General features: G+C 33.7%; 1 protein-coding gene across 1 annotated transcript; it reads left to right on the forward strand.

Moving 5' to 3' along the window:
• Nucleotides 1-7,410: 7,410 nt before the first annotated feature.
• On the forward strand, nt 7,411-9,126 carry LOC141489265 (uncharacterized). Its single transcript, XM_074190006.1, is given in 2 exon segments — nt 7,411-8,424; nt 8,926-9,126. Coding segments are annotated over 2 exon segments (1,215 nt in total).
• The last annotated feature ends 62,963 nt before the right edge of the window (nt 9,127-72,089 follow it).

Here is a 72,089-nt window from a genome sequence, read left to right on the forward strand (position 1 = left end):
GGAATACCTGAAAGTCATGATCAGGAAAAGAGCCTTGACATCATTTTCAAAGAATTACTACAGGAAAATTGCCCTGATATTCTAGAAGCAGAGGGCAAAATAGAAATGGAGAGAATCCACTGATCCGCCCGAGAAAGAGATCCCAAAAAACCAACCCCCAGGAATATTATAGCCAAGTTCCAGAACTCCCAAGTCAAAGAGAAAATATTACAAGCAGCCAGAAGGACACAGTTCAAATATCGTGGAGCTGCAGTCAGGATCACGCAGGACTTAGCAGAAGCTACATTGGAAGCTCGTAGGGCTTAGAATACAATATACCGGAAGGCAAAAGAGCTTAGAATGCAGCCAAGAATGAACTACCCAGTAAGGCTGAATGTCCTCTTCCAGGGAAAAAGATGGACTTTCAATGAACCAGGGAAATTTCAAAGGTTCCTTTTGGAATGGCCAGAGCTGAACAGAAGGTTTGATCTTCAGATACAGGACTCAGGTGAAGCATGGAGATTGGAGGAGATGGGGAAAATATGAGGGACTTAATGAGGATGAACTGCATGTATAGAAAAACGATACTGATAATATTCATATGAACCATCTGAGTTAATAGAGCAGATAGAGGGAGCTTTTATAGTTGAAGCACAGGAGAAAGCTGAATCCGAAGATAAAATATGGTGTAAAAATGGAGTCGATAAGAAAAAAGGGAAATGGAATGGGAGAAAGAAAAAGGAGAGGGGGAATAGTCCAAGATATTTCATATAATAAGATTTTTTTTATTACAATGAGCTATTGCAATGATATGGAAGGGGGAGGCAAGGGGGAATGAGGGAACCTTTGCTCTCATCAGAGATGGCTAGAAGAGGAAACAGCAAATATACTCAATGGGGTATAGACAGCTGGAGTAAGAAGGTAAGGGGAGCAAGGGGAAGGGCTGGGGATGTGAATAAAGGAGGAGAGGATGGACCATGGGGGGACAGTGGTCAGATATAACACATTTTCTTTTTTTACTTCTTGCAAGGGGCTGGGATTGGATGGCCTGCATAGGACCATAAGGCCAGGTGGATGCTGGGCCTAATGGGTGGAATGGGGCCTCAGGGCTTCTTGGCCCCAGGACCAGGGATCTGTCTGCTGCGCCACTCAGCAACCCTACAGCAGAGTCAGAGTGAAAGGAGAGAGAAAATATAGTACATGGTAGTGGAGAAATAAGAAAGGAGGCAGTTGCGATCAGCAATGGCAATGTTGGAAAAATATGGAAGTAACTTTTGTGATGGACTTATCATAAAGAATGTGATCCACTCACGACAGAGTTGATGATGTTGGAAGAAAGACTAAAACACATTTTTTGTTATTATTATTTGGGGGAGGGTGCAGGGCAAGTGGGGCTGGGTGGCCTGCCTGGGGCCACATAGCAGGGTGATCATTGGGTGTCTGGGGCCGGATTAGGACCCAGGTGCTCCTGGCTCAAGGGCCAATGCTCTGTCTGCCACCCAGTCACCCCTATTATTATTACTATTGTATTTTATTTGGGGTCTTTTTTTTTTCATTGTTTTTGGTTTTTGCAGGGCAGTGGGGATTGGGTGGCTTGCATGTCACATGGCTGGGTGATTATTGGGTTTACGAGGCTGGATATGGACTCGGGTGCTCGTGGCTCCAGGGCTGGTGCTTTGTCCATTGCACCACCTGGCCATACCTACAATTAGTACTATTATATTTTTTAATTTTAATTTTTTTCTCCCCCCTTTATGTTTTTGCCCAAACAAGTCTATCTCTATTCATGGGGGAGGGGTATTTTGTTTACTTGTAAACAAGTATATTTTATTAATGTAAAGAAAAACATTTGTACAAAATGAGAATAAAAAATAAATTAAAAAAAAAAGTAAAGAAGAGGGGCAGCTAGGTGGCATGGTGGATAAAGCACAGACCCTGGAGTCAGAAGTACCTGAGTTCAAATCTGGGCTCAGAGACTTAATAAATACCCAGCTGTGTGGCCTTGGGCAAACTACATAACCCCATTTACCTTGCAAAAACCTAAAAGAATAAAAAGTAAAGAAGAGAAAGAGAAAAATGATAAAAAGAAATGAGAGCCCCAGAAATAATTGGAAACTAAATAACGCCATTTAAAAAAATGATTAGATCAAGCAACAAATTATAGGAAGAATTAATTATTTCATCCTAGATAATGACAAAAATGAAGGAACTTACAAAAACCTATGGGATACACTCAAGGCAGCTCAAGCGATATATTATATCTTTAAATGCTTACATGAATAAATTAGAGAAAGAAGAAATCAATGAACTAAATATGCAACTAGAAAAATTAAAGAAAGAAGAAATTAAACCCTCCAATTAAATAAAAAATGAAAAATTCTAAATATTAAAGAAATTAATAAAATTGAAAGCAAGAAAACTATTGAATTAATAAATAAAATCAAGAGTTGGTTTTATGAAAACAACAATAATATTGATAAGCATCTAGTCAATTTGAGTTAAAAATTGAAGAAGAAAAACAAATTGCTAGTATCATAAATGAAAAAGGTGAACTCACTACCAATGAGGAGGAAATTAAAGTAATAAATTGGAATTATTTTACTCAATTCTATGCCAATAAATTTGACAATCTAAGTGAAATGGATGAATATTTACAAAAATTTAAGTTGCATGGATTAAATGAAGAGGAAAGTAAAATCCTAAATAACCCTATCTCAGAAAAAGAAATTCAACAAGCTATTATTTAATCCCTAAGAAAAAATCTCCAGGGTTAGGTGGATTCACAAGTGAATTCAATAAAACATTTAAGGAAAAATTGGTTCCAATTATATATTTGGAATTTGAAAAAAATAGGTGAAGATGGAAATCTGCCTGTTTCCATGACACCAATACGGTGATGATACCTAAACTAGGAAGAGTTAAAACAGAGAAAGAAAATTATAGACCTCTCTCCCTGATTAATTTACATTCAAAAATCTTAAATAAAGTCATAGCAAAATTATTTCAAGTTTTCACTGGGATAATACATTATGATCAAGTATGATTTATCCCAGGAATTCAAGTTTGGTTCAATATTATGAAAACTGTTAGTATAATTAATTATATCAATAACATGCCTATCAGAAATCATATGATCATGAAAAAGCTTTTGACAAAATAGAGCACTCATTGTAATAAAAACACTAGAGTGTAGGAATAAATGGATTGTTCCTCAAGATAATAAACATTATCTATCTGAAACCATCAACAAGCATTATATTCAATGGGAATTGGTTAAAGGCATTCCCAGTAAGATCAGGGGTGAAACAAGGATGCTCATTATCACCACTACTATTCAATATCATATTAGAAATGTTAGCTTCAGCAATAAGAGAAAAAAAAAGAAATTGAAGGAATTAGAATTGGGAAGGAAGAGTCAAAACTTTCACTCTTTGCATATGACATCATGGTGTACCTAGAGAATCTTAACAAATCATCTAAAAAACTTCTTGAAATAATTAGCAAATTTAGGAAATTCACAGGATATAAAATAAACCCTCATAAATCCTCAACATTTCTGTATATGACTGGCAAGATACAGCAGCTGGAAAGAGAAATCCCATTCAAAGTAACCTCAGAAAATATAAAATACCTGGGAGTCTATCTGCCAAGGCAGACTCAAAAACATTTTGAAATCAATTACAAAGCACTTCTCACACAAATGAAATCAGATTTAAATAACTGGGCAAACGTCAACGGTTCATGAATAGGTCAAGCTAATATTAATGAAAATGTCAATTCTACCTAAACTACCTGTTTAGTGCCCCACTAACCAAAATTCCAAAAAAATTACTTTACTGTGTTATAAAAAGTTGCAAGAAAACTTATATGGAGAAATAAAAAGTCAAGAATTTCCAGGGATTCAATGAAAAAAAGTGCAAAAGAAGGTGGTTTAGCCTTACCAGATCTAAAATTATATCATAAAGCATCAGTCCTCAAAATTGTCTGGTATTAGCTAAGAAACAGAGTGGTGGATCAGTGGAATAGACTAGGTGCAATACCAGGAAATGAGTATAGCAAGCTCCTTTTTGATAAACCCAAAGAGTCAAGCTATGGTGTGAAAACTCTCCCTTTGATAAAAACTGTTGGGAAAATTGGAAGACAGTATGGCAGAAATATAGATTAGAGCAACACCCTATACCAAGATTAGATCAAAGGGGATACAAGAATTAGAAATAAAAAACAATATTATAAGCAAACTAGGAGATCATGGTAAAGTTTACCTGTCACATATATGGAAAGGGAAGCATTTTATGATTAAGAAAGCAATAGAGAAGAACATCAGGAAAAATAAACTAGACAATTTTGGCAACATCAAATTACAAAGCTTTTGCACAGACAAAACCACTGTAACCAAGATCAAAAGAAATGTAGTAAATTGGGAAAAAATGTGCAAGTAGTATTTATGACAAGGGACTGATTTTTAAAATATACTGAGAACTGAATCAAATTTTAAAAAAGACAAGCCATTCCCCAATTGACAAATGTTCAAAGTATTTGCAAAGGCATAGTCATATGAAAAATTGTTCTAAATCACTAATTATTAGGGAAATGCAATTTAAAACATTTCTGAGGTTCCACCTCACCCCTCTCAGACTGGCCAATGTGACCAGAAAGGACAATGATCAATGCTGGAAGAGTTGTGGGAAATCTGAGGCACTAATACAATGTTGCTGGAGCTGTGAACCCAATCTTTGGGGAGGGTCATTTGGAATTATGCCCAAAGGGCAACAAAAATGTGCCTACCCTTTGACCCAGCAGGAACACTACTCATCTTATGAAAAAGGGTAAAATCATCACTTGTACAAAAATATTTATAGCAGCCCTGTTTGTGATGGAAAAGAATTAGAAATCAAGTGAATGCCCTTCCATTGGGGAATGGCTTAACAAACTGTGATAATGTATGTGATGGAATACTATTTTGCTATTAGAAACCAGGAGGGATGGGAATTCAGGGAAGCCTGGAAGGATTTGCATGAACTGATGCTGAGCGAGATGAACAGAATCAGAGGAACATTGCACACCCTAACAGCAACATGGGGTTGATGATCAACCTTAATGGACCTGCTCATCCCATCAGTGTAAAAATCAGGCACAATTTTGGGGTATCTGCGATAGAGAATCATCTGTCTCCAGAGAAAGCATTGTGGAGTTTGAACAAAGACCAAAGACTATTATCTTTAATTTTAAAAATACCCATTATCTTATTATGTAATCTTGCTATATCTTATACTTTATTTTTCTTCCTTAAGGATATGATTTGTCTCTCATAACCTTCAATTTGGATCAATTAATACCATGGAAACAACATAAAGACTCATATGCTGCCTTCTGTGTGGGTGGGGGATGGGAAGCAAGATTAGGAGGAAATTGTAAATTTCAAATTAAATAAAATCTTTAAAGAAAAGAAAAATATCTTGGCATATGTGTGAAAAATCAATCAGAAAGAAAAAGAGAATACAGTAAAAGGCATGAAGGAAGTCATGTTAATAGTCTATACAGATGGAAAAGAAGATCTGTAACAATTAGTTTCCATTTGGAGTTCTTAATTTTAGGAAGTCTTTAAATAAACGGTAGGAATATTTTTTGGAAATAGAAAACCTTCTAATAATTTAATGTGTAATTTTCAGAAAGGCTTTGCAGATTCATAAATATATTGCATAATATCATTGCATACATAATTTTCTCATACGAAAATTCATTATATTATTTTTGTTCCATTACTTAATAAATTTCAATGAAAGACATCTATGAGATTTTGTAGGTATTGACTTTTATTATTTGTATGCAAAAGGCATTAGACTCTTGTACATTGGGAGGGGTCAGAATTTAATCTTCAAAATAATCTCAATTTCTGAAGCAGGATTAGTATATACTATTTTTTTCCCAACTTCACACTCACATTCAAGATCTATCAATTATTTTTTGCATAGTTTTAAAGTGTATTTCTCCCTGGAGCATTATCCCTAATTAAAGCTCCTGAGAGTGTTGTAGAGGTCCCTAATTCAAATAGAATTTGGGACTTTCACTTAAGTATTTTTTTTCAAGATTGCCAGTTTGAGGGGCACATGAATCAATTTAGTCTCAAGTGCTTGGATAGCTTTTAATATGCTTTATAATGATCCTTCTAACTAACTATGTGGGGATTCAGTTTTGCTAAGTCAGGAACACTAATTTTTATCTTTTCTATTACAACTTCCACAAAATACTGGATGGGGACATAAATTTACAGCATTGAAATTTTTACAAAATATAATGACTTTAACAATATTTCTTTACATATTTATGTAAAGGTTACTATTACGTCTACTCAACCTATATTCCAACAAAGATAAAAAAATTAGAGTATGCACCACACTGAATTATTTTTCAAAATAAGAAAAAAACCTTTGAAGTCCTAAGAGCTGATGAGTAATTAGGAGACGTTTTCTCCTGTTTTCTCATGTTTCTGCTAGTGATCCTGAAGATATCAGTAAGCTCACCAAACCTCAGACTCCTCATCAGTAATAGCAAAAAATGAAAAAAAGATCTCTATGGATAACTTTTCAGTTTTGTTTAATTTTGATTGGTTTTGTTTTTAGTTTAGGATTCTGTCTGTCTCTTAAAGGCAAAGTATCAGGATATATAAGATTTGAATCATTTATTATCATGGAATCAGTTCTGTGAAGTTGGAAGAGACTTCAGATGGCAAGAAACTTAATGCCTGTTCAGAGAATGAATCTGATCTATAATAATATGGTCTTTCCGACCACATTAAAAACACATTTACAAGGTTGTTAAAATTTTTTCAGATAGATTGCGGTTTGGCGCTCGCGGCTGGCGGAGCTCAGCAGCGGCGGCGTTCCCTGCCCAGTCCTGCCCAGTCCTGCCCAGCCAGACCTGACTACTCTGTATCCTTCCTCCCGCGGGGGCGGGCGGGGGGCGCACACTGGGACTCGTGCTCGGGCTCTCCCCGCCCCCACCTCGGCGCGCCCCGCCCCGGGCCCGGTGCCACTTGGGAATGCTCATCCCCTCCCCGCCCCCGGGCCCTGGGCCTCCTCCTCCCCTGCCCGGGGCCTGGGCCAGGGCCCAGTTGGCTGAGGCTGGGCTGGCCTAGGCCAGGCTGGCTGAGGCCGGGCTCGGCCCCAGTGCAGTCTTCCCGCCCACTCGCGCCTCTCTCTCTCCCCAGGGCGCAGTGGAAAGACCCCGGCGGGGGCTCCTGTGGGGCTCAGCCCGGCGGCCCTGGAGGAGCGAGCGGCCCGCGGAAATCCCAGACTCCGGGAGCGAGGAAGAAACTTAGATCCAGTGCATTACTTCCCTAAAATCACAAGCCCTGGACCTGAGGCCCTTCATCTCCTTCCTCCAGACATCTAAGGTCCTCTCTGCCAGCAACAGGAACATTCCTCAAGTGAGATGGCGGCGGTGGAGTTCAAGCAAGAGTCCTCTCCTGTTGCACCTGCTGTCATTGCCTTCTCACCTGAGACACAGTCTGGACTTAAGCTCTACCAGGATCCTCCTGACCTCCATGATCATGATTATGAAATTTGTATTAAGAAAGAGGAGGCTTCAACAGAGGAAGAAATTGTTAAAGTAAAGGAGGAAGAGGATGAGGGAATGGATGAGGGAATGCCTGAGGGAAAAATCCTAAATGAAGTATCCCCGCAACTAAAATCTGAGGACGATTCTAATGTGAATGACAGTTTAGAAAGTCAGAGAGAGACCCCTCAAAGTACCATAATATACAAAATAACTCCTGAAGGGAAAATAAGGCGTGAAGTTAAAGACCACACAGGAAGCTCCAGCCCAAACTCAAAAGGAGATATCCTCCACATATGTGAAGCATGTGACAAACGTTTCAAATATCGTTCAGTTATTATTAAACACTTGAGAAGTCACACTGGAGAGAAGCTTTATAAATGTAAGGATTGTGTAAGATTCTCTAGCCAGAAGTCCGATGTTACTGCACATCGCTGAATTCATACTGGGGAAAAACCCTATGAATGTGATGATTGTGGGAAAACTTTTGTTCATAGCTCCCAAGTTACTAGACATCAAAGAATTCATAATGGAGAGAAACTCTATGAATGCAATGAGTGTGGAAAAACTTTTAGCCAGAGCTCAAACTTTATTCTGCATGAGAGAATTCATACTGGAGAAAAGGCCTATGAATGTAATCATTGTGGCAGATCTTTTAGTCAGTTTTCATTACTTGTTGAGCATGAGAGAACTCATACTGGAGACAAACCATATGAATGTAAAGAATGTAGAAAAACCTTTAGCCACAGCTCAGGTGTTATTAAACATCAGAGAATTCATACAGGGGAAAAACCCTATGAATGTAATGATTGTGGGAAAACTTTCATTCATAGCTCACATGTTATTAGACATCAAAGAATTCATAATGGGGAGAAACCCTACAAATGCAGAGTGTGGAAAAGATTTTAGCCAGAGCTCTGATGTTACCAAACATCAGAGAATTCATACTGAGGAAAAACCCTATGAATGTAGTCATTGTGGGAAAACTTTTGTTCACAGCTCACATGTTATTAGACATCAAAGAATTCATAACGGAGAGAAGCTCTATAAATGCAGTGAATGTGGAAAAGCATTTAGTCAGAGCTCAAATGTTCTTTGACATCAGAGAATTCATACTGGAGAAAAACCCTATGAATGTAGTCATTGTGGCAGATGTTTTAATTAGTTTGCATTACTTATTGAACATGAGAGAGTTCATACTGGACAGAAACCCTATCAATGTAAGGAATGTGGAAAAACCTTTAATCAAAGATCAGATGTCATTCAACATCAGAAAATTCATACTGGAGAGAAGCACTATTCATGTCATGAGTGTGGAAAAACCTTCAGTCGTAGCTCAGCTGTTATTAATCATCAGAAATTCGTATTGGAGAGAAACCATATATGATTAAGTATTGTGGAAGTACCTTTAGCGCATGGTCAAGCTTTGCTAAACATCAGAAAGCTCATTCTGAAGAAAAGCTTTATAAATGCACTGAATGTAAAGAAATTTTTCTTCAGAACTCAGAGCTGATCAACCACCAGAAAATTTATCATAAAGAGCACATTCCAAAACAAGAACCAGACATTGAAGTGAAAAAAGAACCTGAGTGAGCAGGGAATCCAGTTTAAAGCAGCTTTCCACAATTTTGGAAGCTCTGGGAGGTCAGAAATTTAGCTTGTTTTATATAGGACCTAACCCACCATCTCCTAAGACCTGCTAAACAAATTCTTATTGGTTCGTTAAAAAAAAAAAATTCTTCAGATAATTAAACATACATATTATATCCCCTTCAGTCTACTCTGATCCAGGTAGGTTAAACAATTCCAATTACTTAAGCACTGGTTTTTGGTGGTACTGTCTATTATATCAATCTGTCTATTTATCATCCTCTAGAAATGGTCCAGATGAACAGTTAGCCTTTCTAAAATGCCATGCAGAAACAGTCATAAAACTAAGAATTTTCCCTAAAACATAGTCCTAGAACTGTACTCTATATTTCTTTTAAAAGGCAAAATGAAAATATTCTTTCTATGATAATACTGATAATGGAAGATAATAATTGTATTTATATTTTTCTAACTTATTCATTACACCAACCTCATGATGTAGACAGAGCAAGATTTATGTTTTAAATCTCTTTAAAAAATACAGTCACTGAGGTTCAGAGAGCCTACATCATGTGCTAAGGGATAACTATCTTGGAATTTTCAGAAGTCAGAATCAAATTCAATATCTCTAACTCAAAATTAAATACCCCTTTTATACCATGCTCAACTACTTCATATTGCTGCTTCTAATTGTTTATTTTATACCCTACTAGGTTAAAAGTTCAGGTGCCCAAACCTAATTTTTCCTATCCCCAAATGCCTAAATGAGAGTAGAAGAAAGAAAATGTGCGTGTTCGTGTGTGTGACGGTGTGTGTGTGTGTGTGGTGTGTGTGTGTGTGGTGAGAGAGAGAGAGAGAGAGAGAGAGAGAGAGAGAGAGAGAGAGAGAGAGAGAGGAGAGAGGAGAGACAGAGAAAGTAAAAAAATAAGAAAAAAGAAAAGAAAGAAGGGGAGGGAGGGAGGGAGGGAGGAAGGGAGGAAGGGTGGAAGGAAGGAAGGGTGGAAGGAAGGAAGGAAGGAAGGAAGGAAGGAAGAAAGGAAGGAAGGAAGGAAGGAAGGAGCATAGATTTTACCATTGAAATTTTACCAGAAAGGCCCTCTCCCACATAGAAACAACAAGAAGAAAGGAGAAAGCTGACTGTTGTTTCTGAGGAAACAAGTAAAGTGTATCATCACAGAATTGTAAAGGGGAATAAATAGTTGAAAAACGTCTAGACAAACAGCCCAATCCTAGAACTTTTTGATACAACTTATTCACATAAACTTTTAAAAATGTACCTTGGATTTTTTCATAACCAAATTTTTTAAAGTAGGACATTTTATTCAATATTTTACAATTTTTTGTTGTACTAGATCCTGAAATAGTAAGATGTTTTGCTCAGTATACAAATTATTACTGGTATTATTGCATTTCTGTGAAGATTATTAAAAATGTATGTGTCTAAATTTGCAAGTAGAAACTAGGTGTTTTCTAATATGCTGATTAGATTAAATAAATAACTTAATATGAAAGGAAATTTAATATAACAAATCAAAGAAGATTTTGTCAAAAAAGAAAAATACTGATTACTTGTAAATTTATCAAAACAACTACAATATAAAAATGATCAATTACTCAAATGGTGGTTTTTTTTTTTATCTCTAAGGGGCAGGTTTGACTTTTAAAACCTCTTCCTTTATTGTGCACTTCATGCACATTCCAATATCAGTCATTTACTAACAGTCAGACCTAGGTGAAGTTGCAGAACTCTGTTTACCTCAGTTTCCTCATCTGCATAACTATCTGGATAAGGAACTGGCAACCCACTCTATTGTTTTTGTAGGAAAATCCCAAATGGGGACAAGAAGTGTCAATGTACCATTGAATGACTGAACAGGAGCAACAATGAATTTAGAATTGGTGAGGGAATCATATGTAGTGAAATTGAAACCACTCAGAGCTACAGACATACACTGAGGTAATGCAAAATGAACTAAACAGGGACAGGAAAACAATATGCTTAATTATTAAAATACTATAAAGGAACAATAGCAACAATAACAACTATAAAGTAATCTAAAAATGACCATAATAACCTTGCCTAATGAAGAGATGTGAGAAAACACTACTCCCTTTCCAGACGTAAGGGCCTTGGATGTATAATATTCCCTAAATATTATAATATACATATATATGCATATATACATGCACATGCATGTGTGTATATGTACATATATGCATATACATGCTTTCCTGAATCCTTTAGCTCATCCTTCTCCATTCTTTACTCTGGACCCTCTTAATTATGCCTTTGAAATGTCTTCACTTCATCTTGGAAGCTTACTCTATTCCTAGAATTAACATTTTGAATGAATCCAATGCCTCTGTTACTTCCACCTATTATTGCTTTTCTTAATCTCTATTTAATGAAAAGTCTCCAGGGAAGTCATGTCTTTATTTTTCTCCAGTCTTTGCTACAAAATTTCTACATCATGTCCCTCCTTTTCCCGGTATCTTTTCCCTCTTATCTCCAGCCCTGTTCAACATCCTTTTTATGTATAGATCATTATACTTTTCCCCCTTAAAATCAAAACACCTCCCCATAAACAGATATATACAAACTAAAAATGAAAGTTCACAGATTTTGCAAAGAAAACATCTCCCATAACACTTTGCTTGTGGATAAGTTTGTATTTGGTTCAGATATGAGTGACCTATTACCTCTATAAAATTGAGTTTGTGGACCCTTACAACCCACAAAATGAAACCCACATAGACTTAATTTGGATTGTTTTCCTTCCTTTTTTGTGGTTATATTCTCAATAAAATGTTGTTACATAGTGAGCACTTGCTAACAACTTACTGACTTGACTTGGAATGATATAGAGGCAAATCTAAGAAATGTAAATATCAAAACCTATTCATGAAAATCTATTTAAAATAAAATTTTCCTTCAGGTTAGTTTCCTCAACTTTTTATTACTTTTTTATATTTGTGGCATATTTCTCTCCACATTAAGACTCTGTCTCTTTTGATAGTTAGGAATAAATGATTAGAATCAGTGTTCTTTTCTTTTTTAGGGGTGAAGGAAGAAATGAATGAAGCAATGCAATTGGGAAAGAATGCTGAAGTCAGAGTCCTCAAACAAACCTATGAGTTTATTTGTGCCCCTAGAGTTATAAAGTAAGATGGGGCTATGTATAATGAATGATAGATATAAGAATTTTGGTTTTCTAGCATCATTCCATAAGGCTATTACTTTGTGAATTCCTCATTGTTCGTTATTCAAACTTTACTTATTAAACTTTGAATTTATATTTCCTGATTTTGAAATTGCTATGCTTAGGATAGCTAGAAAATAAGCAGGAAAAAATCCAGAAATCTGTCATCTTGAGAATAGAGTCAGTCTTTAATGCAGAGTTCTTTCTAATTCATATTCTTTATTTTTTTTCAGCATATCAAACTCCCCTACAAAAACAGAATGCAGACTAGTTGAAATTACCTACAATTTCATTATTATTTTGCTTTCACCATGTCAATCACAGTACTTTATACATTATAAAAACAATAAATGTTTAATATAGACTATAGAAAACAATGTATTTGCTTAGTTCAGTTCAATAAATTGAACTGTTAGTCTATTAACATAGTAATCCTTAATTTGATTGACTGGTTCATCCCGTAGTTAGGTCTTGGTCCTGGTTATGACAAAATATTAAATATAAGAATCCTCAAACAATACTGGTGAGTTATTAAAAATGGGCATTGGAGAGAAGGTAGATCAAGTCCTTCTCCCTCATCTAAGTTTCAATTTCTATCCTTCTTTATTTCTCTCTTTATTCTACCTTTTTTCCAATCTTGTATATCAACACAGTTCTATGATAATGGTAACAAAATGACTTTGACCAAAATGAATACATGTTTATTTTAAGCTTCATTTCCAAAGTGTGACACTGCAAAAAATACAAACAGGTATATAGGCACAGTGAGTCTTATTGCAGTAACAGCAGGAGTGACTTTGATATCTTCCCCTGACTGCAGTAGGACCTGGAGGTTGAAGATTACCTGACTGAAGTAAAGATTTGCAATTTAATAGAAAGCAAGCTAAAATCAAAATGATGACTACAAACAGCAATAAAAATAGCTTTTAATCACTTTTCCATATACTGCCTTCAATAAATTGAATATATAAGAAGCAAAAGTTCCTATGAACAATACATTCTAAATTCAGTCTCTAAGTTAATGCCAGTATTTTTAGATTCTTTTTAGAAATTATAGAATAAATTTCATAAGAGGTAAAATAACTTGATTAAGGCAAAGCTTGATTCCAGACCTTAAATTTGCATGTTGTTCTCTTCAAGTTTAGAACACAGGAATCTTCCTTCTTGATTACATCATTTTTTATTAATAATCAAGCCTCCATTTTTCAATATGCCTAACTGGTATTTTAAGATTTATCTTTGTTATTGTCTGGATCAGTGATTTAATAAAAGGAGAGCTTCATATAGAACCTTGTTTATATATAGAAAGAGATAAGCAATCAATTCCTCTAGAACTCAAAATCTTAGGCAATTGCCTTGGTGGTTTCCAGAGGTTAAATGATTAGACTGTGCTCTAACTGCAAGCATGTGTTTGAAATAGGACTTGCATACACACCTTACTAACTCTAAATCTTCTACCTTAGTCCACTATGCCATGCTGTCCCTCAAAGAAATTTTATGAAAGAAAAATACAATTTGCCTTCTACATCACTGAGATTTTTTTAGGTTATACCTATAATTCCAGAGCCTATGGGACAGTACTAATTTGTAAGATTGATTGAAAGTATTCATGTATGATGCAAGTAGATATAAATTGTGAAAAGTGCCATAAACTAAACATTGAAAATAGGCTGATCATATCATTTCATTGTTTAGAAAGCACTTTAATTTATGGAGCATTTCAATATCAGTTCTCCTGATCATAACCACCATTTTTAGATGAAGAAGTGAATAATATTAGAAAATAGGATGGAAAAAAATGGTGAAGAGAAGCTAGGAAACTCCCTGAACTTCTCCTAGTCTTCTCAATCAATTTTTATTGGAGCTGCTAAAAAGATTCTAACATGACAAAATTCACAAAAGTCACAGTGAAACAACTGTTTGGTTCAAAATATCTTGGAGGGGCTTTGGGAAAGATACATCTCACATGGTTAAAAATGAAACACAGTCCAAGTTGGGAACAGGAAATCCATATGGAGGCTATTAGACACAGAACACATTAGTAACCAAGTGTCCTGGGAACCAGTTCAGCAGGCCAGCAGTAGAAAAGACCATCAATGAGGACCCCAAACCCATCTCAGAAGGCATACTGAGAGCCCTGGAATGCTGCTGAAACGGACAGGACTGGATTGGACAACCCTAATCCAGAGAGCAAGATGCCATTGAGGAAATCCATTGAACAGACCTCCAACCCCAGAACAAAAATCTTGGGAATGAAGATCAAATACTGCAGGAAGAAAGCTCGTCTTTTCTATTGAACATAAAATAAAATTTTTAAAAAGAGCCCTAATAATAGAAAGCTACTAAGGCAACAGGGAAAATCAAAATCCCATGACTGAAGAGTAAAACACTGAAAAATTGTCTGCATGTAAAACGTCAATATGTGAACACGATTTCAAAAATCACAGGGGTAGATGAAAATTTGGAAAAGGAAATGAGAATATTAAAAAATTAAAAAAAATAAAATAAAGCACAAATATTGCCTAAAGAAAGCATCTCCTTTAAAAGTAGAATTAGCAGGGCAGCTAGGTGGTGCCGTGGATAGAGCACCGGCCTTGGAGTCAGGAGTACCTGGGTTCAAATCCGACCTCACACACTTAATAATTACCTAGCCTTGTGGCCTTGGACAGTCCACTTAACCCCATTGCCTTGCAAAAAAATCTAAAAAAAAAAGTAGAATTAGACAAAAGGCTAAACAAAGAAAATGAATTCTTAAAAATTGGAAAGGGGAATGTGGAAACTAATGACTCTACAATGTATTAATAATCTATCAATCAATTTTTCCACATCTCCAATACTGAGCATTTAACTCATTTGTCATTTTAGTGAATCTGATAATGTAAGATTGTGTCTCAGAGTTGTTTTAATTTGCATTTCTCCTAAGAATTATGATTTGGAGCATTTGTTCATCTGACTGTAAAGCTACTTATTTCCTCATCTGAAAGCTACCTGTTCATATAGACCATTTACCAACTGGGGTATGCCTTTTAATATTATAAATTTGATGCAGTTCATTATATGTTTTAGAAATGAGTACTTTATCAGAAACAGTAGAAGTGGAAATTATTTCCCAAGTTTCTGAATTCTTTCTAATTAAGGCAATATTGGTTTTATTTGTGTAAAAAATTTTGAATTTAACAGAATTGGAATTAATTGTTCCTTAGATGTTTTCTGGAACTCAATTATATTTCACCCTTTTCATTTTCTGTATTTTTTTAAAAATCTGTTTAACTAAGGATTTATCTATTTTACTAATTTTTCATAAAACTAAGTTTTTTTTTTATTAGTTCAATGATTTTCTTTCAATATTAACAATTCTCCTTTGACTTTTAAAATTTTTAATCTGACATTTAATTGGGGATTTTAAATTTGTTCTTCTTTCTAGCCGTTTTTTTTTTGTACATGGACAATTCCTTGAATTCTTCTTTCTCTATTTTATTCATATAAGTATTTAGAGACACAAAATTTCCTCAAAAACTGTTTTGATTGTCACGCACAAGTTTCCTGATATGTTATCATTGCCATTTTCTTGGAGGAAATTGCTGATTTGTATGATTTGTTGTTTTATCAACTCATTCTTTAAATTTGATTAATGAAAAAAACTCTAAGTAATTAATTATTGCGTTTCCAAATAATTTTTGGTTTATATTTCCTTGGCCCTTTAATACACTTAATTTTTATTGCAAGTTGATCTGATAAGGATGTATTTAAAATTTCTGCCTTCTGCACTTGATTCTGAGATTATTATGTCCTATGACCTGCTCAGTTTTTCTGTAGATGCCATCCATGTACTGGAGAAAAATAAGAGGTAATTTTTTACATCCCATTCTATTCACTTAATTTATTTCTTGATTATTTTGTAAATTAATTAATTTATTTATTCTCGTTCATATTCATATGTATATTTTTAAATTACAAAACTTCATTCTACCCTCCCTTAGCAGATCATAGTCTCTGTGGTGAATAGTCAGATTAGCATTGTACATGTATATTTGCGATAAATATGTTTATTTACTGTATAATTTTTATGCAGTGTTGATCAGATTCTGAAGTGTGGGTTTGTATTTTTTGTGTTGTTTTGTTCTGTTTTTATTCTTCTAGATGTAGATAACATTGTCAATAGCTGGTCTAATATGGTTTTCCTAGCTCTTTGAATTGCTGAGAGGAGCTGCTTCCATTAAGGTTGAACATCTCTCAATGTTGTTGTTAATGTGTACTTGTTCTCTTAGTTCTGGCTCCCTTCTCTCCACAATAGGTCTTTTTAATTCATTCCATGCTTCTCTAGAGTCCAACCATGAATGGTTTCTTAAAGAACAATAATATTCCATAATATCCATATACCATAACTTGTTTAGCCATTCCCCATTTGATGGGCATGCACTCAATTTTCAAATTTTTTCCACTACAGAAAGGACTGCTATGAATATTTTGGAATATGGGGGACTTTTCCCACTTTTAAAAATTTGTTCTGAATATAGAACTAGAATTGGAATTGCTGAGTCAAAGGGTATGAACATTTTTATTGCTCTTTGAGTATAACTCCACCAACAATATATCAGTGTCCCAATATTCCCACAACCTCTCCAACATTAATCAATTTCCCTTTTTTATTTTGGCCAATCTGATAGACATAACTCATTTTTGTTTTTATTTGCAAGACATGCAAGACACTGATAATTATTTGGAACATTTTTGCAAATGATTATCTATCTATCTATCTATCTATCTATATCTTTAATTTCTTCATTTGAAAACTGTCTATTCATATCCTATGGCCATTTATTAATTGGAGAATGATTTGATGCAATTTTCTATATATTTTATAAATTATTCCTTTATCAGAACTCCTGGTTATGAAGATTGTTTCCCAGCTTTCTGTTTTCCTTCTAATTTTTGACAGCATTGATTTTACTACTGTAAAACCTTTTGAATTTAATAGAGTCAAAAATCATTCTTTTTGCACTATATAAGGTATTCTATTTCTTGTTTGGTCATAAATTTGACCTCTTTCCATAGATATGGTAGACTGAATATTTCTTGTTCTGTTAATTTATCTATGGTATCACCCTTTATGTCTAAATCCTGTACATATTTTGGCCTTATTTTGGTATAGGGTGTGAGATGTGGGGCTATGCCAGGTTTTTGCCATGCTATTTTCCAGTTTTCCCAACAATTTTTGTTAAATAGTGAATTCTTATTCCAGGAGATTATGTACTTGGGTTTGTTAAAAAATAGACTACTGTAGTCAGTTACTATGACTTCTTAATCCACTGTTCCATTACTCTATTTCTTAACCAGTACCAGGCAGTTTTGATGACTGCCACTTTATAGTATCTGGTAGAGCTATACCACCTTACTTTACACATTTTTTCCATCAGTTCCCTTGCTATTATTGACCATTTGTTGGTCCAGATGATTTTGTTACTTTTTTTTCTAGTTCAGTAAAGCAGTAGATAGTTTGATTTGTATAGTGTTGAATAAGGAATTTAATTTGTATAGAATTGTCATTTTTATTATATTAGCTCAACCTAATTATGAGCAATTGGCATTTTTCCAATTATTTAGATTAGAGTTTCTTTGAGGGAGAATTTCCCTATAATTGTGTTCACAGTTTCTAGGTTTGTCTTAGGAGGTAGATTCCCAAGGATTTAAAGTAGTCTCTACTTCAAATGGAATTTCTCTTTCTATCTCTTACTCCTGGTCTTTATTTTTCATATATAGTAATGCTGAGGTTTTATGTGGGTTTATTTTATAATGTGCTACTTTGCTGCATGGGTTAATTGTTTTAAGGAATTTGTTTGATGATTTTCTTGAGTTCTCTAGGTATACCATCATATTTTGTGTAAAGAGAGAAAACTTTGCTTCCTTATTGCCAATTCTTGATACTTTGATTTCTTTTTTTGTCCCTTTTTGCAACAGCTAGCATTTCTAATACTATATTGAATAGTAAGGATGATAATGGGCATCTTTGATCACCCCTGATTTTATTGGAAATGCCCCAAGTTAATTCTCATTACATATGATATTTGCTGATTTTTAGATAGATACTATTTGTTATTTTAAGGAAAACTTCATTTACTCCTAAACTTTCTAGCATTTTTAATAGGATTGGATGTTGTATTTCATTAAAGGATTTCTCATCATCTATTGAGATAATTATAAGGTTTCTGTGGGTTTTATAATTGACATGTTCAAATATGTTGAGTGATCTTCTAATGTTGAACCATCCCTGCCTATAAATCCTATGTAATCATGGTTTATTATCCTAATAAAAACATGCTGAAGTCTCACTGCTAAAATTTTATTTAAGATTTTTACATCAGTATTCAATAGGAAGATTGGTCTAAAATTTTATTAGTCTGTTTTGATTCTTTCTGGTTTAGGTATGGGCACTATGTTGGTGTTTTGAAAGGAATTTGGCAGAACTTCTATTTTTTTTTAAATAGTACTGGTACTGACAGAATTCACTTGTAAATCCTGCTGAATCTGGAAATTTATTTCTTAGGGAGTTTATTGACAGTTTCTTCAATTTTTTTTCTCATATGGGATTATTTAACTAATTTATTTCTTTTACTGTTTTTCTGGGCAGTTTGTATTTTTGTAAATATTCATCCATTAAACTGAAGTTATCAAAGTTATTGGCATACAGTTCAACAAATTTGCTCCAAATTATCACTTTAATTTCCCCCTCTTTGGTGTTTGCTTCACTCTTTTCATTTTTGTTATTGATAAATTGGTTAACGTCTTTCTTTTTTTAAATCAGTTAACCAAAGGTTTTACTATTTCATTGTCTTTTTAAAAATACCAAATCTTTGGTTTCTTTTTGAGATCATTGATTTTCTGGCTTTCTATTTTTATTAATCTCTCCCTTGATATTCTGAATTTCTACTTTGGTATTTAATTGAGGATTTTTAATGCATTGTTTTTCTAGTTTTTTTTTAATTGTATACCAAACTCATTGTTTGGTTCTTTCTGTATTTTATTAATAAAGGCATTTAGAGATATAAAATTTCCCATCAAAATTATCTTGCCTGCATCTCATGAATTTTAGTATGATGTCTCATTAGTATCATTTTCTTGGATATAAATATTGATTATTTCAATTATTTGTTGTTTGATTCACCCATTATTTAAAATGAGGCTATTTAATTTCCAATTAGTTTTTGGTTTATCTTTCCATGACCCTTTATTTCATGTAATTTTTATTACATCAGGAGCTGAGAAAAGTGTATTTATTATTTCTGCCTTTCTACATTCAATTAAAAGGTTTCTCTGCCCTAGAACATGGTCAATTTTGTTATAGGTGTCATACTATCAAGAAAAAGGTACACACTTTTCTATCCCCAATAAGTTTTCTCCTGAGCTCTATTATATTTAAGTTTTTTTCTAAGATTTCATTCACCTTCTTAACTTTCTTCTTGCTTATTTTATGGTTATACTTATCTAATTCTGAGAGAGGGAGGTTGAGGTCATCTATTATTAAAGTCTTGTTGTCTGTCTTCTTGTAATTCATTCAGCTTTTTCTCTAGGAATTTGGAAGTTATACCACTAAGTGCATATGTGTTTAGTGATGATATAGGATCATTTCCAATCATGCCTTTTAAGAAGATTTAGTTTCCTTCCTTATCCTTTTTAATGAAATCGATTTTTGGTTTTACTGTTTCTTAGATCAGCATTGCTATCCTGATTTATTTTGCTTCATCTGAAGCTTAATATATTTTATATCTCTATGTTTCCAATGTGTGACTTGTAAACAACATATTTTAGGATTGTGGTTTATAATTCATTCTTCTATCTACTTATATTTTATAGAACAGTTCATCCCATTCTCATTTACAGTTAAGATTGCTAATTCTGTATTTCCTTTTATGCTTTCTTTCTCCATTTATATTTTTCTCTTTCCTTTCCTCTTATTTCACCATGCCAAAATTTTACTTCCTTTCCCCTCTGACGTTTCTTTTAAAATTTAACTTTCAATTGATTTTCACTTATACCATCACCTTCCCTTTTATCAGTCCTTTCATCCTTTATCTTTTCTTTCCCCTGTCATCCCTTTCCCTGTAAATTAGGATAAATTTTGGAACCCAACTGGCAATGTATCTTAATCCCTCTCTGAGCCAAGTCTATAGAACAGAATTTACTCAGAGTTCACATTCTTCCTTCTTTCCCTCTGAAATTACAAATTGTGTGCCTCTTCACCTGGTGTTATTTATTGCTCTAGTGCTATGAATCAGATACTATCAATCACAATTTGTTTATTTTATTGTTTTATTAGCTCATATTGTTTTCAAGATTACTTGCTTGATTGCTTGATAACAACATTGTCTCAAATTACATCCAATTATATTTATAATCATTTTTTCCTTGCCCTCTTTTCAAGTATGTTTCAAGTACACACAGTCATCCTCAACAACCAAAGTATCATCCAAAGCCAGATCATTATTTTTGTCCCTCCCACCAGGCCTATTTCCTTTCACACTTTACCCCCCTCCCTACCCAGTGTAGTTAAGTCTTTGTTAACTGAAGGGTAGATTAAAGCAAACCGTGATCTAATTAGCTGCAATAATATCAAAAGACTCTAAGTACTGGTTGGCTCTGAGATCTTTACAAATGATTGTAGGTTACAGAGACACTGACTCAGGACCATCCAATTTATGATGCCTTCATTAGACAAGGTGCTAATCTTTGTCAAGACAGCAGAAATAAAGTGGATCAAAGGATAATGAGCCACTTAAGTTTAAAGTTAACACCCCCGAGTTTCTTCAGGGTTTTTTGTCTCAAATATAGTGAAATCACAGGAGGGAAAAAGACCCAACTATACCTTTTTCCTTTAAGTCTAATCTCTTCCAGTATGTTCAACATTTTAATTATCTTAAGAGAAGAAAAATTCTCAAGAATTTAGAACTGTTATATATTCCCTTTTAGGGTTGTATACAATTCAATGGTCTTGAGTAACTTTGGTTTTGTTTTGTTTTTTTCCTTCCCCTTTTTTTTTTACCTTTCTATGCATCTCTTAAATCATATATTTGGTGATTGAATTATCTGTTCAGTTCTGGCCTTCATGTCAGGAAATTCTGGAAGTCCTCTATTTTGTTGAACATCCATCCTTTTCCCCTGACAGAATATGCTGAACTGTGCAATATAATACATTCTGGGTTATAATCACAAGTTCTTTGTTCTCCCATATATGTTATTCCAGGTCTTCATATCTTTAAATGTTGAAGCTGATAGGTCCTGCGTGAATTTGATAGTGTTTCCTCTATATTTGAATTGTTTTCTTTTTGCTGCTTGCAATATTCTCTCCTTTATTTGAGTGTTCTGGAATTTGACTATAACAGTCCTTGGAGCTTTGATCCTGGAATCTCTTTCTGGAGGGGCACTGTGGAATTTTTCATTAGTTTTATTATTTTCTTGCTCTATGAGATTTGGGCAGTTTTCCCTTATAATTTCCTGCATGATGTTTTCCAGCCTCAATGATTGTCTCCTGGATCTATTTTCCAGGGTATTCATTTCCCCTAAAAGGCACTTTACATTTTCTTCAATTTTTTAGCCTTTTTGTTTTGTATGATGCAATCTTGTGGTCTTGTAGATTCATTGGTTACTATTTGCTCAATTGTAATCTTTAGAGTTTTATTTTCTTCAATTACTATTTGTGTTTCCTTTTCCAGTTGGTTATTTGTACTTTTAACAGAGTACATTCTTTGGTCAGTTTTTCATAATTTTCTGCATGTGTTTCATTGCTTTTTTTCCATTTTTCTTCTTCTCTTCTTTGGTTTGTTTTATTTTATTTTGAGCTCTTTGATGAGCTACTGTATTTGAGTACAATTAATACATTGTTTTGATACTTCCCTGTGAGTGATTTTTCACTTATTTCTTCTTCAGATATAGCATTGTTGTCATCCTTGTTTGTAAAGTAGCTTTCTATATTGAGCATTCTTTTAGCTTTTCTGCTCATCATTGTTGTTTTTAGCTCTGCTCCTCAGAAATAGGGATTATAGATCCAAACATTTTTTAATGGAGTTTAGGATCTGATCCCTGACTAGTTGCTGACTAAGATGTTGCCTAAGAAGTCAAGGCCTTACCTTTGCAGAGGTTTGTTTCTGCCTTTATGTCCAAGTTCTGACTTAGTATTTGTTTGTTCCCCACCCTCTCCTGTATTTTACCCTGGTGTTCAGACTTTCTTTGAGACTGGAATCCACCCTACTGGCTTGCTATCTGGCTGCTGGGACCTCTGCTGTTGTTAAGCTGTTGGGACCTGAATTACACCATGGTTAAATGCCTTTGCTGGCTTTCTTCTCCCTCCCACCTCCAAGACTTTACTTCCACCTTTCCCCCAAAGAAACAAACTTCACCTAAAGATCCTCCACAATGTCTATAGTTGACAATTTCTTTGAATCTTCTCTTTTTCTTTATGGCATCTGTATCTTGAATGTCAGATTAGAGCCTATATTTATCTTTGTTAGGAAAAAGCTCCAGGAACATTTTAGCTTCACACCACCATTTTGGCTCTACCCTGGACCTCTCTCTTGATTATTTTGTGATAAATTTTATCTTATTCTGAGAGAGGTAGATTGAGGGCCCCATTTATTGTAGTTTTATTTTCTATATCTTTCCATAATTTACTTAGCTTCTCTAAGAATTTGGATGTCATGCCACTTAGTACATTTATGTGTAATAATGATATTTCTTCATTGCTTATAGTATCTCTCAAGAAAATGTAGTATTCTTGCTTTTCCCTTTTAATGAGATCTATTTTTGCTTTGGATTTTTCTGATTGCTACCCCTGTTAGGAGTGTTACATTTTCTTTTTCTTATTTTTTAATTCCACTGAAGTATAATATATTCTCCTCCAGCCTGTTACCTTTAGCCTCAAATATATCTTATAAACAAGCTTTCATATGATTCTGTTTTTTATCCATTCTGCTGTCTGCCTCCTTTATATGGGATAGTTCATCTCATTTGCATTTACACTCATGATTGCTTAACATTGTATTTTCCTCTTTGCTTTCTTCCCCATTTAAATTTATCTTTTTCTGTCCCCCTTTTTTCCTCCTCCCAATGTTTTACTTCTGACTGTTCTATATTGATTAACCCTTTCTTCTTATCAGGCCTTTTTTCTTTCCTTCTCCCTTAACTATTATTTTAAACTTTATTTTTACTTCTGCTCTTCCTTGTTCCAGGTCCTTCTTCCCTTTTCTTTCCTCACCCCACCCTTCACTTCCCAGAAAGTAGAATAAACTTTCAAACCTTGTTGGAGATGCTATTCCCTTTTTGGGTCAAATCTGTAAGTAATATTTATTCAGTTCGCTCACACCCCTTCTTTGCTTCTACTATAATATGTCTTTGTGTCTCTTCATGTGGCATTATTTAACCTCCAATGCCTCCATATCTCCTAGTATAATATTTATTTACAGGTCTTGATTATTTTAACTCTGACTTGCACCCACAACACCTCTGTCTTAAAATGTTCCTTTAATCTGTCCTGAGAAGACTATTATTTTCCAGGAGTGATTGATTGATGGATGGATTGATGGATTAATGAATAAACAACATTACCTCATAACGAATTCAAGCAACATCCTCTATTCAAGTCCATTCTTCTAATCTGTCACATTAGAAAAACACTTCTTAAAAACCATAAAAAACATTAGCTACCCTCTATAGAAATACAGTTTTCATGAGGTAAAGTATTATGCAAAGGAAAATCACTTCATGATCCATCTCTAACCTCTTCCTCTAAGTATACTCCCTGTAATGGTAGCTAAGGAATAAAATAAATCAAAATCATTTCATGATTCATTTACATCCAGATACCCTCTCCCATTGACCCTATAGCAATACAACCCTCATTATATAAAGTAACAAATAAAGAAAGATCTTTTCATGATTTATTTGAGTCCAGAATCTGTCCTAATGGAAATACACCCCTCAGAAGTAAAATCACTTCATGGTTCATTTATACACATGCCTTCCAAGTACAATTCCTCCAATTATTTTCAACTCTTATGTGCTAAAGTATAAACTAAAGGATCACCACTTCCATCATCGATCTATACCCATACCCTCTCTCTAAATATGATTCTTTTAACTAGCTGAAGAGAAATGTGATTTTGAAGAGTTACAAGTATTGTCTTCACATGTAGGAATGAATTCAGTTTTAATGTTATTGACTAGCATTTTTACCCTTTTTGTTTAACATTTTATGCATTGCTTAAGTCTTATGTTTCAAAATTGAATTTTCCATTTGATTTTTATGACAGAAAATTTTGAAAAACTCTATTTAAATTAATCAATTTTACTTATTTTGTTTTGTTTTATTTTCTTCCGCTGGGTGGAGATAACACAGTCCATAGACAGTCTAATACAGTTGTCCCAGCTCTCTGAACTGGTGAGAGCAGCTGCATCTATCAAGTTTGTTCTTCTTACAATGTTGTTGATGTGTACATTATTTTCTTGGTTCTATTTCCTTCATTTAAAATCGGATTCCATAAGTCATTCCATGCTTCTTTAGTGTCTGACCATTTATGGTTTCTTATAGAATGCTATTACATGGTATTCATGTACTATAATTTATATAGCCATTCCCCAGTTGATGAGCATGCCCTCAATTTCAATTCTTTGCCACTACAAAAAGGGCTCCTATCAAAATTTTGGAACATTTAGGACTTTTCCCAACTTTTACAATTTCTAATGGGTATAGTCCTAGAATTGGAATTGCTCAGTCAAAGGTATGAACAGTTTTATTGTTCTTTGGGCATAGTTTCAAAATTGCTCACCAGAATGGTTGGATCTGTTCAAAATTCCACCAGCAATGCAGCAATGTCCCAATCCGTCCACCGCCTCTCCAACATTGACCATCTTCCCTTTTTCTCACCTTGACCAATCTGATAGGTATGAGATGATACCTCATTGTTGTTTTAATTTGAATTTATATAATTAATAATCATTTGGAGCATTTTTTCATATGATTACATGTAGCTTTAATTTCTTCATTTGAAAACTGTCCGTTCATATATTTTGACCATTTATCAATTGGGAAATTACTTGTGATTTATAAATTTGATGTGATTCTCTATATATTTTAGAAATGAGGCTTTTATCAGAACTATTATTTGCGAAGAGTGTTTCTCCATTTTGTGCTTTCCTGCTAACTTTGGAAGCATTGATTTTATTAGTGCAAAAACATTTTAATTGACTATTATCAAAATCATTCATTTTGTAGTTTACAATATGTATAAATCCATTATGTTTTGCTGAATTAAAAAATATAATTTAGTCATAAATTTATCCCCTTTCACAGATCTGATAGATAATTATTTGATCTATTAGTTTGTCCAGACTGTCACTCTTTATATTCTGTACCTATTTTGACCTTACTTTGCTATAGAATGTAAGATGTGGACCTATGCCTAGTTTTTGCCATATGATTTTCCAGTTTTCTCAAAACAAATAATGAGTGAATCTGCAAAATAGGTTAGGTTCACAAGCCACAAGCTAATGTCTTAGGATTTCTCAAATAGTAGATTGCTGAAGCCACAATATATTGTTTAAAAGAAACACATTTGAAAAAGAGAGATTTAAAAAAGAGTTAATACAAAAGACTGGAAAAAATCTGTTATTCTTTGGCTGAATTGAAAAAAAAATGCATCAAATCTGATCACAGAAAAAGAAAAAGAAAAATAGTTCTAATTAAAAGAGATAATAAAAGAAACCACATTTTGCTAAAGGGTACCAAAAAAGTGAAGTAATATCAATGCTAAATGTATACACACCAAGTGCTATACCATCAATTTTCTTAGAAGAGAAGCCAATTAAGGTAGAGGAAAAAAATAGAAAACAAAATTATACTAGTAGGAGACTTCAACCTTCTTTTTACAGAATTAGAGTAATCTATCCATATAAAAACAGAAGGAAATGAAGGAGGTGAACAGAATCTTAGAAAAGTTAGATGTAATAAACATCTGGAGAAAAGTGACTAGAGTCATAATGGGAATATACCATTTTTTCTCAATAATATATAACAGTTAGGTCTAAAAAATCTCACAACAAAATTCAGAAAGGCAGAGACATCTTTCTCAGATCATGATAAAATGAAAATTTATTGGAAAAAAGAGTATTGAAAGATAAAGTAAAAATTAATGAGAAACTGAATAACTTAATTTTATAGAATATGAGTGTCAAACAGCAAATTGTGAATAATCAATAATTTCATTTAAGAGAATGAAAATCGTGAGACAAAATACCAATATTATATGCTATGAGAAAAGTAATTAATAGGGGAAATATTTTATCTCTAATTTCCTAAATGAATAAAATAGATTTATGAGTTAAATGTGCTTTGAGAAAAATTACAAAAAGAACAAATTAATATTGTCCAATTACATATCAATTTATAAAAATTTTGAAATTCAAAGGAGAGATTAATCAAATTGAAAGAAAAAAAGATTTTGATTTATGAAAATAACAATAAAATAGATGAATCTTTGGTTAAATCTTAGGTTTAATCTTTGATTAAAAAGAAATAGAAGAAAACCAAATTACCAATATTAACAATGAAAACAATAAATTTATCATCGCTGAAATGGCATTAACACTATAATTCAGTACTATTTTGCTTAAGTATATGTCAATTATTATGATAAATTAAGTGAAATGGATGAATATTTACAAAAATACAAATTTCCTAGATAATCATGAAAGAAAACAAAATACTTAAATCATTCCATGTCAGAAGAAAAGAAATTAAACATGCTATCAAAACTTTCAGGGTCAAATTGATTCACAGCTGATATTCTGCCAAATATTTAAAGAGAAAATAAATCTAGAACCATCATCAACATGGAAAAATAGGCAAAGAATGAGTCCTATCAAATTCTTCTCATGGCAAAAATATAGAACTGATATCTGAACCAGAGAGAGCCAAAGAAAAAAAACAAGAAATAAAACAATAAACCATTTTCTGTCATGCACACTGATCCAAAACTATTTTAGAGTACCAAGAAAGGAATTAATCAAATTATCATTTGGATAATACACAAACACCAGGAGGAATATTTACCAGTTGTGCATGGCTGGTTCAATATTAGCGAAACTATCATCATAATCAGTTATATCAAACATACTATAATAAATCATATGATGATCTCATTAGATGCTGAAAACAGTTTTGATAAAATCAGCATTTATTGTTCTTATAAAAACTAAAGGGTATAGGATAAAAATGGATCTTTTTTTCCGGAAAAGATAAGTAGCTTTTATTTAAAGCCATCAGTAAAGATCATATACAATGTATTATATAAGAATTTTCCCAATAAGAACAGAGGGTGAAACAAAGTTGCTCATTATCAACAGTGTTATACAACATTGTACTCCTATGTTAGCTTTAGCAATAAGAGAATAAGAATTTTAAAGTATAAGAATAGGCAAGAAGCCCCATTCAGAAAATAAAATGGTGGCATACTTAGATAACTCACTAAAATATTAGTTGAAGTAAGTAACAACTTTGGAAAAGATACAGGATATAAAATAACCCTATAAGAGTCACCAACATTTCCATACATTGCCAACAAAATCTAGGATTAAAGAAATAAAATGAAAGATTTCATGCAAAATAGCAGTAGACAACATAAAATCTTTTGGATTCTACCTGCTATGAAAACCCATATATTCTATAAATATAATTAATTGTTAAACTCTTTTCAAACTAACAAAGTCATATCTAACAATTTAAACAGTATCAGTTGTTTGGAAAAGTTGAACTAATATAATACAATTGTCAGTTCTACCTAAATTACATTATTTGTTTTTTGTCATACCAGTGTACCAAAAATTTAATTTATGGAGTTAGAAAAAAATATGAAAAATTTCCTGAAATGGAACAGGTGAATATTAGCAAGGGGAATTAATGAAAAAAAAAATGGAAACCAAAGTGGCCTAGTCACAGCAGATTTAAAGCTGGCTTAAAAAGCTGCTATTACCAAAACTATTCGATATTAGCTAAGAAATAATTATGGTGGATCTATAAAATAGGTTAGTTTCACTAGCCACAAACAAATAATTATACAAAACTTCAAGGATAAGAAATCGCTATATGACAAAAACTACTGGGAAAATTGGAAAATAGGCATGGTAATATGGCAGAAACTAAACATAGATGAATATTTCACACCCTACTCCAAGATGAAATTGAATTAGTTACATTTTTTACATATAAAAAGTGATACCATAAGCCAATGAGGAGAGCAAGGAATTATTTCCCTGCCATCTACAGAAAGATCTCTGAAAACTAGAGTTTATAACCAAAGAAAAGATAGAGATCTTTATGAAATTCAAAAATGGACAATTTTGTTTTCATTAAAATGAAAGAATTTACACACACCAAACCTATATAACTCAGGTTAGAAGGAAAACAGGAAGTTGGGAAAGAATTTTTAGAGCAAGTATTTCTTTTTTTTTCTTTTTTCTTTAGCAAGGCAAATGGGATTAAATAGCTTGCCCAAGGCCACACAGCCAGGTAATTATTAAGTGTCTGAGACCAGATTTGAACACAGGTACTCCTGACTCCAAGGCCAGTGCTTTATCCACTTTGCCACCTAGCCGCCCTTAGAGCAAGTATTTCTGATAAAAGTTTCATTTCTAAAACATTTAGACAACTGAATGTAATTTATAAAAATACATACTATTTCACAATTGGGAAGTGTTCCAAGAATAAAATAGACTGCTTTCAGATAAAAAAATCAAACTTCTGAAGTTATGTAAAAAATGTCTGTCACTATTAATTAGAAAAATTAAAACAACTTCATGGTATAATCTCATACTTCCCATGATGGTTAATAAGAAAGAAAAAGTCAAAAGTCAGTGATAAATATTTTAAGGGTGTGAGAAAGTTGGGATATTGAGTACCCTTGTCCACCACAGGGTCCATTCCGCACAGGAGAGAAAAAGAAACATGCAAATACCCAGGTGGGGAATACCAGAAGGACAATTGGTAGAGCCAGTTTATTGAAAACATCAAACAGCTCTTATAGAAGAAAACTACAAAATTAGCATGCAGCAAAAAACCTATAATGTAAGTTTGTTTTGGGCAGGATTTAACCCAACAGGATGTAACTCTGGTCAAGAAGTTTGGGAACAAGGCTTATTAACAAATGAGGCCACGTATTTGATTAGTTGTGTTATCAAATTAGGGTTCCATGGAAACTTTCAGCTCAAGGGTCACCAGAGTTTAGGTTTTCTGACCATAACTGATCTCTCACTCCAAACTCACTCGAGCAGCCTCCAACACTAGGACATTATTGCACTATTGTTGAAGCTGTGAATTGATCCAAACAATCTGGAGAACAATTTGGAATTAGTTCCAAAAGACAATAAAACTGTGCACATGCCTACTAAAAATATATCCCAAAGACATCTCAAAAAATGATAAAGACCCACATGCAAAACTATTCATAATAATTCTTCTGTGGGGGCAAATAATTGGAAACTAAAGGGATGCTCATCAATTGGGGAAATGAATGAACAAGATGTATTATATGAAAATAATGCATTATTACTGCTCTATAAAAATTAATGTACAAGCAGATTTCTAAAAAAAACTGGAAATACTCACATGAACTAATTTTGAATGAAGTGAGCACCTTGTACACCTTAGTAGAAATACTGTGCCAATATCAATCATTATAAAAACTCAAATCAGACTTCCAGGCAAGATGGAAGAGAGAAGCCAGGAACTGTCTTAAGCTCTCCTGGCTTTCCCTCAGAACTACAATGAATCAAGCTCTTAACAGAATGTGGATCCACAGAACCCAGAGAAAACAATAGGAAAACATTATCCAGCAAGGTCTCTCAGAGTGGAGCATAGGAAAGCGGCAGACAGAGAGCAGAGAACCTGTGTAGGGAAGGCAAAGTGAGGTAACCTGGGGAATAACATAAGAATAATTGTCAAAGCTTTGGCTTTATTCACAATGGGCAAGAGAGCTCCAGTATGGTGGTTAGATATTGATCCACTCACTTTGGCTGGTCTAGAAGACCAGAATCACAAGCCCCTGTGTTTTCAATGAAGTCCTCCTATTTCTACATGAGTCCCCTCCCCTTCCATTCCTGTGGGAGAAAGTGACTATTTCCTGAATAAATATAGTAACAGCCCCCCCACCTCCAGCCAGGCTCAGGTATGAGCAAAAATTCCCCACCCCTGATGACTGAAGATTAAGTAGATTAAGTATATAACCCAAGGACCTGGCCCACATTTTTCAAGTATAAGACCGATTCTGCTGCTCCCATATCACCCCCAGTCCTAGTGAGAGGGCCACTAGTCAAGGTCATGGACACCACAATTAAAGTTTCTGGAATCCCCTACTGGCCCTCCCACTTGTAGTTCCTAAATCGAGTGAGTACAGGCTCTAAAAATTTCAAAACCAAAGATTCGTGAACCAGCCCCTCCTCCAACACAAGACACTAGGAAAATGATGAAAGGCCAGTTGAGAGATCTCAGAGAGGAATAGAGCTTCAGAGGAGAACAGGAATTGGTCTCCAGTCCAGAAAGACATCATAGAAGAGATCAGGAAGGAGTAGAAAAATCAAATGGACAAAAAGGGAAAAGAATCACAAGAGCAAATTAACACTTTGCAAGATAAAAATCATATCTTGCAACCAGAAAACAAATGCTTTGGAAATACAATTGGACAAGGACAAAAAGAAAATAATTCTTTCAAAATCACAATTGGACAAATGGAAAACTCTGTCAAGAAATAAGACTGAACAATTGGAAAAGGAGTTGCAAAAGGTAAATGAAGAAAAGTTTTCTTTAAAAAAAGAAATTGAAGGGGCAGCTAAGGTGGTTCAGTGGATAGAGCACTGGCCTTGGTGTCAGGAGTTCCTGAGTTCAAATCTGGCCTCAGACACTTAATAATAACCTAGTTGTGTGGCCTTGGGCAAGCCAATTAACCCCATTGCCTTGCAAAAACTAAAAAAATAATTGAAATCTAAGGGAGCTAATGACTCCATGAAACAACAAGAATCACTTAAAGACAAAAAATGAAAAAAAAAAAAAGGAGAAAATGTAAAGTACCTCGTGAACAAAAGAAGTGACCTGGAAAATGGATCCAGGAGAGAAAATTTAAGAATTTTTTAGCTTCCTGAATATTGTGAGGAGAAAAAAAAGCTTGGGTTCCATAGTTCGTGATATAATGAAGGAGAACTACCTTCCTATCATGGAACAAGAGGGCAAAATAATTATTAAAAGAATACATTGAGAGTTGGGGGCAGAACCAAGATGGCAACAAGAAAGGATCGAGTCTTAGGCACTCTCTGATAAAACTCATAAGCTAAGGACGTTAAGTAAACTTTTGAGAGACAGAACCCACAAAGGGACCTAGAGAGGCAGTTCTCCTACTCAAGGTAACATGAAAAAGAGCATAAAGGCTCTGCTCCCCGGGGTCCGAAGGGTGGCCCACCAGAGGGGTGGCCTGCCAGAAGGAAAGAACTTCAGCCTCCTGGAGGCAGGCACAGGTCACTGGGAGCCCCAGCTCACAGCAGAATGGCAGTCACCTGAGCTACACCCCGGGGAGCACCCGGCCCAAAGTGGGGGAACAGCAGGGGACCTGTGCCAGAATGAGCATGTGGAGCCTAGCTCCCAGGGCACACAGCTAGCATGTGGTCTTTGCCAAGTCCAGATCTAGGAACAAAAGCAGACGGAGCCAGTAAGCAAGAGCCTCCAGGGCATGAGCCCATTGAGCAGAGGGAGGGGAGTGAAGAGAGACTGCAGAGTTCTGTCCTCTGCCCCTGGAACAGGACTCTGGGGCTCTGACCACATTCAGATACTGATTGTAGTCTAGGCCCCCCCCCCACAGAACAGCAGGGCCCCCTCCATCTCAGGCCCGTGGCAGATGGGAGCGTATATGGTTATTCACAGACCAGGAGGGAGTACAGAGCCTCACACACTGAGACCCTTGTGGGAGTGCCCCAAAAGCTCAAGAAGCACCACAAAACAGGCTTCTGCTGGGAAAATGAGCAAGCAGAGAAAAAAGAGGAAAATCATTGAGAAATATATTATCTATGATTCCAAGAAGGATGGATATACTCACTCTGAAGATGAGGAAACACAAGCTCCTGCATCTAAAGACTCCCAGAAAAACAGAAACTGGGATCAGGCTATGACAGAGCTCAGAAAAGACTTTGAAAATCAAATGAGCGAGTTTTAAGAAAAACTGGGAAAAGAAATGAGAGAGATGCAGGAAAAACATTAAAATGAAGTCAGCAGCTTAGTCAAGGAAATCCCCAAAAAAGGCTGAAGAAAATAGCATGCTAAAAACCAGCTTAGGTCAAATGGATAAAACAGTTCAAAAAGTTATTGAGGGGAAGAATGCTTTAAAAAGCAAAATTGGCCAGATGGAAAAAGAGATAAGAAAACTCTCTGAGGAGAACAAATCCTTCAGACAAAGAATAGAATTCAGGGAGATTGATGAATTTAACAGAAATCAGGAATCAATACTTCAAAACAAAAAAATGAAAAATTAGAAGAAAATGTGAAATATCTCATTGAAAAAACAACTGATATGGAAAACAGGCATAGGAAAGATAATTTGAAAATTATTGGAATACCTGAAAGTCATGATCAGGAAAAGAGCCTTGACATCATTTTCAAAGAATTACTACAGGAAAATTGCCCTGATATTCTAGAAGCAGAGGGTAAAATAGAAATAAAGAGAATCCACCGATTCCCCCGAGAAAGAGATCCCAAAAAACCAACCCCTAGGAAAATATAGCCAAGTTCCAGAACTCCCAAATCAAATAGAAAATATTACAAGCAGCCAGAAGGACACAGTTCAAATATCATGGAGCTGCAGTCAGGATCACACTGGACTTAGCAGCAACTACATTGGAAGCTGGTAGGGCTTGGAATATAATATGCCAGAAGGCAAAAGAGCTTAGAATGCAGCCAAGAATGAACTACCCAGCAATGCTGAATGTCCTCTTCCAGGGAAAAAGATGGACTTTCAATGAACCAGGGTAATTTCAAATGTTTCTGTTGGAATGGCCAGAGCTGAACAGAAGGTCTGATCTTCAGATTACTGGACTCAGGTGAAGCATGGAGATTGGAGGAGTGAGGAAAACATGAGGGACTTAATGATGATGAACTGCATGTATTCCTGAATAGAAAAATGACACTGATAATACTCATATGGACATTCTCAGCTAATAGAGCAGGTAGAGGGACCTTTTATAGTTGAAGCACAGGAGAAAACTGAATTTGAAGATAAAATATGGTGTAAAATTGGAGTCAATAGAAAAATAGTGAAATGTAATGGGAAAAGGAAAAAGGAGAGGTGGAATAGGTCAAGATATTTCATATAATAAGATTTTTCTTTATTACAATGAGCTATTGCAATGATATGGAAGGTGAGAGGCAAGGAGGAATGAGGGAAACCTTTCTCTCATTAGAGGTGGCTAGGAGAGGAAACAGCATGTATACTCAAAGGGCTATAGACATCTGGAGTAAGAAGGAGGGGGGGAGCAGGGGGAAGGGGTGGGGATGTGAATAAAGGAAGAGAGGATGGACCATGGGGGGAGAGTGGTCAGATATAACACATTTTCTTTTTAACTTCTTGCACGGGTCTGGGATTGGAAGGCCTGTGCAGGACCATGGGGCCAGGTAGATTCTGGGCCTAAGGGGTGGTATGGAGGCTGAAGGCCTCTTGGCCCCAGGACCAGGGATCTGTCTGCTGTGCCACTCAGCTACCATGCAGCAGAGTCGGAGTGAATGGAGAGAGAAAATATAGTACATGGTAGTGGAGAAATCATAAAGGAGGGAGTTGCGGTCAGCAATGGCAACCATCGAAAAATATGGAAGTAACTTTTGTGATGGAATTACCATAAAGAATGTAATCCACCCATGACAGAGTTGTTGGTGTTGCAATAAAGACTGAAGCATATTTATTATTATTATTATTATTATTATTTGGGGGAGGGTGCAGGGAAAATGGGGCTGGGTGGCCTGCCTGGGGCCACCTAGCAGAGTGGTTTTTGGGTGTCTGAGGCCCAATTTGAACCCGGGTGCTCCTGGCTCACGGGCCAATGCTCTGTCTGCCACCCAGTCACCTCTACTATTATTATTATTTTATTTTATTTTAGGTCTTTTATTCCCCTTCTTTTTGGATTTTGCAGGGCAGTGGGGATCAGGTGGCTTGCATGTCACACGGCTAGGTGATTGTTGGGTCTACAGGGCTGCATGTGGGATCGGGTGCTTGTGGCTCCAGGGCTGGTGCTTGGTCCATTATACCACCTGGCCATACCTACAATTATTACTATTTTTTTATTTTAATTTTTTTCTCTCCCCTTTACTTTATCACTCAAGCAAGTCTATATTCATGGGGGGATGGGGGTATTTTGTTTACTCTTAAACAAGAATATTTTATTACTGTAAATGAGAATAAAAAATAAAATTAAAAAAAATAAAATAAAATGAAATAAAATTTCAAAAAAAAAAGAATGCATTAATTCCCCTCCTGAAAGCGATCTGAAAATGAAAATACCACAGAATATTTTCCCAAACTCTAGAACTATCAGATAAGGATAAAATTCGGCAAGCAGTGAGAAAGAAGCAATTTATAAAAACAAGGAGCAGCAGCAAGGATCACACAGGACTTAGCTGTAGCAACATTAAGGGATGAAAGGGATTGGAATTTGATATTCTGAACAATGAAATGCACTCAAGAATTCACTTTCAGCAAAACTGAGCTTTCTCTTCCCAGGAAAATGATGGACAAATAATGAAATATGAGACATTCAACTTAATCCTGATGAAAAGATCAGAACTGAATAGAAAATGGGGAGTTCAAACAGGAGACTCAAGAAACACATGAAAAGGTAACAGATGGGGAAAAGGAAAAAAAAAATGTTTTCCAATAAGATGAAACTGATTATATTCCCACCAGGGAGAAGAGATTCTCATAACTCTTAAAAAACTGTAACTCTATTAGGGAGAACATACTTAGCCAAAAGGAATGGACACACACATAACTTTTCAGTGACTGATAGAATGATTTAAAAATAATATCTCCCTTAAGGCAGGGGGGGCAGTATTGAATGGGATAAATTGCATAACATGAAGAGGTGTAAAAGAACAACTGCCAAAGAGGGAAAGAAGGGAGGAGGTGAAAAATCAGGTGAAAAATCACCTGAATCTTACTCTCATCAGATTTGACTCAAAGAAACACACACACACACACACACACACACACACACAAACAGCTGAGTTTAGAGACATCTTAGCTTTACCTTTAAAATTTTAAGAGGGGAAATATACAGGGATAGGAAAAGAGAAACTGAGAGAAGAATGGAAAGGAAGAAGGGGCAAAGGGAAAGGGGAATAAAGGGGAGTAGGGTTAGATAGAGGCAAAAACAGTGAAGGAAGTGGCATTTAGATGCAAAATACGGGGAAATAGGGATAAGGTGAATAAGGGGCAAAATAAAAACAGAGAGAAGATGACAGGGAGAGCAATAGAGTTAACAATTATAATTTTGAATGTGAATGGGATGAACTCTCCCATAAAACATATGTAGATTGAAGGGTGGATTAAAAACCCAAATCCTAGAATGTGCTGCTTATAAGAAACTCATCTGAAGCAGAGGACACATTCAGAGTAAAGATAAAAGCTGAATATATTATGCTTTTGCTAAAGTGAAAAAGGCAGGGGTAGCATTCTTTATCTCAGATAAAGTAGCTACAAAAATAGATCTCATTAAACGAGTTTCCTCCTAAAAAATACCATAAAAATGAAGCAATTTCATACTAAATTTGCATTCATCAAACAATATAGCACCCAAAATCTTAGAAGAGAAGCTAAATGAGTTAAAGGAAGACATAGGCAGCAAAATTATGAGTGGGAGACCTCAGCCTTCCTCTGTCAGAATTAGATAAATCTAACCAAAAAATAAACAAAAAGGAGGTTAAAGAATTAAATAGAAAGTTAGAAAACCTAGAGAAGATGGAGAAAATAGAACAGAGATAGAAATATTTATATTTTTTTGCAGTAAATGGATCCTACACAAAAATTGACCATGTACTAGGGCATTAAAAATCTCACAATGAAATGCAGAAAGGCAGAAATAGTGAGTACTTCCTTTTCAGACCATAATGAAATAAGCATCACATGTTAATGTTGGGTCATGTGGAGACAGGTCTAAAACTAATTGGAAACTAAATAACTTCATTTAAATAATGAGTCGCTTAAAACAACAATTTATAGATAGAATTAATCATTTTATCCTAGACAATGACAATAAAAAATACCAAAACTTATGGGATGCAATCAAAGCAGTTATTAGGGAATATATTATATCTCTAAATAAATAAAATAGAGAAACAGGAAATCAAAGAAATAAAGTTAACTAAAATTAGAGAAAGAACAATTAAAACTGATTCTGAAACAAGGATGCCTGTTATCACCACTACTATTCAATATTGTATTAGAAATGTTTGATTCAGCAATAAGAGAAGGAAAAAGAAAATGAAGGAATTAGAATTGGGAAGGTAGAAACAAAACCTTCCCTCTTTGCAGTTGATGTGATGGTATAACTAGACAACTCCCCCAAAATAATAAAAAAGTACTGGAAACAATTGACAAATTTAGCAAAGTTGTAATATATAAAATAAACCCACATAAGCCATCAGCATTCCTATATATTACTATTAAGATATAGCAGCAAGAGTTAGAAAGTGAAATACCATTTAAAATAATGTCAGACAGCATGAAATACTTTGGAGTCTACCTGCCAAGGCAGAGTCAGAAACTCTATGAAAATAATTACAAAATCTTTTCACATAAATAAAATCAGATCAAAATAACTGGGCAATTATCAACTGTTCATGGATAAACCAAGGTAATATAATAAAAAAATAACAATTCTACTTAAACTACTTATTTAATGACATAACATTCAAACTTCCAAAAAATTACTTTATATATACTTTATATATAACTAAATTCATATAGAGAAACAAAAAGTCAAGTTTATCAAGGGATTTTTGAAAAAAAATGCAAAGTGTCAGCTTAGCCTTACCAGATTTCAAACTATATTATAAAGTATAAGTCATGAAAACTAGCTGGTACTGACTTAGAAATAGAATGGTGGATCAGTGGAATAGACTAGGAACAGGCAAAAGGGCCAACAAGAAATGATTATAGTAATTTGCTATTTGATAAACACAAATAGTCTAGCTTCTGGAATAAGAACTCACTCTTCAATTAAAACTTCTGGGAAAACTGGTAGATAGTATGGTAGAAACTTGAATTAGACTAACATCTCAAATCCTATACCAAGATAAGATCAAAATGGGTGTAGCATTTAGACATAAAAGACAATATTATAAGCAAAGGAGAACAAGGAATAGTTTACCTGTCTGCTCTGTGCAAAGGGGAGCAGTTTATCAGTTTATCATGAAGTAAGAGAAAGAGAACATCACCAAAAACAAACTGGATAATTTTGATTACATCAATTTAAAAGCCTTTCCACAAACAAAAGCACTATAAATGAGATTAAAAGAAATATACTGGGAAAAAATTTTTAGAATTAGTATTTCTGAGAAAGGACTGATTTCTAAAATACCTAGAGAACAAAATCAAATTTATTAAAAAATAAAACAAGCCATTCCCTAATTGACAAATGGTCAGAGGATATGCAAAGGCAATTTATAGATGAGGAAATCAAAGCTTTCTAAAGTTATATTAAAAATTGTTCTAAATCATTATTAATTAGAGAAATGCAAATTAAAGGATCTCTGAAATACCACTTCTCAGAGTGGACATTATGACTAGAAAGGACAATGATGAATATTGGAAGGGATGTAGGAAATCTGGGACACTAATGAATTGTTGGTGGAGCTGTGAGCTGATACAACCTTTCTGTAGAGCAATTTTGAATTATGCCCAAAATGGCAATAAAAACCTGCACACCTTTTGATATAGCAATAATGGGTCTATATCCTGAAGAGATCATGAAAAAGGGTAAAAATATCACTTGTACAAAAATATTCATGGCAGCTCTGTAGTGGCAAAAATTGGAAATTGAGCAGAAGATGATCAATTGGTAAATGGTTAAACAAATTTACATATATGTATGTGATGGAACACCATTGTTCCCTTAGAAATCAGGAGGGATGAGAGTACAGAAAAGCTTGGAAAAATTTGCATGAATTAATACTGAGTAAGATGAGCAGACCCAGAATACTGTACATTCAAGTAACAACATAGGGGAGATGATCAAGCTTAATGGATTTTCTCACTCCATTATTGCAAAAATCAGGAACAATTTTAGGATATTTCTGATAGAGAATGACATCTATACCCAGAGAAAGAACTGTGGAGATTGAAAAGAGATGAAAGATTACTACCTTCAAATTTTAAAAAATAGTTTTCTCATCTTCTATATAATTTTTCTATCTCTTATATTTTATTTCTTCCTCAAAGATAAGTTTTTTTTCCTCTTAACATATTCAATTTTGAGCAAGGCATATCATGGATACATGTAAAGGTTATCAGATTGCCTTCTGTTGGGGGAGGGGAAAGACTAGGAAGGGTGGGGGGGAAATTTTAAAATAAAAAAACACAAAAAATGATTAGTAGAAACTACTATTATATATAATCGCAAAAAATTGTGTATATATATATATATATATAAAGAAAATAAAACTCAAATCTCTTCATAAAAACAGCAATAAAAACAATTCTAAAATATTTGCAATGCAAAATGTCATCCAGATACAGGGGAAGAACTATGAAATACATAAATGTATATCAAACCATATTATTTTCACCTTTTTTTGCATCTTTGTTTTTCTTTTACTTTCTTTTTGTATCTCCATTTTTTTTCTGATATTTCTGTGACATCCAGTCTAATATGTGTAACACAATTTTACATGTATAACTTAATCAGATTGTTTATTTCACTAGACTGGTAGTAGGGAGAGAAAAAACTTTGCAAAAATTAATTTTGAAAATTGCCTTTACATACAATTTGAATAATCAATAATAGAAAAAAGAAAAGAAAAAAGTTTATGATAACACAATGCCTGAAAAATATTTTTTGTATTTTACCTCACAATATGCTTTATTGAATATCTATATATCTTCACACATAAATTGTAAAAAGTAGACATTATTAAATGCCAATATTTTCTTGCAACTGTTCTAGGTTCTGAGAATAAAAAGAGAAAAAATTAAATAGTCCATTTGGATTTGGGTTTTTTTATCTTTTTTTTTTCCATGGGGAAAGAAAGTACTGGGCAGAAAGGATATCAGGAATAACTTTTTATCTATGGAGGTACTTGACCTGCTTTTTTGAAAAAAAATTTAGTTCTTAAAGTCAGAGATAAGGAAGAAGCACATTTTAAATCTTTGCAATGACCCAACGATAACAGTTGGAGTATCAGTTTGTTAAAAACAGTTATTTTGAAATACTTGCTCATTTATTAAGTATCTGATTGTAAAAAAATGTACATTATTCTTGGAATAGTGGATTACATCCAATTTACAAAGGAATGCCAGTGTTTTAATATTTCTAAAGCATTTAGCATATTACCTAAAACATAGAAGATATTTAATAAATTTAATTCTCATTCCCTGTCTCCCACCAAAGAGAAAGTTTATACATGACAAAATAATATATTTTATATAGATATGAATATACACCAAATGGTACATTCTGTGTTGATACTCAAGTTCCATCCATCCTAAAGGCAAGAATTTCTTCCTTTCAGTGAGGTAATTTGTTCCTTTTAGTTAACACTATTTGTAACCACAGATGGAAAAATCATACTAGCAGATTTTGCAGTACATATCATCATATGGTGAAACAATGACATTTTGGTAAAACTATGCTATTATTTAATGGGCAAAGGTAAATTATTGTTGCTTATTTTCTGCTACTATCTCCTTTCTATGACTCATTTGAAGATTATATTCTCTTATGTTTTGTAGAACAATTTTTTGATGTTTTTGCAAGGCAAATGGGGTTAAGTGGCTTGCCCAAGGCCACACAGCAAGGTAATTATTAAGTGTCTGAGACCAGATTTGAAATCAGTTACTCCTGACTCCAAGGCTGGTGCTCTATCCACTGTACTACCTAGCCACCCCTGTATACATTTTTTATTAGTCTCAAATTTTCTATACAATGCATACTTTCTCATGGGGAGCTCTTTTCTAGGGCTTAGGAGAGGCTATTCCTCTCAATTTGAGTTATATTGCTTCTCTCTGTTTTATTCTGAATTACCAGAACTAAAAAGAAGAGCAGAGAGTAGAAACAGTCTTGCACCATTAAAAAAGAGGATACTCATAATATTATTTTATGGTCAATCTCTACTTGCCCAAAATTTGACTGCATTCTTTCTTGTTGGAAGGAGTACATCCTTATCCTGATAGAGCATCTTCAAGAGCTGGGAAATCTGTGCTCTAGTTTTGCCTATGAATTACCTTCCTTTATGACCTTGAGTCTATTTAATTTCTTTTAAAATGAGACAAAATTACTTGATCTATAAGGTTTCTCCTAGTTTTTTAAGTTCAGAATAAATATATACATAGGCTCATTTGTCACCAAGACTTACTTTAAATTTCCTAGAATCTATGACTGGCTACTGAATTACTAAAGGCTTCAGTACAATAATCTTGAATGAATGTTATCACTTTTTAGTACATAAAACATATAATTAATACTTAAAGAATATTATCCGAACATTCAAGCAATTCAGGTTTTGATTCCCTTAAAAATTTATTTACTGATAGGGTATTGAAGAATCCAGGATTCATAAAGAAACATTGCTTAAAAATCTGTCTAATTAGCATTATGGTGTAGCTCATTATGTGGATAGTAAAAATATTTAGACCCTGGGAATACATAAAGGACGATTTTAAAACTTCAGATCACCTGCTGTTTTTTACTCAGTGCTAAAACTCTGATACATCAGACATCCTGTGACTGGAAGGAGTTAACCCTCTTCTCAATGCATCTAATGTATTTTGCATTCATTCACTGGAACTAACCCATAACATTATTTAGCAGTCATAGAAATGAAAGCAGAGGTACAAGCTATATTTTGGAGGTAAAAAAATGAAAGACGAGTCATTAGCCTCCTGTGGTTATCCAGTATTACATCAAAAGTGCTAACTTTCATGGTTCTGCACAGCAGAGATAAAATTTTGTTTTTGAAGTGTTCTTTTTTAAAATAGGATTTTAATCATAAGAACACTGGTTATTTTAAAGACTTATCTTCAAAGATGGTGTTATAATCCTGAAGAAAACTCTCATTCCTTTGAGATGGTTAAGATGAAAAGTACAATACAAGGATAAAATTCTATTATATCATTGCATCATTTTATAAAAATTTAAAAATAAATATAAAGATACTTATGATCACTGCTATTCTATTTGTCAATAAAATAAAAAACTAATGTGATAATATACAAATATATGATTATATAATAGTGAACTCATATGATGATTTTAGAATGGAAGATGTTAAAATGAACTCTTAAGTGAAGCAGCCCTTTAACAGAGGGTTATATATACCTCCTCCTAACAAAGACTATGAAGCTAGCTTGTTCAGGGACCATACCTTAGTAAATCATTTTGGCAGAAGGTATAAACCATGTTGAGAGCAATCAGGGCAATCTAAAAATTTAACTGTGATTGGGGAAATGTCTCCCCTGAAACATATGCAGTCTTCCATTAATGAATTGGATAAATTAGAACAATATGCTACAATATGCTACTATGAAGACAACTGAAGTAGGTGCTGTGGAGCATTTAAAGCTTGACTATACATCAAAGATGCCAAGATCATCTCCTGTATCTAGTCATCAGTAGTTGTCATGACTCTGTACTGCCAATGGAGCTTGATGTTTTTGGAACAGAGAGTGAGGCCAAGGGTTTTGTGCAACTCTGTCTCACTTAAATACCACTTACTCATGAATCAAAAGACAACACCCACAATATTTTACCATTCCTATCTCAGAGTCCTATAGTGAGAGGCAAGTAATGAAGCACCAGGTGTGGATACATTGAAAACTATAGGCACAGATTCATTTCCCCACAGGAAGCAGTAGTGAAACTCAGCAATCCCCAGGATGTCTGAGTAGCCTTTAAAGAATTGCATTGCTCTCCAGCTGATGTGTGGAATTTCCTAGAAAAGTTACCCTAAAAGTTTTCTGCTTTACCCAACCCTGTCCAATTACCACAAGCAAAAATCCACCCTGCGTGAAGTAGAAACAAAAGAGTAATATGCAAAAACTTCTTCAAAGAAGATTCTACCCACCTTTGGTGTATGAATGTGTGCACACTAATATACAGTAAAAAATCCAGTGGGCCTTAAAGATGAACAGCTCTTCTTGCTAGAGAAAACAGTATGTGTCACATCCAAATAATAGCTCTGAGTGAAAAAAAGGTTATCAAATGAAGACCAATTTAATGAATTTGGAGTGGGATACATGTTTTTTTTTCTAGAATGACTGCAGTTAAGGGGTGTGCTGTGAAGCTGCGGTCAATTTTGCAATCAAATCTAATATAGTCAAATAACTTGTATGGCTACCAAAAACAGTAAACGACTGACTCATGACAATGGAATTACCACTTGCAGTAAAACACCATAATACCATCATCAGTCTAGGCTCCCACCAAAATGAACCCTGAAAAATTTTGTGAAGAACTGTGGATCCTTATCATCAATGTGCTAAAAGTAGACCACCTTAAAAATTCTGACTGACTTTGATAGTAAAATAAGTTCAGACTACCAGACATGATGTAAAGTTCCTAGGAACAAAGGAGTTGGAGACAGCAATCAATGGCATTGCTCATTTATACTAAAGACTAGTGCATCTCATAACTTCTCTTCACAAACATTGTCTTCCTTTTACCTAATGCAACAAAACTTCCTGGATGTACCCTTACAACAAACATTAACATCTAATAGACTATGAGATTGTAAGGAGAAAAAGCAGACGGGCTGTGAAAGTGATGAAGGCAATGAATGTTGCAGAGTGATGGAATGATCACAAATTAATCCTCTCCAAGCTGAATATTCATAATCAACTGAAGTGGCAATCCCAAGCAAAATTACTGCCATAAGAATTTATGTCATCAGATTAGAATGGTTCCTTGATTTGGACCAGTTTGTTGCTAACTTTCAAGGAAAGTTGAACCAGTCATATTTGGTAACAGTGAAACACAAAAAGAGAGGGTGGTTTTTAGAAATTTTATGTATCACACTATATTTGCTTATGTGGATGAAATTGATGGGAAATACAGAAACTGCTGAATGAAAAATGACAATTCACAGGGCTTACCAATAGAATAGTTTTTCCATATCTAAGAAGGCAGAATTTAATTCCAATAAAATTAAAGTACAAGTGAAACTTAGAGTGATGCAGGATTCTTGGCTAAGTAAGAAAGCAGATGAAATTCAACTTTGTACAGACAATACCAATGAAAAGTGATTTTATGATATCCTGAAGGTTATTTATGGATCAAAGTCATACAATACATCTCAATTACTCAGTGATTTTGTGCCACATTGATTCATGAGAAATATGAACATGGTCCTATAAAGATGAGCTGAAAAGATACTTGGAATTTTTAACAGATCGTAATCAGTCAATATAGAAGCCATTGACTGGTTATTTCAAGTTGAAGTAAATTTGTCCCTAGATGAAGTTCCAAGTGAAGAAGTGATTTTTGGGTGTGTTTTTTTTGGCTAGGCAATGGGGTTAAGTGACTTGCCCAAGGTCAAAGAGCAAGGTAATTATTAAGTGGCTGAGGTCAGGTCCTCCTGAGTCCAGGGCCAGTGCTCTATTAACTGTGCCACCTAGCCACCCCAAGAAGTAGTTTTAATCTTCTTTTTTTTTAATCTTTTTTTTTGCAAGGCAATGGGGTTAAGTGACTTGCCCAAGGCCACACAGCTAGGTAATTATTAAGTGTCTGTGGTAGAATTTGAACCCAGTTACTCCTGACTCCAAGGCCAGTGCTCTATTCACTGTGCCACCTAGCCACTCCAAGAAGTAGTTTTAAATACCATTAGGCTCCTTTCCTGTGGCAAAGCACTGGGGATGATTCTATTCTAATTGATATATACAAAACAGGATGCTCATTTTTCTTACAAAGCAGACTGAAATTTTCTAGGTTATATGGCATAAAAAGCTTATCCCCCAGGAATTCAAGGATGCTTTATTTGTCCATTTCTATAAAAGAAAAAACCCCAATGGATTTTACTTTGGCACTCCCAGAGGTGTTTGTGTCTTTGTCCTTGCTGGCAAAATTAGATAGCTTAATAGATTGATTCTTCACCTGCAAGATGGTCACCTACTTGAGAGTCAGTGTGGTTTTAGAAAGAGTTGAGGAAGAGGCAATATGTAACTATAGGAAAAATGCTAGGAAAAGAACAGAGGTCTATGTACAACATTTGTAGATCTGATTAAAGATTTTGATAAGAATAATCAGGAAAGTCTATGGAAAATAATATCAAAATTTGTAGTCAAGAGAAATACATAAGTATTACATGTTGATTTCATAATGGCATGCTTTCTTGGGTTCTGCATAGTGTATTATTCTCTCGTGGAGTGAAACAAGGATGTGTCCTTGCTCCAGTGATCTTAAACATATTTCCGGTCATATTATCAAATACATTCACTGAGGATGCACAAAGTATCGAAGTCATCTAAAACACTAACTGAAATGATTTCCTTTTTGCAGATGATTGTGTACTCAGTGAAGTCTCTGAAGCTAAGATGCAACAAAGTATGGGTCCATTCTCTATTGTTTGTGCTAATTTTTCCCTAACAGTTAACACCAAGAATACAGATGCATTCTATCAGCCAGCATCACAGCATCCAGATGTGAAACCATAAGTTATAGCAAATGAAGAAGTTTGAATACTGTGAAGAAATCATTTACCTTGCAGTATTGTTTCTAGGGAAGTACATATTGATAATAGTTGACACTCACATTGACAGAACTAGCTCAGGGTTTGCCAGGTTCCAAAAGAAAGTGTAGGAGAGGCAGAGTTAAGATGATGGAGTGAAGGCAGGAAATCCTGGGAGCTCTCGCCCAGACCACTCCAAATACTTTTAAATAATAACTCTGACCAAATTCTAGAGAAGCAGAATCCACAGAAGACTGAGTGAAATACTTTTCCAGCCAAAGACAACTTGGGAAGGGTCAGTTACACTGGGTTTAGAAAGGCCATAACACAGTCTGGGCTGCACTGGCCATACCTGAGCACACCAGCTCCAGTCATCCAGGAACAAGCAACAAGGCTCCTGAATCCCTGGGCGTAGCTGAGTCAGTGGGAGCAGTTTCCAGACCTCTCAGTCCAGTATTGCCAAGGACAACTTGGAAATCAGCATGAAGACTCTGACTCACCAGAAGGATCTTGGAGCCTAGTTGAATGCAGGTGTCAATACAGACCTGATCCTAGAGTCAGGAGCAGACTTGAAAACTCCAGCAGGGAGTAATGCAGAAGCCATTTCGACAGTGCTTGCCCTATTGATGCTAAATTGGTCAGGGAAGATCACAAAGGACTTTTTGCTATCTCTGAGGCAGGACTCTGTGCTTTGACCATACTCTGATTCAGATCACAGTCTAGACTGCCATCTCAGGTAAAGTCACTTTTTTGCTGTAACAGAGCAAGGATCATCCTCACAGTTGCAGGGAAGCTGGTGGGGGTGGGAAGTTCTTGTGATCATTCACAGGCAAGAGCTCAAGTCAGGAGAATAGTCAGAGTCTCTTATAAGACCTGAAGGAATTAAGGTCCTTGGGGAGGGATGTCCCTGAAAACAGTTTCAAAAACCCTCAAAAGTTTGGGATAGCCTCCACCACTCTGGAAGCAGAGCTCCACCTTAACAAAGAATTAAAATCAATTCATAAACTGGGAAAGTGAGCAAACAAATGAAGAAAAAATATCTGATCATAGAAAATTACTTTGGTCCTATAGAACATTAAAATATACACTCAGAAGATAACAAAGTCAAAGATTCTGTAGCCAAAGGATCCAAGAAAATTATGATTTGGTCTCAGGTTATAGAAAAGCTCAAAAATATAAATTTGGGAAGAGAAATGAGAGTGATGCATGAAAATCACAAAAACCAAGTCAGCAGTTTGGTGAAGGGGGAAAAATATCAAAAAAAAATTTCTTGAAAATAATTTAGGTCAAATAGAAAAAAAACACTACAGAAGACCAATGAAGAGAAGACCGCCCCCCCCCTTAAAAAACAGAATTGGACAGATGGAAAAGGAAATACCAAACCTCTGAAGAAAATAAATCCTTCAAATGTAGAATGGACCTAAAAGAAAGTGATGACTTTGTGAAAAATCAAGAAAAACTAAATCATAACCAAAAGAATGAAAAGCTAGAAGCAAAGGTGAACTCTCATTGGCAAAGCAAGTGACCTGGAAAACACGACTAGAAGAGATAATTTGACAATTATTGCTCTAACTGAAAGTCATGACCAGGAAAACAACTTAGACTTCATTTTATAAGAAATAATACAGAAAAATTACCCTGATAGCCTAGAAGCAAATGATAAAATAGTAATCGAAGGAATCCACTGATCACCTCTGAAAGAGATCTCAAAATGAAAACTCTCAAAAATATGATTGTCAAATTCCAAAACTTTCAAAACACAGAACATATTATAAGCAGTAAGAAAGAAGCTATTCAAATATACTTCAGCTGCAGTCAGGATAACACAAGATTTAGCAACTTCTATATAAAGCACACTTGTAGGGCTTGGAATATGATATTTTTTTAAATTTAAAAGTGTTTGGATTACAACCAAAAATCAACTGTCCAACAAGACTGAACTTTACTTTCTCATGGAAAAGATGGACATTGAATGGCATAGGGGATTTTCAAACTTTCCCATTGAAATGACCAGAGGTGAACATAAAGACTGATCCAAGTAAAGGATCAGATGAAACATAGAGAGGATGGACAGGAAGGGAAAATTATGAGGGTTTTGATGTTGAACTGCTTGTTTTCCTGCATAGGAAGATGATGCTGATAACTCTTATTTGCCTTCTCATTTTTAGAACATTTTTAGTTAGAAGGAGCATATATAGACAAGGCAGAGGAGGGTACTAAATATGAAGGTATAATATATTATAAAGTTGGAGTTAATGGGTGAGAAAGGAATGTACTTGGGTGAAAGGGAAAGGACAGGAAGAAAGGGCTATTATTTCACATAAATGAGGCAAGAAAAATCTTTTGCAATGGAGTGGTAGAAGGGGGAGGTGAAAGGGAGCGATTGATCCTTCACTCTCATTGGAAGTAGCTCAGAGAGGAAATAGCATAGACACTTAATTGGGTATAGAAATCTATCTTATCCTAGAGGAAAATAATAGAGGAAAGGGATGAGAGAAATGGGAAAGGGAGAGTGAGGGGTGTGTAGGTGACAGAATGGAGGGAAGATCACTAGAGAGGGTAGTGATATACAAGGCACTTTTGAGGAGGGACAGAAAGGAGAGAGAGAGAGAGAGAGAGAGAGAGAGAGAGAGAGAGAGAGAGAGAGAGAGAGAGAGAGAGAGAATAGAATAAATGGAGGTTGGGATGAATACGAATGAGGGAAATAGAACTAGCAATAGCAACAATGAAGAAGAAATACTGAAGCACTTTATCTGATGGACATGAAAACAATGCTATCCATCTGAAAGAGAGTTGATGGCATCTGTATACAGACAGAAGCACACTTTTTTCCCCTACTCACTTTATTTTTCTTGATGTTTCTCTTTCTTGGTGTGTGTGGGTGGTTATGTTAACTTTTTCAACGTGACAATTGAAGTAATATGAAAAAAGTATAAAATAAAAAGAACTAAGGACAACAAACAGTTAAAAATAAAAAAGAACAAAGGAAAAATATGTGTAGTATACCTCCAACACCATGTTTGGTATATAGCCATGCTTAATTGTTTAATTTAGAAGAATTGAATTAAAAAAGAGAACATATTTTGACTCAAACTTTTTCTAAGCAAAATAATTAAATTCTTGATACACTGAGAAAAAGGGGTTTTTCCCTTATTACTTTCTACTCCCTTAATAAGTTGAATAATTATTTGAATAATTCTCTGATCAGATAATAGGAATGTCCAATCTGACAGTCTCATATTGGTGCAATATAAGAAATAACATGTCTCAGTAAAAGTGATAGAATACTTTGACAAAATTCATACAATTGGATAAAAATTTAAAATTGATAAATTGTTTCATGATTTGAAGTAGATCAATTAAAGTAGGAGCTAGATAGTGTGTGTGTATGTGTGTGTCTGAGAGAGAGAGAGAGAGAGAGAGAGAGAGAGAGAGAGAGAGAGAGAGAGAGAGAGAGAGAGAGAGAGAGAGAGAGAGAGAGAGAGTTATGTAGACTGGTAAAAGATCATGCATTTTCCAGAATTTTATGTGACAAAAAGAGGTATCTGGACAGATAATAGATATTTCATCTTTACCTGGATATAGTGCAATTGCTTATGTCTGGTAAATAAATCTTTAGTTCAATAGCTCACATCCCCTTAAAATAAATTTTTGTTTTTTAGCTAAATTTTAAATATGCTTCTTCTCATATAGGACAATTAAAAAGAATTTATTGAACATGAAAAGATTTTAATATATCACAAATAAGGAGATATTCAAGAGAAGTATTGAAGAATTTAGCAGGAATGAATTATTTAAAAATATTATAATTTGATCATCTCTCAACAATGAGAAATAATCTATGACCAGGAATGATATTATTGTAATGTCAAGAAAACTAAGGGAAATCTCTGAGCCCATTTTATAATGAACTTATGGGAAAAGAATCACAGTTTTTTTTAATTGTAAAGAACATCAATGATCAAATAGTCCAAAAGCAAGAATAAAGAATTATTATTTATAATGTACTCATTTTTGATGATATTAACATTGTCTGAAATCCTCCATTAAGAGGAAGCCACAATCTCCTGTGGCATCTCATTCTATTTTATATAAAAATAATAGTTAATAGAAAATTTTCTTTATATCAGGCCTAAATGTGTTTCTTTGACAAAGCTTTTCTTTATCTTCTCGCTCTGATATTAGGGCCAAGAAGATGGCATTTAATCCTTGTTCCTAAGACCATTTGAATTCAAGAGTCATTTGTTTAAACTTTTTTTCTTTAATTTCTCCAATAGATCCTCAAATGATAATATTTAAATTTGATGACATTTTATGTGCTTTCCTACTACTTTTTTTACTAATTTAATTTATTTTCCTATTCACTGAATACACTTATCCAAAGTTCACCGGATAAGATATTTTGAACAAGAAGCATCATCAAAGCTCATCTATGTAATTTAACCTTCTCATTTTTATATAGCAACTTGTGAGACCAAAGGATTAGTTCCTATCCATAGATAGTTAGAAAGGAGATTTACATGCTCATCTTCTGAGTTAATAAGCAATATATATCAGGGAATATAGAATATACATTAAATTGATTTTTATTCATATCATCATTATGTGATTATTGTATTATTAAGCAAATTCCTTACTCCAAAATATTTCTGCATCAATCTTTCTATTTAACGTTTTCTTGCTTTCTTTTACCCATTAAAAATTTCTGTGAATCTAGCACCCAACATTTCAATGTACATTAATGTTGCATACTTATACCTAATGACATCCCAAGATAAAAAATACTTAATCAGCAATGGCAAGTATTTATTATATCAATTTATTTTATTTCTTTTTTTTTCTGTATAGAGTCAGTATTTAAAAATTAAAATGATTCAAACATTTTTCTAAAATTGTCTTTTGTCACCCCAAGAAAAGAAAAACAAATGCAAATGATTTGGTGAACAAGCAGCTTAACTTCTGTGACACATAGGACCACTGAAAACCAACAAATTTTCCCAGGGAACATTAGCCTAGTATTAACTTCTTTTAAACTTTTATGAAATGCAATTTTTCATGAACCTATACTGATTGACTCTCTTTATATTTATATTTAGATCCTGCTCTGTTACAAGTGAAAAATGTTAGAAGTACCCTCACCTAATATTTGGGTGCCTTTAGGTTTGACAAAGATTTCTCCTGACACAAGTCACTCAATACAGCAAATGAATCATACTGTCTGAGCAGTTGCCTTCATTCTTGCTATTGTACTTTAAAGAAACATGACCAATTTGGAATATGCTATATTATGGTAATAATCATTTTTAAAGGATTATGATTGCAAGATATTACAGAAAAATATACATCATCCAATTCTGTAATACATCATTTTTTTTCTCATAGAGCAAATCTGTGCCTTATTTAACAAAAAATAGCACAATTCATCTTGATTGATTTTAACTTTATATGTCACCTGAATTACTATAGTGATTTGCTATCGGGAAGCAGACAAACACAAAGAAATAAAGTTTGAAAATTAGGATTTTTTTTCATTAAAAATGATTTAACTTATAAAAAGGACAAGATTACAAGACTAGTTTTTTCTTCTGCATTTAAATATTTCATCATAAAGAACAATTAATATTATCTATCAATTTTTACATGTCTACATGTGTATAAATTGGAGATGCTGGAAAGCAATAATTATTCATTGATATTTTTATTTTTCCAATTATATATTACAAAAGATTTCAACGTTGATCCACATGCATATACATATTTTTAAGTTACTTAATTTCCTTCCACCCACCCTTCCCATTGCACTCTTCTCAAAAGTGAACAGTCTTGTGAATGTTGTATATAAACATTTTTATTTAACATATTTACAGATTAGTCATTTTCAGTATAAAGAATTAGGATTAATGGGGAAAAAGATGACATAGGAAAGAAATATATAGCAAAAATTTTTTAAAAAGTGAATACATTGTTCATCCAAATTCAGAAGGATTTTTTGGTTTGTTTTGTTGTTTTCTTTCTGTGAATGGGAATAGTATTTTTCATAGCTGCTCTCCTGGAGTTGTCTGAGCTCTCTGAACAGCTAAGAGGAACTGCATTCATAAAGGTTGATCAGATCAGAATGTTGCTGTTAATGAGTACAATGTTTTCCTGGTTCTACTCTTTTTCCTCAACACCGATTCCTGTAATTCATTCCATACTTCTCTGTAATCCAATGGACTCTAGAATAATAATATTTCATAACATTCACATGCCATAACTTGTTCAGCCATAACCCAATTGATGAGCATCCCTTCAATTTCAATTCTTTGCTATGAATATTTTGGAACATATGGAACTTCTGCCAATTTTTAACATTTCTTCTGGATATAGGCTTAATATATAAATTGTTTGGTCAAAGGGTATGATCAGTTTTATCACTCTTTGGACACAGAGTAAGGAAGAGTGATGTCAAAGAAAAGTAAACAAAGATGAGGATAATTTTGTCATTTAAAAATATATTGTTTCCCTCTTTTCCTACCATCAATTATAAGCCTGCTATTGAAATAATGTGATTCATAGCACTGATTTAACATAGTGCACTGACTTAACATAGTTCTAATATTAAGCAAATGGAAATTACTCTATCTAGTCTGAAAACTGTTTTCATAGGAGATATTGTCCCATTGTCTCCTAAGAAAACAGTAGCCATATTGCAGGACTAAAATATCATTAATAATTTTCCCAATAACTTCATTTAAGTAAATGCAACATACATTAGTCCTATTTTACCTATAGTTAGTTATTCTCATGACAAAGAAGCTAATTGGTGGAGGTAAATGTGCATATTTGAATGGATGGTAGATGTATGTAATTATAACTTATTTATAGAGCATTTTGTAGTTGCTTTATTATGAGGATTTGTACATCCCACAGGTCATGGACATGCAAATGTCAGACATTATAGAACTCCTCAGAAGAATAGATATGTGAAACCTCTTGGTAGCATGCACATAGGTTACTATTTAATTTCACTCAGCAATAGTGACACATATTTCATTATAATTTTTATCCAGGGATTATTGATAAACATAAAATTGGCTGTAGTATAAAGTGCTATGAAAACAGAGTATATCAATAATACTCTTTTTTCACTTAAACTATTTTTATCATAGTTTCAGTGCATCTTTGAAACCATGAATTTCTCTCTATAGAGAAATAGAATTTTGGGCTTCAGATACAACTTGATCTGAGTCTCAGTTTACTCTACAATAAGAGATTGAAAATTACTGGAAGCTAAAGACTAGAAAATCCACTGCATGTCCCCCAATGATGGAAAGTATGAGTATTGACTAATAAGAGGAAGGAAAGCAGAATGATATGTTAAGAAAAATAATGATGACTTTGCCTTTGACTAAATATCTATGAAATTGACATTTAATATTTGTGAAGAATTTGAATCAGATAATATATGAAATAACTCTAGTTTAAAATATAAGGCTTATTATCTTATAAGTATGGATACAGATTTGATCAGAAACGTACACTAAGATTAAACTAATAGATGTTCTATCATGAAGACTATATATCTAGATAATTTTATAAATAGTATAGAATCACAGGATCAGTTTTAAAGTGATTAAAAATACATCCATACCAACATCCTCAGTATTGAAAGGACAAATAAATTAGCTATTCAAGCACAGGAATATGGAAATATATATGTACATATATATATATATATATATATTCAAGAACTAGATATTAATTACAGAAGTGATGATCAGGACTAAATCTAATGGTATATATTATTGATAGCACTAGGGTTCAAGGTCAGGATCAGTAGGAAGAATGACTGAATGCTGAGTTAGCAAGTAATGTACCTGGGTTTCTTTATTAATACTTAAGTAAAGAACAATTTGTTTCTAAAAATTACAGTGGATATGAAACTAAATTTGCATTAAGCATTCTCATCCCTCTAGATTCAAGGGAAACACGGACTGAGAAATTGAATTGTCATTACATATAACAGTACATGCAATAGAATATTTTCATCTTTCACTCTTTAATCAAAACATTCCTGAGGTATGCCCCATTTTTTCATTGCCCAACTCTCTTTTCTCTAAGTACTGCCCTATCTAACTTAACAAAACTATTCCATGAAAAGTCATGGCAAAATATAAAATTCTTATTCTGTCATATATTTAAATTCTAACAAGGGCTTTCTTTAACAGTAGTTTAAATCAAAGTAGTGACTCTAATTGAGCAGATTTCAGATACTGTGGAAGATGAAGCAGAAAAGTATTTTGGGAAAGAGAATTCTTCTTGGCTTTCCAGAAGCTTCAGTTATATCTAAGGTTATCCCTCAGAACAGAGAAAGGGCTGTAATAACATCTACAATTAATAAAGAATGACAGTGTATTTTCCTACATCTTTATATGAGTGAAAGGTTTCTATTGCTTAAAATGCAATTTTGTATTTGAGAAAAAATAAATAAAATAAGTTTATTACCAATCACAAAGTTTTGTGAATCTAGAAAAAGCTAAAATTAGAATGAAGTAACATTTATGGGCAGTTTCAGTTCTTGGAGAGTTTACCTTATTTTAGACAAACTGGATAGTTGTTTGATAAAATGGAAATACCTAGACCCTACTTACTGACTTGTTAAGAATCAATTGGCCTAATGCTTATAAACCATTTGGAGGAATTAAAGTGCTATAAATGTATTTATTATTATTAATTTTCATTTTTACATACTACAGCTGCAATGTATTCATTTCCCATTTATATTGCATGTCAGGCTATTCTTTTTCCATAACGTGAAGTTCTGTAGGAAAATTTATTTGAATCAACATAATTAAAAAAGAAATATTTTGATAAAATAATGATGTGTTAGAAAAGTCTTAGGTGCTGATTTCCTATCAAATTATATGGAAAGGATTTTTTATGTTTGAATTCTGAAAGATATCTATTTTTGTAAAAAAAATAAAATATATTTTGGAATAGGTTATCAAAATATTATATTCTTTAGTTCATTTTATTTATGAGGAAACTGAGAGAAATACAGTTGAAAAACTTGCCCAGGGTCACATAGTCATTAAATGTCTGAGAACAGATAAATCTGAACTCAAGTTTTCCTGATTCTAGACCCATGTTCTAACCACTGAAACACCTAGCTTCCCTATATTCTAAAATGAGAAAAGTTTGACCTCTGTTATTGCTCACCAAGGATGTTCATTCTTCTTTATAACATGCATAATCCCCCCTATCCGAAAACATAGCCTTATAGAAAAGGCAAAATGTAACTTGTAGGCAATAAAATTGAATATGTTTGTCTAATGTGAAATTTTTCATGTCTGCCTTATTTTATCCCTCCCATCATGGATCATGTCCAGGGAAAATGTTCTTTGTATTGCCTGTGATTCCCAGAAAGGGTCACTGATTAAGCATTAAAAATAATTCATAATATAGAAAACAAGAACTACATACTAAGAAGTGTTTTATAAATGATTGCTGATAAGATATGGAGAAATATAAAATACATTTATGAGGTGCTTAATGTATTAAGAAGTACTTCCTAGAATTCTAGGTTAGAAAAATTACAAAAATATCATAATTCTTCCTCTATAGTTAAGAAATGAAACTGCGGATAAGCTAAGTCATTACCCTTTAAAACTCATGGCCAATGTTAGAAAGTAAGCTTGAATCAGAATCCAAGTCCTTCAGCAGTCAGATAATTCCAACAGCCCTGTTTCCTAGTAATCAGGCCATGAGATGGAATGATATTGGTAAAGGCAAGTAAGAAAGATGGCACAGCATACCCCTCACTGCAATAAATATAATTCTGAAACTAATGTCTCCAATCATTTGGTTGGTTGTTTGGTGTGGTCACCTTTGATAATGAGGGAATGGTAGTAGTAGCAATGGTGCCCATTTCATTACATTGACTTTATAATTGAAAATGTAACTACTGTAAGATAAGGGTTCATCTTCGAACAAGTTGTCAAATGCTTTGACCAATGTAATTAGAGGAAAACATTCTTCCTGAAGTCAGGAAAAAGGAGAGGGATAAAAAAATAGTCTCTATATTCCTCACTTGAAACATTAGGGAGAAATGATATTGCAATTGGCTTCGAGAATAATATTTTACCAGCTATGGCCTGGTATGAAAATAGATGTTTTAAGCTAGTTTAGTTTAATATTACCATTTCTTAAGATCATCTACTCTTTTTTTTCCCTACATTCACTCTATTTTTAATCCAGAGTTAAATTTATCTATTGAAACATGGGTGTGACTTTTATATCATTGACTGATACACATCAATCCTTCTCATTATGAAATACTCTTGTCAATTATTTTCCAACATCTTACAAATAAAACCCACTTAACATGTAAATGTTATGTTTTGATATTTTTTATTTATTTTTTCCCAATTGTCCTAGCTCTCTGAACTGCTGAGAGGAGCTGCATCCATCAAGGTTGATCAACTCACAATGTTATTAATTATGTGTAAAATGTTCTATTGCTTCTGCTTCCTTTACTCAACATCAATTCCTGTAATTTGTTCCATGTTTCTCTAGAGGCTGACTATTCATGGTTTCTTATAGAATAATGGTATTCCATAAGATTCATGAACCATAACTTAATCAGCCATTCCCTAATTAATGGGCATCCTCTCAAATTCCAATTCTTTGCCACTACAAAAACAGCTGCTACAAATATTTTGTAACATGAATTTTTCCCATTGTTTTATGATATCCTCTGGATATGAACCTAGTATTGGTATTGCTGGGACTATGGGTATGACTAGCTTTATTGTTCTTTGGACATAGTTCCATATCACTCTCCAGAATGGTTGGATCAGTTCACAATTCCACCAAAAATGTTTTACTAATCCAATCCTCCCACAAGCTCTCCAACATTTCTAGTTTTCTCTTATTGTCATCCTAGCAAATATGAGCAAACCTCAAAGTTGTTTCCATTTTCATTTTTTCATTTTTCTGATCAGTCATGATTTGGAACATTTTTCCATGATTATATATATATATATATATATATATTATATATATATATATGTACATATATATATATGTACATATATATATCACTTTAATTTCTTCATTTTAAAACTGTATATTCATACCTTTTGACTAATTATCAGTTGGAGAATGACTTATAACCTTATAAATTTGATTCAATTCTCCATATATTTTAGAAGTTATAACTTTATCAGAACTCTAGTTGGAAAAATTGTTTCCCAGCATTCCATTATCCTTCTAATTTTGGCAGCATTGATTTTATTAGTGAAAAAGCTTTTTAAAATTTATATAGTCAAAATCATCCATTTTGTAATATACTATAGGATACTCTATTTATTGCTTGTTCATAAATTTCCTCCTGTTTTCAAAGATCTGACATATGGAGTATTTCTTGATCTCTTAATTTCTCTATGATATCACACTTTATGTAGACAAAATATACACGATTTGATCTTATTTTTGTATAGGGTGTGAGATGTGTGTCTGCCTGATTTTTTCCAGTTTTGCTAACAATTTTTGTCAAATAAGGAGTTCTTATCTCAGAAACTAATGGAATTGGGTTTGTCAAACAGTAGATTACTGTCACCATATACTATAACTTCTTTTAAACCCATTCTAATCCACTCTATTTCTTAATCCTAATCTTTTAAACCCATCTTAATCCATTACTCTATTTCTTAAACTGTACCAGGCAGTTTTGATGCCTGTTCCTTTAGAGTATATTTTAGATCTGGTAGAGCTAAACCACTTCCCTTTACATTTTTTCCCATCATTTCCTTTGATAGTCTTAACCTTTTGTTGCTCCGGATAAATTTTGTCACTATTTTGGTTTACTAGATAAAGTAGTTATTTGATAGTTTGATTGGTATGACACTGAATAAGCAATTTATTTGGGGTAGAACTGTCATTTTTATTATATTACCTTGACCTAAACATGAGCAATTGACATTTTTTCCAGTTTTATAGATATTATTTTATTTGTTTGAGAAGAGCTTTGAATTTGTGTTCCTATAGTTTCTGAGTTTGTTTTAGGAGATAGATTCCCAAGTATTTAATGTTGTCTTATAGTTATTTTAAATGTAATTTCTATATATCATGCTCTTAAGCTTTGTTATTCATATATAGAAATGTTCATGATTTCTATGCATTTGTTATATCCTGCTACTCTGCTGAATTTGTTATTTGTTTTTGAAGTAGTAACTTAAATGACTTTCTTGGGTTCTCAATTTATACCAACATATCATCTGCAAGAAGTAAACTTTGCTTCCTCTTTACCAATTATGATTCTTTCAATTTCTTTTTCTTTTCTAATTGCTAAAGCTAACATTTGTAATGCTATATTGAATAACATCCTAGGTAACAGTGGGCACCCTTGTTTCACCCCCCTTTGCAATTACCCTCCATGGACATAAAATCCTCATGAGTCAAAGCATCATGTAGAGTCAAATCATTACATAAATCATTTGTACCCCTCCCCCAAGCATACTGTCTCCCACACTAACCCCATTTAAATTCCCAACCATGGTATTTAAATCCTTGTTAATAAAAGTATGGATTAAAATGAGACTACTTCCTAATTTCTTTATTTCCAGTGGTTTTAGTATGTTCCCACCATCTGTCCCTAATGTCAATTCTGATTTAATTAACTATAAGGTCTCTAAGTACTCTAAGCACTAGGATACTCTGACTCTCTCTCTCTCTCTCTCTCTCTCTCTCTCTCTCTCTCTCTCTCTCTCTCTCTCATTTTTGCAAGGCCATGGTGTTAAGTGACTTGCACAAGGTCAAACATCTAGATAATTATTAAATGCCTGAGGTCAGATTTGAACTCTGATCCTCTAGACTCCAGGGCCAGTACTCTATTCACTGTGCTACCCAGCAGCCCCTGAAGGTTTCTCTTAAAAACTTTACAATTGATTGTATGGTACAGGACACACTGGCTCAGAACTTCTCAGCATAGAATGCCTTCTTCAGAGAAACTGTTAAACACTATGAGCAAGATAGATTAAATTAAAGGAAATTGAGGCATATAAATTTAGAGTAAACATACCAGCTTTTTCACCTGTGCTGTTTGTCTCAAATATAGTGCTATCATTTATCTTGAAAATATAAGAACCACCTATACCCATATCCTCTAAATCTAATCTATTAAACTATATTCAACCTTTTGACTATCCTAAGAGAAATATAATTCTCAAGAGTTACAAGTGTTATATTTTCCCTTGTTGGTTTGTAGACAATTTAATGTTCTTGACTAACTTTTTTTGTTTTGTTTTGTTTTTACCTTTTTATCCATCTCTTGAGTACTGTATTTGAAGAGTGAATCCTCTGTTCTGATCCTTTTATCAGGAAATACTGGAGTCTCTAATGACTGAACATACATCTTTTCCCCTGACAAAATATGCTGAAAGTTCTAGGGAAGTAAATTCTTGGTTGTAATTTAAGGTTCTTTTCCCTCTAAAAAATAGCACTCTAGGCCCTCCAATCCTTTAAGGCTGAAGCTGATAAGTCGCCTGTAAGTCTGATCGTGTTTTCTTTGATTCAAATTACTACTTTTTTGTTACCTCCAGTCTGTGCAAAGGCTTCATTTACTGGAAAATCCCCAGGGGCATGCTAGCTTCAACACAGCTCTCTTGTCTGTGCCCTGGAAATCCTTCTGACACTTTTAATGTATATCCTTAATTTACTAAATCCAAACTACCCTGTTTAAGAATCCTATTTCCTGTTAATGGCTTTACACTTAGATTAGCCTATATAAAGTAATATATACTTTAAAGATTTAGAAAGATCAAATATACAGATATTTGCACTAAAGAGTTGTGGAACACAAATCTCCTTTTCTGGTCTCTTGGTCTCTGGGGAAGGAAAAGGATTATGATTCAGTTCCTATGTAGTAAAATACCACCAAAATCTAAATCTATAGGAACTCCACCTGTCAGTTTGGTCCCAGAAACCATCTTCTCAGAGTTTTCCTCCTGGACTAGCAGCAAACAACTGTCCTAGAATCCAAGATTCAAGTTCCCCATGGCCAGATCTTGGTGGGTGGAAGGTGGGGTAAGGCATATCATATGATTTCTGTTGGTTTTTTAACTGATATGCTAAATTATACTAATAGTTTCCCCAATATTTAAACAGTCCTACACTACTGATATAAATACCACTTGGTTATATTATATTATCCTGGTGATAATTTGTTATGATCATTTCATTAATATTTTATTTTAATGTTTTCAATTTATTGAATATTAATATTAATTAAAGGAAGTAGGTTTAGAAGCTTCAATATCCATTTTATCTCTTCTTGGCATAGATATCAGGATCATATTTGTTTCATAAAAAGAATTTTATAGGACTTACTCTATTTTCCAAATTCTTTATATATTTTTCAAAAAATTGCTTTTTTAACTGTTTGGTAGAATTCATTTATAAATACATCTGAACCTGAACATTTTTTTTCTTAGGGAGTTAATTAATGACTCATTTAATTTATTATTTATAAAATAAGATTAACTTATTTCCTCTTCTTTTAACTTGAGCAATAATTTTAATAATAAGCAATAATTAATAAGAATGATTTCACCTATTTAAGTTAGAGTCTCAGATTTATGGCATACATTTGGACAGAACAGTTTCTAATATTGCTTTAATTTCCTTTCATTTTTGGTGAATATTTGCATTTTTTAGTTGTTTTTTCTGTAAGGCAATGGGGTTAAGTGGCTTGCCCAAGTCCACACAGCTAAGTAATTATAAGTGTCTGAGACTGGATTTGAACTCAGGTACTCCTGACTCTATAGCAAGTGCTCTATACACTACCCCACCTAGCTACCCCAATTTCTTGCATTTTTGTTACTGGTAATTTGCTTTTTTCCCTTTGTAAACAAATTAACAAAAAGATTATCTATTTTATTATTCATAAAAGATCTCTTAGTTAATTTTCCTACTTAAAATTTTATTACATTCTCTCCTTGGATTTTCAGAATTTCTAATTTGCTGCTTAATTGACATTTTTAATTTGTTCTTCATCTTGTTTTTTATTGCATTTCCAATTTACTAATCTGGCTTTTCTTTAAGCATTAGCAATGTAAAATTTCCTGAAATTCAAAATTTTATGAAAATGAATATTGAAAACTATCTTCATATGTGATTGTAAAAAAGTAAACAAACCAATTGAGCCATCTACCAAAAAGGGTTGCAGAATGTGACAACTGAACATGCTACAATTTCCTGGTCAGAGGAAAGAGTTGGTTGAATCAGGTGGACACCGAAGATAGAGAGAAGTCCTGGAAAAGGCTCATCTAGCACACCAAAAATACTAGCTTTCTCTGAACACTCATAAACCTCAAAAGAAGATGAAAAGCTTTCAAAGAAAGTAATAGTCTTTGAATTCTTAATTAACTCTCAATATATAAATTATTCAAAACATCTACATTATGTGGTTAAGAGTTGGATATTTTTAGTTATGTGAGTATGAATTTGGGTGTGTAACAATCCAGTGGGAACACTGTAAAATTGTAATTCAGAATCAGTGAAAACGTAAGCAAAAATGAATAGATTTGAGAGCTTTTGACCTTTGTGAAATCCAGTGTTTGAAGAAGTAAGGTGTTTTTAAGGATTCTGGAAAGATAACTGATGAGAAAAATGAGTCATAGATTGATTTTTCTAGAGCTAAGAGGAAAAACAGTTGTAATCACCTCCCAATTAGTTCATTTTTCAAATAGGAAAACTGAGCTTAGGAAAAATTAATTCATAGGTTGATATATCTAGATTAGGAAGGACAATTGTAGTCACCATATTCAATTGAGTCATTTTTTCAAATAGGAATATTGTGGTGAGGTAAATTAGCCAAAGTCTCAAAAGGAAGTGAATAGCACATCTAGGAGTACCCCAAAATTCTGATTCTAAATTCAGTGGTAAAATTCTATTCCTTAATTCAATTCCTTTCCATATTTTGCTCACATTTTCCATTTTCATAAAATCTTGGAGTTTATTTGAATCTAATAAATTCTTTCTCAAGATTCTTATAATTTCTTGCAGCTATATTATAATGAAAGAATTCTATAATTTTTCCAACTTCACAATTCATTTCTGGAATGTTAAGAACTGGAGCAAAGTTTTGTTTTTAATTGTTATGTTTTGGTGGGCAAATACACTTGGCTGTTATTGATGAAATTTAAAATAAAATGGAATGTATATAGATGTATGCATAGGCATGTTGTTGAGTTCTATGTATATGTTCATCATATGCATTTCATCATATACATATGTGCATGACACGTTTCTGCATGAACATATATAATTGACAATACATGATATACATGATTGTATGTGTAAATACATACAGACATGTGTATGTATATATATATGTATATATATATGACCTATAGAGATATATGAATATGTTTATGAACTGATGAAATTAAATGTGTGTGTGTGTGTGTGTGTGTGTGTGTGTGTGTGTGTGTGTGTTTGGGTAACCAGTAAAGAAGATATGAAGGAATTTCCTTTGGCTGCAGATGTATCTCTTCTATGCAACTTTTAGCTTTCTAATGTTGTTAGAGCCACAAGTCCAGTATACTTTAGAGGCAAGACATCAAACTAGACTTAAATAACTCTGAGACTGTTTCTCTAGATTTAGAAACTGCTACTTCTGGATAGCATCTTATGATACTTAACAACTCATCACAAACCTGATTTCCAAACAGAGCAGTAGGAAATCATAGTTACCATAAGAAGGAAGAATTGCAGGGAGCTGTCAGAAATCTTCTAAGGTTTTACAAATGTAGACAGAATTTAGACAGAATAAACTCCTGAAGGGAAAGGGGTTTAAGAAAACTTTTTAAGTTCCCCATATACTTGACAGCTACTTTTGGAAATCAAAACAGAAAAAAAATTGGACAAATTGTTCTTATTGGAATTTATGATTTGATTTGGTTTGTGCTTTGTTTAATTAAACATGGGGCATTTCCAGTGATGTCATAGATAATAAATAGTGGTATTCATTAGATCTGAATGATTGGGAGAGGGGAGAGGGGTTTATCTTGGTCCTTAGGAATATGAAAATAGCTTACTTGGGATTTTGTACTAGTGAGCTGATAACATGATAAATTATATTACATATGTTCACAGTAGTACTTTCTATCTTAACAGATCTTAGCAGATATTCTGGATATCTCCAGAAGGGTATAATAATACAGTAGCTTGGGAACATTATTTTTTAAAGCTTTAATCCTGAATAACCAGGAACACAAAAGCCAAGTTGGAGGGTATTTTTGAGGGGGAAGCAGGGATGCCTTTTGGCTTCTTCTGTATTGAACATAATTATCCACTAATATTTTCAAGAAAGATCAGAAGAATCCCAAAAAGTTTTATTTGCAAAGCTATATTATTGCCATTAATGATTGTGGAAAAAACTAGAAAGATATATAGATACATACATACATACATAGAGAGATAGAGAGATAGAGTTGAAAAATAATATCAAAGATCCAAAAAAGTAAGTGGAGCCTTGTTATGAATTGTGATACATGTTTCAGTTGTTAGGAAATTGAATTGTTAAAAATTTGAAGCCTCCATATTAGCATCAGGAACAAAATGAATTTTAATTCCATTTCTAGATATCAGAAGAGTCATATCTTTGATATCTTTTTATAGTCATTGATGGAGAACCATGCTGACTTCCTATGAGGTCAATGATGTCAATGATATTTTTCTAAACATACCTTAATCTGATCTTCAAACAATGAAGGAAAATAATTAGAGGAATATATTTAATATGAATCTTAAGAGCAAAAATCATATTAAAAAACAAAGTAACATTGAAAACAACTGTCCCTGTAGAGTATAGGGTTACAAAAGTTTCAATTTAACCTTGGGCTTATTATTATTTCCTCTCCCCCACTTTGCTAAGTATCATTTATGGCTATCTATGAAGGAGATATAATGAGTTGGAAAGAAGAAAGGAAATTAAAAATAAAGGGAGGAATGAACCTAAATGATTAAGTTTCATTTAATTCCCTAACATATATGCAACATTTAAGAAATGAGTATGCATAAATTGGAACTACCCCCAGATTTTTTTTCCTTGATTAACTAGAATGATTTCATTAGTATACATTGATCTGGGTAACCTTGACAAGACTGCAGTAGCAATAATTCTCCATGGATTAAGCTTGCTTTGAAATAATAATGTAACAAATTTATTTTATTTGAAAGAGTTCTTATACATACTTCTATAACTACTTAGAGACAAAATCAGAATGAATCAATTTCTCTAGTGTAAACCGGACTTGAACTATTTGGGGAATACTTGCTGAATATACTGAGTTGTGGATTGTAATGTCATACATATCTCTGCAAAACCAGTCCCTCAAGTCATTGGTGTTGTCCTAGCTGTGCCTTATCTATGGAATAAAATAAGAAAAAAGAAAAAAGAAGCAAACTCTTAGCTAAATTTGGAAGGTTACAAAGTGCTATATAACCAGGATTGCTCAATAGCAAAAAGTTTGAAAACATGATGAAAACTTTATCCAGAGTGGAAAAGAAATTATATGAAAGCTCAGGAGGAAGCTTTTTCTATGTAAGTGAAAATGTTAAAAAAAAAGTTGAAATTATGATGCACAAAATTAATAACAATATATTTCTGAATATGTCTGTACAAATTTCAGTTTAATTACTTAACTGAATCAATCAGGTAGTCCAATTCACTGTAGGGAAAACATGCAGGAAAAACAATTAGAAACATTTTTAAGAATAATGAAATGCCACAGATATCCAAACCTTGTAAAACTTAAGAAAAGACTAGGTGACTAGTGTCACTGGATTGCAGAATGATTGGAGTTAAGTAAGATACAAGAAGATTGGAAATTAAGAAATGAAACAGATTATAAAAGGTTTTAAAAATCAGAGAGGTTTTTATTTATTAATTTATTGTATTTATTTGACATTTAAGTGATAGCAATATTCTTGAGTCTGAATATCGATCAAATTATACTATTTTCTCTTTATTTCTTTTTCATGAATTGTCCCTTTTGTGCTGTTTATTCTTTCACACTCTTACTAAAATAGCAAAACATGTTTGCATATGTATCACATATATGAAATTACTTTATATCATGGGGAAAGGAGTAGAGATGAGTTCCAAATTTTTCCTCCCCTCAAACCTTCTCCCCAAGACATTAAGCAATTTGATATGTTACACAGTTACAAGTGTACTAAATATAACTCTATATTTGTCATGCTAGGAAAAAAGAAAAAAGAGAAAAACAAAAGAAAAGAATGAAAATACTATTCTTTGATCTGCATTCAAGCTTTCAGTTTTCCCCCTTCTATATTTAAATAACTTTTTCTATCATAAATCTTTTGAAATTGTCTTGGATTGCTGAAAAGAGCAAAGTCTATCAGAGTTGATCCTCACACAATGTTCTTGTTAATGTGAATAATGTTTTCAGGTCCCTATCACCTCATTACACATCAGTTCAAGTAAGTCTTTTGCAGATTTTACTGAAATCCACCTGCTTACCATTTCATATAGCACAATAGAATGAAATTACATCCATATACCTTCCCCAGCTGGTGAATATTCCCTCAAATTCTATATTTTTTGTCAACTCAAAGTGTTTGTAAAAATATTCTTTCATATATAGTTCCTTTCCCCTTTTTAGTAATCTTCTTGGGAAACAGAACTCGTACTGATATTGTTGAATCAAAGGATATGCAGTTTAATTGCCCTTTAGACATAGTTATAAAGTGCTCTATAGAATGGTTTCACAGAGTTCCAACAATAATGTATTTGTGTCCCAATTTTTGACATCTTTTCCAAAATTTATCATTTTTCTCTTTAATTTATATTTCTCTAATAAATAGTGATTTAGAACTTTTTTCATATTTCTTTAACGTCTTTACTTAAAAATATATCTGATTAATGAGGCCTTTATCAGAAACACTTGCTTTAAAAATCATTTTCCACTTTCTTCTTTATTTCTAATGTTAGTTGTATTGGTTTTGTTTGTGCAAAAACATTTTTTTCTTAATTTTATGTAATAAAAGTTATACAAATTGCATTTCATAGTACTCTCCATTTCTATTTTTGGACATAAGTTCTTCCTTTCTCTGTAGTTGTAACTAGTAAATTCTTTCTTGCTTCTCTAAATGATTTATGGTTTCATCCTTTATATCTAAATTATTTACTAAATTATTTATTTAGCTTGGTTTATATTGTGAGATAATTATCTTTTACTTAGTTTCTGCCATTCTATTGCACACTCTTCTGGCACTTTTTGTCAAATAGTTCCTTTTCAGAAGCTCTTTGAATTTATCTAAGATTAGATTATTATGTTCACTTACAACTCTGTCTTCAGTGCTTAATCTACATAGCAGACACCCCCTCATTTTTATCCAGAATAAAATAATTTTGATGTTTACCACCTTGAATGTAATTTTAGTTCCCAAGTCATTTTTTAAGTTTGTTTTTTGCAGTTACATGTAAATATAATTTTCAGCATTCATATTTCATTATAGTTTGGGTTTCACATTTTTCTGTCTCTCTCTGTTGCCTCCCCCTTCCCCAAGACATCAAGTATCTGAGATAGGTAACACATGTTCAATCATGTCAAATATAATTTTGAATTACTCATGAATTACTCATGAAAGAAGAATCAGAACAAAAGTGATAAATATGGAAAAAATTAAAGTTAAAATAGTATGCTTCTATCTGTATTCAACCTTCATTGTTCTTCCTCTGGATGTGGCTTATATTGTACATCACAAGTCTTTTAGAATTGTCTTTGATAACTGTATGTTTGAGAAGATCTAAGTCAACTATAGTTAATCATCAAACAATGGTGAAGTTAATGTATACAATGCTCTCCTGGTTCTGCTCACTTTTATCAATATTTGTTCATATAAATCTTTCCAATTTACTCTAAAATCCAGTCTTTTTTTAAGGGCTGATCACCTCCTACCAAGAGGAAAGGGCTTAAAAAGGTGTCCTAAAAATTTTGTTTCATGCCCAGACATTGGCAGACAAGATTCTCACCCATTGGGCAAAAATGAAAAAAAATATGTACAAAAACTTTTCCAAATATGATTCCCTGCATCGTTTGAACTTGGAATGAGTGTATGCTTATCGACAACACAAAATCCATTATACCTGAAAGACCAACTGATCCTATTAAAAGAGAACTCAACAGATATAAAAAACAAATAGCTGTCAAACAAACTGAATGAAAAGTAAACTGGGAAAAAAGGTTCCTATATTAAAGATCAAGTTGGATGCATGTTTTGCTGGAGTAGTTACAGTGATGGGCAAAGATACATTTTATAGTCAAATCACATATAGTAAATGAATTTCTATGCCTCCTAACAGAAGGCTCATAACAATGCCATTGACATTTGCAAGATAGTGCCACACTGCCAACATCATTGTATATGCTCTGACCATGATGAACCTTAATGAGATTAAAAAAAAATTTATAAAGACCTGGAGACACTCATCATCAATATACCAAAGAAGGATTAATGCCAGAGTAGACTCATACATGGCAGTGATTGCATGGAAGAAAAGGAATCAGAAAAATAAATAACAATGGCCACTTACTATTGAAGATTAGTGTTTCTAATGGCCATCTAATCACCAATGCTGCTTTGCATTTACTGAAATGCAGCGAAACTTATTCCATATACTTTCACAGAAAATGTTGGTATTTAATTGATCATGTCATTGAATGGAGAAGAGATAGGCAGGATACAATGACAAATACAATGTTTTTCAGAGTGTTAAACCAATCATAGACATCTTCCCCAAGCCAGAAGTTTGCATTCAGAAAAACAGAAGTCCCAGAAAACTTAATTAAACATTTTAAAGGCTTTTCAATGCATGAACAGTTTGTTGCTAAATTACTGGGCAAGGTAAGTCAATACTTGATTGGCAATAGCAGAACATGAAGAGAATGGGCAATGTTCAGAGATTTGGTACATAAAACCACACTTACTTATGTGGGCCCAAACTCAGACAAGTTACAAGATTTATTTAATGACAATTCTGGGGAAATTCTGAATCTGCTAAACAAATATAAAAAAAAAAACCTAGAAGGTTTATGGACACAATAGTTCATTTGTCATTAAGAAAATAATCTTCAAGTGAGGTTTAGAGAGAGATGCAGTATTCTTGGTCAGTTAGAAAGCAGATAAAATTTAGTTTTGCTTTAATATTAGTATTCCAAAGCATTTCTATGGTGACCTAAAGGCTATTTATGAACTCAAGACCTATGGAAAATCTCAGCTACTCATTGCTGATGGAACCTCATTGATTAGAAAAAAGGTCATGCTTTTGGAGAGATTAATGAACTTTGCTATGACATTTTCAATAGATTGTCATCAACCAATGATGAATCCATTGATCACATGTCTCTGGTTGAAGTCATTTTAGATAGATATTGCATGTGTTTTTTAAAGGAAAATTCCATTTATTCCTATACTTTGTAGTGTTTGTAATAGGAATAGATGTATTTTGCCATCCAGGATCAATTGAGATAATCATATTTTTTTTGTTAGTTTTGTCATTAATATGCCCAATTATGTTGGGTTTTCCTAAAATTGAATCATCACTGCCTACCTGGTATAAATCCTACCTACTCATGGTGTGTTATCTAATCTCTTTAATAAAATTTTATTTAATATTTTTGCATCCATCTTCATTAGGGTGATTTGATTTATAATTTTCTTTGTCTGTTTTGGCCATTCCTGATTTAGAGATCAGCATCATATTCTTATTATTAAGGGCATTTGGCAAAACTCCTTTTCCTCCTATTTTTTAAAATTGTAGAACTGGAAGCAATTGTTCCTTAAGTGTTTGGTAGAATTCACTTGTAAATCCATCTGGACCTGAAGATTTTTACTTAGTGAGTTTATTGATGGTTTCTTTAATTTTTTTATCTAAAATGGTTTTATTTAAGTATTTTATTTCCTCTTCAGTTAATCTGAGTAAATTTCACCTAAAAACTGCTTTGGTTGCATCACAAAATTTTTGATATCTCATTGCTGTGATTTTCTTAGATGAAATGGTGGATTATTTGGTATGATTTGTTGCTCTGCTCATTCTTGAAAGTTGGTTATTTAGTTTCTAATTAATATATGTTTTATTTTTCCATGGCTCTTTGATACATATAGTTTGTATTGCATTAAGAAATGGAAAACATACACTTATTATTTTTGCCTTTCTGCATTTGATTGTAAAGTTTTTATACCTTGGCACATAATTAATTTTTTATAGGTGCCATGTATTACAGAGAAAAAGGTATTTCTTTCCTATCCCCATTCTCTTTTTCCCAGAGGTATATCATATCTAAGATTTCTAAGATTCTACTCATCTTCTTAACTTCCTGAATGTTTTATTTTTATTTTTAGATTTATCTAATTCTGAAAGAAGGAGATTGAGATGCCACAATACTTTAATTTTGCTGTCTATTTCTCCTTGCAATTCACTCAGTTTCTCCTCTAAGAAACATACAACTTGGTGCATATGTTTAATAATAATAATAATAATAATAATAATAATAATTTATTACCTATGGTGGCTTTTATAAAGATATCATTTCCTTCCTTTTTCATTAATGAGATCTATTTTTCTTTTATTTTTATATGAGATCAGGATTGTAAACCGTGAGTTTTTACTTATGCTGAAGCATGATATATTTTTGCCCAAGCTTTTTACCTTTACCCTGTGTCTCTGCTTCAGTTGTATTTCCACTAAACAGCATATTGTAGGATTCTGTTAATAATCCATTCTGCTGTTCTTTTTTTTAATGGGAAAGTATATTACTTATGAATTTCCAGTTAATTACTAATTTTGTATTTTTCTCCATGCCATCTTTCCCCATGCAAACTTTGCTCTTTTATTTCCTCTTATTCCTCTGATCAAACTTTTACTTTTTTTCCCTTAGGTTTTGATTTTAAATTTTTACTTTTACTTTACTTTTACTTTTGCCTTCCCTTCATTCCTTCTTCTCCTTTCTTTCCCTCTTGCCTCACTTTCCTTTTGACTAGTATAGATATTTAAACCCAATTGATAATATAATTCCCCATCTGTACCAAATCTATTAAGATTATGATTTGCTCAGTGTTCACATCTCCTTTCTTTCCCTCTACTATAACGGGTCATGGTCCCTCTTCATCTAGTACTGTATATTCAAGGCAAGTAGGTGGCACAGTGGAAAAAACACTGGCCTTGATTCAGGAGGACAGGAGTTCGAGTCCAACCTCAGATACTTGCCACTTACTATCTGTAAAACCTTGAGCAAGTCACTTAAGCCATATTGTCTCACATTCAGGGCCTTCTCCAGTCATCCCAATTCATATCTGGCCACTGGTTCCAGATGACTCGGGAGGAGAAAGACAGACTGATGATTTTGCACAGTAATATCACTCAAATCTAATTAATGTACTTGTCTTGGCTTCAACTACATGATGTTGTGAACTTCTTTGAAAATGAAGGACAAACATTATTATTACTATTTATCCACTAATGCCTAGGCTTCTCCAAGAATAGTACTCTTTTAATGTCAGTATTAATACCAGTATTATTTTAACCCCTCTGGTATCTGCAACCCCTTTTTCAAAATATATTACTTGTATATCCTAACAGCAGTACCATTTTCAAAGACTGATCGAATGATTGCTTGATTGATTGATAAGCAACATTGCTTCATTGTCACTAAGTACACTCCCCTTTTCTGTCCCATTACAAATATATTTCTCAAGAGTCACAAATCATATCAAATTATAATTGGTTTATACTTTACCCTCTTTTAAAATACCCTCCATGGACACACAAACTTCAAGGACCAAGGTATCATGCAAAAGTAAATATTTTCATAAACCATTTATACCTACCACCCCATGCACATTCCCTTCAATTGTAACCAAAGCATCAAGCAAAGTAAAATTGCTTCATGATCTTTTTATGTTCAATCCCCCTAAGAACACTCTCTCCCTCCATCTCTATAATACCCCAACCATAGCCCTAAAATCAGTGGTGGGATTCAACCAATTCACACCAGTTCAGCAAACCTGACTGTTATTTAAGTTGCATTTGGCACTTGTTAAAATGTCACTTGTAGACTTCCGGCAAAGATGGTGGAGAGAAGACAGGGCCAGTTCTAAACTCTACTGATCTCTTCCCCATCTATCACATGAAACAAACCTCTTAAAATAAATCTGACCCAAAAAACCCAGAAAGAAAACCCAGGAGAAAGAACATCTACCTCAGGATTTGTCTCCCGCAGCAGCTTTGGCCAAATTCAGGTGTGTGAGTCTGGGCTCAGAGGGAGGATCAGCCCTGGATCAGCTAGATTAACAGTTCAATTGAAACCAGAAGTCGGAGGGCCCAAGAGTCGGACCTGCTAGATCAGAGGTGGGGCTGGATGACAGGGGCTTGGGTCAGCAGGTCAGTAGAAGCACTGGTGTTGGTGCTGTCCCCCTGGAGCTTGGGGACAGGGCTGGGGGAGAGTTCTGGTACAAGTGAGCTCTGGACACCATCCCTGGATTCCTTTGGTCTGAGGAACTCTGAGTCCAATTACAACTCAGACCTCTTCCCAGAGCAAACAAATGCAAACTACTTCTGCCTCAGGCCCAGGTGTGTGAGCAGAAGGACCAGCCCAGCTGAGGAATGACCTCAGGCCAGGGTAAAGAGCACCATTTATTGAAGGCAAGAGAATTCAATAGCTCCAACTCCTCCCTTAAAGCAAAGGGAGAAGGCCTCAGCCAAGGTCACAGACACTCTAGAGAAAGCAACCAACACCTCCTATTGGCCAGCCAGAGAAACTGCACTCAGTGAGTAAAGCTTTTAGTGATCCCAAGCCCCGATGAAACAACCCCTCCACAGCTCAAGGTATTAGCAAAATGAAGAAGGTTCAGCAGAAAGGTGGATCCAGAGAAAATTCCTGGAAGGGAAAGATCCTAACTCAGAGAGACCTGGAACCTCTGAGGAGAATACAATCCAGTCTCCAGCACAGAAAGACTTCCTTGAAGAAATAAGGAAGGAGCTTCAAAATTTGGGAGAGAAAATTAATACCTTGCAACAAGAAAACAAAACCTTAGAATGTACAATTGGACAGATACAAAAGGAGAACAAATCTCTCAGATAATCAATTGGACCAATACGAAATGAGAATAAATCTCTCAAATCCTCATGTGGACAAATACAAAAAGAGAATAATTCTCTCAGATCCTCAAATGGGCAAATGCAAAAAGAAATTAATTCTCTCAAAACCTCAATTGGTCAAATGGAAAGCTCTTTCAAAAGTAGAACTGACCAATTGGAAAAGGAGTTGCAAAAGGTTAATGAACAAAACTCCTCCCCCCAAAAAGAATGGAGTCTACATAAACTAATGAATCCATGAGACAGCAAAACTCAGTTAAACAAAATCAAAAAATAGAAAAAATAGAAGTAAATGTAAAATACCTCATCAGCAAAACTACTGACCTTGAGAAATGATCGAGGAGGGGCAACCTGAATATTATTGGACTTCCTGAAAACATTGAAGGCAAAAAAAAGCCTGAACTTAATATTACAAGATCTAGTGATGGAAAACTGTCCTGATATCATAGAAGCAGGGCGAAATGTAGTTATTGAACGAGTACATCAATCCCCACCAGAAAAAGATCCTAAAATTAAAACAGCAAGGAATGTTGTGACCAAACCCCAGAACTATCAGATAAAAGAGAAAATCCTACAAGCAGCCAGAAGGAAACAATTTAAACATCAAGGAGCCACAGTAAGGATCACTCAGGACCTGGCTGCATCAACATTAAAGGACCAA

This window comes from Macrotis lagotis, chromosome 5 (assembly GCF_037893015.1).
Source record: "Macrotis lagotis isolate mMagLag1 chromosome 5, bilby.v1.9.chrom.fasta, whole genome shotgun sequence".
In the NCBI taxonomy this organism is placed as follows: domain Eukaryota; kingdom Metazoa; phylum Chordata; class Mammalia; order Peramelemorphia; family Peramelidae; genus Macrotis; species Macrotis lagotis.